This window comes from Amblyraja radiata, chromosome 20 (genome assembly GCF_010909765.2).
Source record: "Amblyraja radiata isolate CabotCenter1 chromosome 20, sAmbRad1.1.pri, whole genome shotgun sequence".
Classification (NCBI taxonomy): Eukaryota; Metazoa; Chordata; class Chondrichthyes; order Rajiformes; family Rajidae; genus Amblyraja; species Amblyraja radiata.
Window position 1 is genome coordinate 36,546,488 of NC_045975.1, and position 72,089 is coordinate 36,618,576.

Here is a 72,089-nt window from a genome sequence, read left to right on the forward strand (position 1 = left end):
CTGCAAAACCCTCATACATATTATCAATTAAAGGACATCTGGACATCAATCTATATTCAACCCCTTCCTAACCCCCAGACACTCTGGAGCCATGATCCTCATGGTCTTTGCAGCCTTTGCAAAGGATGTCAAGCAGGCTTTGCAAAAGCAGAAATCCACCATTTTGTCAGGCACCTAAAATGCCCAATATTATCAACTATTTCCAATGAAAATGTTTAGCTAGCTATTCTTGTTATTGAATGACATTATCATTCCGTCTTCCATCATACCTCTTGGAGGTCACCTTTAACCAGAAAATCAATGGAAGAAGCCACATAAATACTGTAGCTACAAGAGCCTGGTCAAAAACTGGACATCCTGTGACAAATGACTCGGCTACTAAAACATTAAAACAATTCCATTAAATAAAAGGCATAAGTCAGGAACATGATGTAATGCAGTTCACTTGCCTAGATGAATGAATTTCAAACTATGAAGAAGCTCAACATCAGTCCAGTGAAAACAATTATTAATTTTGCATTGGATTTTGTAGTGGACAACCACTATTCTGTCAGAGAAGGTTAGTTTAACTCGGCATCTTGCTTGGTATGGACATTGTGGATCAGAGGGCCTGTGCTGTACTGTTCTATGTTTGTTTTTGCAACAGAACTGGTCTGTTCGGATACAAAAAGAGAAAATAAATTGCAAGAAAAAACTGCAAGATAAACTCAGTAGATCTGGCCGCTGAACAGGGAAATAGCCATTATTAGGTGAAGGGAAGAGTTAGGCAAGAGCTGACATGCGATCCAGGTGAGGAGGGGTTAATGGCAGATAGAATCAGGCGGGGGAAGGGAAAGGGGAGATAGCGACAGAGTGGGAGATAACTAGACAACAGATGGCTGTAAATTATAAAATCTGGTAAGAAAGTGGACTCGAGGGAGGGATGACGGGCAGATGGGAATAATAATAATAATAATAAATTTTATTTATGGGCACCTTTCAAGAGTCTCAAGGACACCTTACAAAAATTTAGCAGGTAGAGGAAACACATGTAAGGGGAATGAAATAAATAGTAGAGACATGACTAGTACACAAAGTAAAGACAGAATTCAATACAAAACACAATATGAGGCAATTAATGCACGGATGAAAAGGGAGGGGGACGTGGGGCTAAGGATAGGCAGAGGTGAAGAGATGGGTCTTGAGGCGGGACTGGAAGATGGTGAGGGACACGGAATTGCGGATCAGTTGGGGGAGGGAGTTCCAGAGCCTGGGAGCTGCCCTGGAGAAGGTTCTGTCCCCAAAACTGCGGAGGTTGGACTTGTGGATGGAGAGGAGACCGGCTGATGTGGATCTGAGGGACCGTGAGGGTTGGTAGGGGGAGAGGAGGTCAGTGAGATATGGGGGGGGGGGCAGATGGTGGAGGGCTTTGTAGGTGAGGATCAGGATTTTGTAGTTGATCCGGTGGGAGATGGGAAGCCAGTGAAGTTGTTTGAGGACTGGAGTGATGTGATGCCAGGATTTGGTGTGGGTGATGAGTCGGGCGGCTGCGTTCTGGACCAGTTGGAGTCGGTTGATGTAGGTGGAGCTGATGCCAAGGAGAAGTGAGTTGCAGTAGTCCAGTCGGGAGGAGATGAAGGCATGGATGAGTCTTTCAGCAGCGGGAGGTGTGAGAGAGGGTCTGAGTTTGGCTATGTAAATCGTGAATAGTGGGGATAGAGGTGATATGGGAGTGGTGGGTAATGCACAGGTGGAGAGGAAGAAAGGAATTGGGTGGTTGGAGGAGTTGTAAGTGCATAGCTCACCTGGAAGGGTTGTTTCTGTCCCTGGTGGAGGTGAGGGAGGGTGAAGAAATGGGTGTTATACCTAGAGTTGCTAGGGAATGTACTGGTGGGATGAAATGCAACAATCAGGAGACTCTCCCTATTCTGTCTGAGAGGTGGGATGAAAGGGTAAATTTAGAAAATTGAGGTGATATGGGTGAGGGTTCAATCAACACTGTGTGTGTGTTTCCTGAAAATGAAGAATATTTCAAATGTCCTGCAACGGAAATCATTTCTTGAGAACAGATGTGGCGGAAAAAAGAACTTGGGAAAACAATGGCATCCTTGGAAGAGGCAGGATTGCAGAAGATGTAGTCTGAGTAACTGAAAATCAGTGGGCTTAGAGTAAATATTAATGGATAATTTGATTCCTGAGATGGAAACAGATAAAGAAAGGGGAGAGGTGTCAAAAATAGTGCAAGTGAATTTGAAGGCACTGTGGAATTTGGTAGCCAAGTTGAAATTAACATATTCGATATTGGGTGCAGCAGATAACACCAGTGCAGTCGCAGATGTAGAGGGGAATGTTGGTGAGTAGCACCACAGTAGGTTTGGAGTAGATGAGGTTGGAGGAGTATATGTGAATCTTTGTCTCCCCTGAAAGGGCTGTTTAGAAGCCTGGGTGAAGGTGAGGAAGGGGTGTAGAAAATGTCATCTGAAATTGTTGAATCCTGAGTGCTGAAGGCTGCACTGTCAGGATACTGTTCCTCAGGCTTACATTATGCCACATTGGAACAGTGCAGATAACTATAGACAGATCATAGTGGGACTAGATGGGAATTAAAGTGGCAATCCTGGTCTTACCGTATCAGAAATATATTCCATCTTTACTATACATTTATTATTTGCCCTCTACGTGACTAAACTAATTTGTGTTCTCACTTTCCAAGTTTGTGACCTTAAATGTTAACTGCATTTTTTAACATATGTTTCAATATGTTGCGTGTTTCTCAAATTTTCTCTTTAAATGTTTTATTATTTATGAGCCCAATGAACACAAAAAGGGTGGAAAAACTTGTGGGAGCAAAATGGAAATGGAAGTACACATTTTGCACCATTGTATCTGTCTGTTTCGTCACTGTTAAAATTACCACTTCCTTTTCTGTTTATAAAAAATATATTTGTAATGGTGGTCTATGGAGGAAGTAATTTTGTTTAAACTATTTGTTTCATGATGTCCAAGTAGGTGACTGAAGCAGATACTTGCTGCCTCTATGCAGGGAACATTAGCCTCTTGAATAATACAGTTTTAGATGTTGAATTTCTTTCTATTTTTTAAATTGAAGCGGAATTCTTTTGTGGCTTAAATATGCCTTGTATATATAATGGTGACAATACCAATTCACTTCTATACATAAATGAAAAAATGTAAAGAAACTCCTGCAAAGTATAGTAACTAATGCTGAACAGCATCAGATATGCCTTGCATTTTAATTTTATTTTTTGATTTTTCTAGGGAATATCAGTTCCTTACAAGGTATTATAACTGGTGATTATCGAGAGCATGCAAATACGATTTGTTCAGCTGGTCACAGGAGTTGCTTATGGCCCTCCTCACATAATAAGAATATTTATATACCCTATGCTTTCAAATCAAATTACAGTAAGTAACTTAAATTTGTCATCTTACTAACTAATTACTTCAAGAGAGTCAAGAGTATGTATTTGTCATATTTATCACAAATGGAACAATTACATTTTTACTGTTCTTGAACGACTACATTTGTCACCACACCTTGTTACGGGTAATTGGAGATGGGACATAATAGCTGGCCTACTGCAAAATAAATGTGCTAAGTTACACCTCACCTTACAATTTAAAAAAAATACCCAACACTATCACTGCAATCATCTATGAGGAGTTGTGATAAATAGGGCTTGCAGACCTTGGCAATGCAGTTATTATGACTCTTGGGAAAACTAAGCTACTCCCGGTGAGAGTAAAAAATAAATAGATAATCTGAACTGCCTTCTTAACCAATCAGCAAGAGCCAACACGGTGAAATTGTGCTATGCCACAATACAAGGATGAGCAATATACAGTTTAGGATCTTGCCAAAAGTATCATGTAAGCTTTGCATTATATTTGACATTCGTGACATTCGAAAGACTTCTGTCTTTGAAGGCTGGACATTAGTTGAAGGAAATATCTCCTTAGGCAGTTCTTTGGGATGTAGGGTGGGTTGCTTCCATTGTGGTTTGTGAGATCATACATGTCTTATAACACCAATATGGAGAGCAGCAGACTCTTCCACAGATGAGAAAGGTGGGTGAGTGGGTGGTTTGCGAAGTGTGCTCTCTTCACTGTATATATAATTCATCTGATGCGTGGACTCAGTTCTCAAAGCTACCCTGAGTATTTAGAGACACAGCATGGAAAAGACCTTTGGCCTACCGAATCCATGCGATTAGCAGAATTCACTTGCACCATAATCTGGTGTTGGTTTATCATTGTTTTATGCAGTGAAAATGTTTATTTCATGTATTGTGTGAGCAGATCATACCAAACATGAGTACAACAGGTAGTGCACAAAACCCCACAGAATGCAGAATATATTGTGGGGGTAGGAAGGCCCAGCACAAATTGGAGGAACAGCACCTCATATTTTGCTTGGGTAGCTTCCACACCAGCGGTATGAACATTGAATTGTCTAACTTCAAATAGCCCTTGCTTTCCCTCTCTCTCTATCCCCTCCCCCTTCCCAGTTCTCCCACCAGTCCTACTGTCTCCGACTATATTCCATTTCTATCCCACCCACTTCCCTGACATCAGTCTGAAGAAGGGTCTTGACCCGAAACTCCACCCATTCTTTCTGTCCAGAGATGTTTCCTGCCCCGCTGAGTTACTTCAGCTTTTTGTGTCTATCTGCAGAATATAGTTATAGCTACAGAGAAAGTGCAGATAGAAAAAAGTGTGAGTGCTGCAATAAGATAGAATGGATGTTTGAGGATACATTCTGAGCTTATGAAAGGCTTGTTCAAAAGTCTGATAACAGTAGAGACGAAGCTGTTTAGAGTTTAGTTTAGAGTTTAGAGATACAGCGCGGAAACAGGCTCTTCGGCCCACCGGGTCCTCACCGACCAGCGATTCCCCCATATTAACACTATCCTTCACCCACTAGGGACAATTTTTACATTTACCAAGCTAATTAACCTACAAACCTGTACGTCTTTGGAGTGTGGGAGGAAACCGAAGATCTCGGAGAAAACCCACGCAGGTCACGTGGAGAACGTACAAACTCCATACAGACAGCACCCGTAGTCGGGATCGAACCCGGGTCTCCAGCGCTGCATTCGCTGTAAGGCAGCAACTCTACCGCTGTGCCACCGTGACCGCCCTATTATTGAATCGGGTGGTACGTGCTTTCAGGCTTATATCTTCAGCCCATCCCGAGGCAGCGTGAAGTGTAGTCAATTGATGGAGGAGGCTGGTTGGCGTGATGGATTGGGCTTCATCCACAACTCTGTAGTTTCCTGCAGTCTTGGGCTGACAGTTGCCAAATTTGAGGCGGTTGTGTGCTTTTTTAGCTTCTTGGAAAATGTGGTTGGACTAGGTTAAATTGTTGATAATATTTACACTTACACGGCTTGACTATCACCACTTCAGGACCATTGATGCAGACAATCAGTCTGAAGAAGGGTCCTGACCCGAAAGATAGTCTATCCATGACTCCAGAGATTGTGCCTGACCCGCTGAGTTACTCCAGCACATTGTGTCTTTTTTTAACAATCATATCTATCATACCTTTGCTCAATAGGTTAATAGACCTAAACCTCCACTCGTCCCATCTAATTGCATTTCTTCATAAAATTTATTGGCTGATCAAAGTCAAAGTCAAAAGTCTGCGGCCCGGGGTGGTCAAAGCTGCCACCATCCAGTCCAGCGGACGAAGCTGTTGTTGCGGGAGCTCCAGAAAAACAGGTCACCAACCTGTGACCTGCGAGCCCCCGACGATGTCGTCCACTGGCCCACGGCCGAACCTCCGAAGTTGGGATGCCGCCGCCTCAGCCCCGAGTCGGGCCGCCGCCTCAGTCCCGAGTCGGGCCGCCGCCGCCTCAGCTCCGAGTCGGGCCGCTGCCGCCTCAGCTCCGAGTCGGGCCTTTGCCGAAAGCCGGAACGCCGCCTCAGCTCCGAGTCGGGCCGCCACCGCCTCAGCCCCCAGTCGGGCCGCCGCCGGAACACAGCCTCAGCCCCGAGTCGGGCCACCGCCGGAACGCAGCCTCAGCCCCGAGTCTGGCCGCCGCCAGAACGCAGCCTCAACCCCGAGTCGGGCTGCCGCCGCCTCAGCTCCGAGTCGGGCCGCCGCCGCCTTAGCCCCGAGTCGGGCCGCTGCCCGGAACGCAGTCTCAGCCCCAAGTCGGGCCACCGCCGGAACGCAGCCTCAGCTCCGAGTCGGGCCGCCGCCAAACGCCGGAACGCAGCCTCAGCTCCGAGTTGGGCCGCCGCAGCCCCGAGCCGGGCCGCCGCCGCCTCAGCTCTGAGTCGGGCTGCTGCCGAAAGCTGGAACGCCGCCTCAGCTCCGAGTCGGGCCACCGCCGCCTCAGCCCCGAGTCGGACCGCCACCCGGAACGCAGCCTCAGCCCCAAGTCGGGCCGCCACCGGAACGCAGCCTCAGCCCCGAGTCGGGCCGCCACCGGAACGCAGCCTCATCCCCGAGTCTGGCCACCGCCAGAACGCAGCCTCAGCCCCGAGTCAGGCCGCCGCCACCTCAGCTCAGCTTAAGGTTCTGCATGGTAGCTTTATCTGGAACCTGTGACCTGCGAGCTCCCGACGATGTCGTCCACTGGCCCACGGCCGAACCTCCGAAGTTGGGATGCCGTCGCCTCAGCCCCGAGTCGGGCCGTCGCCGCCTCAGCTCCGAGTCGGGCCGCTGCAGTCTCAGCTCCGAGTCGGGCCGCTGCCGAAAGCCGGAACGCCGCCTCAGCTGCGAGTCGAGCCGCCGCCGCCTCAGCCCCGAGTTGGGCCGCCGCCGGAACACAGCCTCAGCCCCGAGTCGGGCCGCCACCGCCTCAGCCCCGAGTCGGGCCGCCGCCCGGAACGCAGCCTCAGCCCCAAGTCGGGCCACCGCCGGAACGCAGCCTCAGCTCCGAGTCGGGCCACCGCCAAACGTCGGAACGCAGCCTCAGCTCCGAGTTGGGCTGCCGCAGCCCCGAGCTGGGCCGCCGCAGCTCTGAGTCGGGCTGCTGCCGAAAGCCGGAACGCCGCCTCAGCCCCGAGTCGGGCCGCCGCCCGGAACGCAACCTCAGCCCCAAGTCGGGCCGCTGCCGGAACGCAGCCTCAGCTCCGAGTCGGGCCGCCGCCAAACGCCGGAACGCAGCCTCAGCTCCGAGTTGGGCCGCCGCCTCAGCCCCGAGTCGGGCTGCTGCCAAAAGCCGGAACGCCGCCTCAGCTCCGAGTCGGGCCGCCGCCTCAGCCCCGAGCCGGGCCACCGCCGCCTCAGCTCCGAGTCGGGCCGCTGCCGAAAGCCGGAACGCCGCTTCAGCTCCGAATCGGGCCGCCTCAGCCCCGAGTCAGGCCTCCGCCGGAACGCAGCCTCAGCCCCGAGTCAGGCCGCCACCGGAACACAGCCTCAGCCCCGAGTCAGGCCGCCGCCGCCTCAGCTCAGCTTAAGGTTCTGCATGGCAGCTTTATCTGGAAGGTTAGATTGATTGGGATCCAGGGAGAGCTAGACTACTGAGTATAGAATTACCTTCATGTAAGGAAGGGTCGTGGTGAAAGCTCGTTTTTCGGATAGGAGGTCAACGACCAGTGCTGTGCCTCTGTAATCGGTGCTAGGCCCATTTCTGTTTGTGGCTATCGAACATGACTTGATCAACTGGCCAAGTGGGCTGAGGAAGAACTGATGGGGTTTATTGCAGATAAGTGTAATGTGTTGCATTTTGGGAAATCAAGGCAATTTGGGACCTTCACAGTAAATGCTAGGAGCCCTAGGGAGTGCTGTAAGCAGTAGGATCCAGGAGGACAGGTATAAAATTCCCTGAAAGTGGCGTCATAGGAAAAATGTTAAGCTGGAAAGAATGCAGAGAAGATTTATGAGGAAGTTGTAGGGACTCGAGTGCCTGAGCTACATGGAGAGATTGGGCATGCTAGAACTTTATTCCTTGGAGTGTAGGAGGTTATGGGGTAATTTTATACATGTATAACATCAAGAGGTGAGTAGATAGCATGCAAATAGTATTTTTCCCAGGGTAGGGGAATCAAGACCCAGAGGACATAGGTTAGGTATGTTGCAAAACATACCTGAAGCGTCGCTGAAAATCTGTCCCAGCCCGTGTGCGCGATTTTGGCGCCGTTTAGAGGGGGGGCGGGTTTAAAACGCGATTTTCCCTAGGCTGTTCAAATCGAGGTTTTTCAGCCTAGTTAATTATTAACGAAAAATCGCTGGAAGATTCCCTCGCTTGAGCTATTATTAGTTTTAAGGGCTTTATTAAATTGTTATAGTAGGTTAAAAATTAACCTCTAAACCCCCGACCGCCGGCAACCGGCCGGATCTCATACAGGGGAAAACGGAAGGTAGGCTGTTTATTTTTATGTTAAAAAGGGCTCCTTAAGACCCCTTTATACAAAGTTTAATATTGCGAGTAGCTAATTTTGGGCCCATTATATCCCGCAGTATTTTTCAGGGGAATTGGAGGGTACAAATCTACCGCAATGTGAACGTTCTAAACCAGCGCGTTCACAGGATCCCACTAGAAAGCTGATTTAAATGGACTTTAATTTACAGCAATTAAACACTAAATTCCTTCCATTTGGCCTATAAATTAATGCAAATGGGATTTTAAAATGATGTTTTACTGTGAATTATTTGTGAATATTATTTGGACACTTAGGCTATTTAAAAATGTTAATCATTTATTAAGAAATGGATAGATGTTTAGATCTAGTAATTGAAGTTTGAAATTAGCTACAATTAGGTAACTAACTAATTATATGCTTTAATTTCAGGTCATCCAAGTAAGATTATTTTATATTTGTTTCAGAATGCTTCAATCTATGATAACTGAAAATTTCATTCAGTTCTCTTAATTTTTAAGAAAGTTATGGGCTTTTGACTGTCCACGATCACAGCTTTTTTGTTATGTCCATAGAAAATCAATAGGGAACAAGATGCTAATTTCCTAGTATGAAAATGGCCATAACTTTTTAAATACTTGAGATATGAAAGTGAATTAGGTGTCAAATTAAACTTATTTTTATGCTTTATCTGATGGGATAAATTGCAGACTTAATTTTTAAAATCTAAAAATGTTGTAACATTGCTACTTAGGCTTAAGGCGAAAGATTTAATAGGAAACTGAGGAGCAACATTTTCACAGAGAGTGGTGGGTATATGGAACAAGTATCAGAGGTGGTAATTGAGGCAGGTACAATAACAACATATAAAATACATTTGGACAGGAAATTTGGAAAGGTTTAGAAGGATATGAGCCAAACATTAGCAGGTGAGACTAATGTAGATGGGGAATTTTGGTCAGCATTGACAGGGTGGAAGAGCCAGTTTCCGTGCTCTGTGACTCTATTTTCTTGCTTCTGCATGGCATAGAAGTGCCAGAAATAGTCACACCAATGATTTGTGACAGTCTATGGGACTTCTGGTCTCAATAGTGGTTTCAATTGGTCTCATTCACATCATGGCGCAATAACTCATTTGAGGGTTTCTGAATTCAAATATAACATTACCTGATGCAGAATGGTCATGCTGTTTGCCACCTAGTGGATACTCTTCAGCTTGTCCAGTTTAAATAGAAGTCAAATGGAGGCATATATCAATATTATGGAACTCAATGTTTTATTCCATATATCTGACCATTCCCAAGAAATATTCACTTGGCTTGGAAACTCTGTCACTGTATGGTCTATTGAATTGGGCAAAGTTGGTGCTTACCAGTACAGAACTAATGCTTTGGTATGGTAGAAACACTGCATAAAATTGGTTTAAACCACATGTTAGTTATTAACTCTACAATTATTGAACAGTATTCCTGTCTTAATATTTGTAAAATTGTCATATAAATAATGTTTTGATTATTAATATGTATTGGCTTTTCTTCCTCAGAGAGAGCCCATAAAGCATTAATTATGACTTCCCTTTTTGAGTTTGAGTCTTTGACATGCCTCAGGTTTAAATACAGAACAAGGGAGGTGGCCTATCTTGAGTTTATTGATGGGATAGGGTAAGTATATACATCTGTCAATTATATATGCAGATATAAGTTATATTATGCAGATTGGCCAGTTTTTAACCTATGACTTAGCAAAAGTCTTAAAGAAATATTCAAAGATAATCAAGTCAATTTTAGCACAGATGTAACACAGTTATTGCAGGTCCACCACGGATTTTCTGGCAACTGGCATCCGGCTCCTCTAATCCAGCAAAATTAATAGAGCGCACTTGAAAGCTTCCTTTCCACACACCCCCCTCCCCTGAAAATGCAGCACCTAGACCAGGGCGGCCGATCGCTACCTCATTGGCACTTCTGCGCTGATCGATTTGCACTCTGCGTCTAAGGCTCTGGAACTCTGGTCCCACTGGAGCCGGCAGATCCGTTCCCCTATCCGACTTCCGTGGCCGACTTTGCGGGCCGGTATCTTGGCCCCCCAAGGCCACTGTTGGTCCAGCAAAACGGATAATACAGCAAGGCTCTAGAACCAAAGGTGCTGGAAAATCAGTGGTGGGCCTGTTTATAACTTTATAAAAAATACTTTGTGTAACAGCTGAAGTGGGGCATGCTGTAGCATCTTCAGTAGCTGCAAACGGAGCTTACGGTTAACATTCGATTAACAATCGATCCTCAAACCAATTCCTAATTCCCTAGCTACCAAGCTAACAATGACTAAATATTATCAACATTCTGAGATCCTACTACCCTTCCGCAATCCCAATCAACTGCCGTGGATATATAGCCCCTGATTGGGACATTGGCTGAGTGGTAGGTGCACGAGGGTTACAGTGGGCTGAAACTAAAATTCACAAGATTCCAGGGAAAAGGAATTCCAGGTATTTTAATTTAGTGAATAGATGGAAGAGGCTGGAGTTCTTGGGCAGAAGTTGTTACAATGACAACTGATAGAAGGATTTAAAATCACAAAGCATATAGATAAAGCATATAGAAACTGTTCCAATGGGTGGAGGGGGCTAAGAACCAGGGGATATAAAATGGAGGGGATTTGGTGGAAGGACTGAAAGCATCATGAGGAAAACCTTTCTATGCAGGGAATGTCTAGGATCTGAAACTCCAGGGGTAATAGTGGAAGCAGGTACAATTTGTTGAAATCGAAGCTGTGTACCTATTTGAAAGGAAATAATTTGAGAAATGTGAGAAGATGGTAGAGGAAACGGTTGTCGGGTTTATGGGGAGAAGGCAGGAAACTGGGGTTAGGAGGGAGAGATAGATCAGCTATAATTGAGTAGACTTGAGGGCCTAATTCTGCTCCTATCACATGACCTTATGAATGGAAGCAGGTGGATTGCCCTTAGAGCCTGTGTTGAAAGGCCTCTTTTCCAGCTATAACCAATGTGGTTCTCTACAGAGCACTACATTTGAACTGTTTCTCATGTATGATACCTTCTTACAAAGCCAGTTGCATCACTCACACCATTCGTGCACCCAGACAGATATCGGGTGGTGTTCAGCCATTTCTCCAACTGCCTACTAAGGCATCTCAGCACCTCCGAATTATCTAACAACTTGCTCATCAAATGCTCAAAAAGAGTTGCTTTAATTTAACTGTTATGACCATGCTTTTATAAAGCTTTCAAAATAACATTGCCCTCTATGGTCCAGACCTTTAATGTTGCTTACATCTGGTGCCAGAAGCACCATATGGCCCTTTCTCATAAAGACTCCCAAGGCTATAAGGGAGGATCCTCCTAACTAGGTGTTTGTCTAATCAAGTCACTTGCAGTCTGAAATTTTGGGCAGCCAATCATCATGAAAAGTCTTGGAAATTGTAGATGGATATAGCAGGTATGTCAGCATTGCTATATCTTTACCATGGTTCCAAGCATTGTTGCTAGTATGCCATTTCCTGAAAGGAATATCAATACTATCTCATGGGATTCTGAAAGGACCACAAACTAATGCATGCATGGACAGACTGATAGGGTCCATGTCAAAATGTTTGGCACGTTGATTAATCTGACTAATAAAAAATGCAAGAAATATTATGGACGAGTATGGACCATTTTACAGGACCATAGGAAACCACATTTCCAGACTAGAATTTGTTTTCTCTCCATTGCCAGTCTCTTTACATCATCTGTTCCCATCTAATTATAATTTTAATAAAACTCTGCCCTTTTATCTTTGCAAAGTGGATAACTTAAAGTCTCTTTGCATCCTCCTTACAAATCACTATACAACCCAGTTAAGATGGCAAAATTCAAATTATTACATTTTATTTCCTCACCTATTTTCTTACCAATACTAATTTCCTATCTTCATTAGATCTATATTTCCCTAATAATTTTAGGAAGTTACTTGTGTCCTGAGAAGGCAGAACCAAAGTGTATGTTTAATTATCATACCATTTACCTATTCTTCCATTTCTGAATGTAAAGAACGTACACCGTGAATGCAGTTTTTTACTTATTTATAGAAGCTTTTACCATCTACTTTTATGTCCTTTGCAGGTTTAATCTCATAATGTTTTTGGTCTTATAATAAACTGCCTCTTGCATCCTCAAATGCCTGTGTATAGGACATGATGTCCAAATTTGCAAATAACACACAAGCTGGTGGATAAGTGTGTGAGCAGAATAGTAAATGATTTTGCAGAGATAGTGACAAACTGGTGGAATAACAGATGAATGGCAGATGAAATACAATACTGAAAAATGTGAAGTATTGCAAGAATGAGAAAAATGTAATATCAACGAGAGTTCAATTCTAAAACAGTTATAAGAACAGAGAGGATGTGGTATATATGCAGAGTTCTCTGTTAGTGGCTGGGCAGGTTGACAAAGTGGTTAAAATGCATTCTGGATCCTGGGCTTTATAAATAGAGACGAAGCACATGAGCAAGGAAGGCCTGGTATGAAAATACAACAGATGCAGGAATAGGCCATTTAATCTCTCAAACCGGTTCAATAAGATAACACGTGATATGATTATAACCTCGACTCTATATTCCTGCCAACCATTTCACTCCCTTATCAAAAACGTTGCCCCTGCAATAAAAGTTGTGGACTCCATAGTTGTCGATTCCTTCACCCTTTGACAAAAAGAGTTCCAAACATTCACAACCACCTGAGAAAACTGGATTATCATGCAAGGTAACATTCTCTCCACATTCACCCTGTCAGACTCTCAGATCTTGTATTGTATGTTTATGTCAAGTTACCATTTACCTTTCTAAACTTCTAGCTACAAATCTTGCCTGCTCTGACAATATTGCCATTTCAGCTATTATTTTAGAAAATCTGAAATGTTTCCGATCCATTTGCATCCTTAAATAATGGAAACCATTGGTACTCCAGATGTGATGTGTATGATCAAAGGAAAATCTCAATACCTGTACTTTCGTATTCCCCCTACCAGTAAATAATATACATTGATTTGATAAACCACACTGGTTCAGTCACATCCAGCGTGTTATGGAAACATAGAAAATAGGTGCAGGGGTAGGCCATTCGGCCATTCAATATGATCATGGCTGATCATCCAAAATCAGTACCCCGTTCCTGCTTTCTCCCTATATCCCTTGATTTTGTTAGCCCAATGGGCTATATCTAACTATTTCTTGAATTATGCCCACCATGTGGATGCTAAAGAAAATCCTGAAGCATTTGCAATCACATCCAGAAATGCCAAGTAGATGGTCTATTGGTGTCCAGAAAATTCAGTTCACCCAATGAGTGAATCTAAAAATGGCAGAGAGTACAGGATACATCCAAAGATCCTAGTTGCAGTGATGAAGGCGTGCTTCAGTACTAGGTGGGCTTTAAGACAAAACGCTGGAAATACTCAGCAGCTCAGGCCAGCCTCTGTGGAAAGAATTAATTCCTCAAGTTAAAGTGCTATCATCGACTCTTAGTGAATGATGCGATTCTGAGTTATACCAGCAGTGCTCGGCACCAGACCTTCACACAGCTATGCGTGGACTGAAGAGCTGAATTCCAGCGATGAGGTGAGAGTGACTACCCTTAATAGTCAAGATAGAATTTCACCAAGTAGCATCAAGGTACTGAAATCAATGGGCCTCTAATGAAATACTCCACTTTGTAGAAGTCATACTGTACAAAGAAAAATGGCATAAAGCTTAGTTTTTTGGAGGTCATAAATTCTACCCCAAGAAATCAATACAAGAGTTTTTAAGGCAATGACTGGGACCTATATACAGTATCTTAAACTCCTTTATCAACCAACGGTCAGAAGTGGGAATATTTTCTGATGATCGTATGTACGGTGCTCTCCATAATGTTTGGGACAAAGACCCATCATTTATTTATTTGCCTCTGTACTCCACAATTTGAGATTTGTAATAGAAAAAAAAATCACATGTGGTTAAAGTGCAAATTGTCAGATTTTAATAAAGGCCATTTTTATACATTTTGGTTTCACCATGTAGAAATTACAGCAGTGTTTATACATAGTCCTCCCATTTTAGGGTACCATAATGTTTGGGACATAGCAATGTCATGTAAATGAAAGTATTAATGTTTAGTATTTTGTTGCATATCCTTTGCATGGACATCACCAGTTGCTGAGTGTCTTCTCTGGTGATGCTCTGTATTGGCCTGTATTGCAGCCATCTTTAGCTTATGCTTGTTTTGGGGGCTAGTCCCCTTCAGTTTTCTCTTCAGCATATAAAAGGCATGCTCAATTGGGTTCAGATCGGGTGATTGACTCAAGAATTTACAATTTTTTCGCTTTGGAAAAACTCATTTGTTGCTTTAGCAGTATGTTTGGGATCATTATCTTGCTGTAGATGAACCGCCGGCCAATGAGTTTTGAGGCATTTGTTTGAACTTCAGCAGATAGGATGTGTCTATACACTTCAGAATTTATTATGCTACTACCATCAGCAGTTGTATCATCAATGACGATAAAGGAGCCAGTACCTACAGCAGCCATACATGCCCAGGCCATAACACCTCATCTGTTTCACAGATAAGGTGGTATGCTTTGGATCTTGGGCACTTCCTTCTCTCCTCCATACTTTACTCTTGCCATCACTCTGATATAAGTTAATCTTCATCTCATCTGTCCACAAGACCTTTTTCCAGAACTGTGGTTGCTCTTTTAAGTATTTCTTGGCAAACTGTAACCCGGCCATCCTATTTTTGCAGCTAACCAGTGGTTTGCATCTTGCAGTGTAGCCTCTGTATTTCTGTTCATGAAGTCTTCTGCGGACAGTGGTCATTGACAAATCCACACCTGACTTCTGAAAAGTGTTTCGGATCTGTCAGACAGGTGTTTGGGATTTTTACTTTATTATAGAGAATTCTTCCGTCATCAGCTGTGGAGGTCTTCCATGGCCTGCCAGTCCCTTGGCAATTTGTAAGTTCACCAGTATTCTATTTCTCCTTAATGATGTTCCAAAGAGTTGATTTAGTTAGCCTAAGGTTTGGCTGATGTCTCTAGCAGTTTTATTCTTGTTTCTCAGTCTCATAATGACTTATTTGACTTTCATGGGCACAACTTTGGTCCACACGTTGATAAACAGCAATAAATGTTTCCAAAGGTGATGGAAAGTGGAGGAAAGACTAGGTGCTGAGCGCTCTCTTAGGGACTTGTCTCACTTACGCAACTTTTTTCGGCGACTTGCCGGCACCCGTCGTAGCCGCAGCAGGTCGCCGAAAAAATGTTGAAAATCCAGCAGCGACCAGAAAAAGGTACGACTCTTTGGGCGACTACTCACGACCAAACAGCCGTCATACCCTTTTCTGGTCGCCGCTGGATTTTCAACATTTTTGGCGACCTGTTGCGACTATGACAGGTGCCAGCAAGTCGCCGAAAAAATTGCGTAAGTGGGACAGGCCTTTTATACCTGCATTAAGAAGGCAATTAAACACACCTGAGCAATTACAAATGCTTGTGAAGCCATGTGTCCCAAACATTGTGGTGCCCTGAAATGGGGGAACTATGTATAAACACTGCTGTCATTTATACATGGTGAAACCAAAATGTATAAAAATGGCCTTAATTAAAATCAGACAATGTGCACTTAACCACATATGATTTTTTTCTATTACAAATCTTAAATTGTGGAGTACAGAGGCAAATAAATAACTGATGAATTTTTTTAAACTATTTAAATGAAAGTTGATGATTAAATTGAAAGATAAGCCTGGAAACAGGCCCCCTTTGTCCACTATTTAAAAAATAAAATAAATAAATAAAATAATTCAACCAAAAAAAGTATATTTCCTGTCAGACCTCTGAATTCCAATTTAAATCAATGTGATGTCTGACTTGAGTGGCAATTCCCTAACATATCTTAGACTCAATATGGAGTTTAACGTGGAGCGAAGCACCATCTGTTGCATTGGCAATCAAGCCCAGGACTCGCATCTGTTCAAATGGCCAATGGCTGGTAATACCGCAAGATTTGGCATACTGTATTTCTGACATGCATACGAGGTTGATAAAGAACTAGTTACATACCAATGTGATACACTTAGATCTAAATAAAAGGGTTTTAGGAAGGAAATTATTTTAAAGCATTTTTTCCAGGTGTTGGTCATATGTAGGACCAGGGAAACGAACAGCACAAGAAATATCACTACAGGAGCCTCATTGTGTGGATGTTGGTATAATACAACATCAAATGATGCATGCACTTGGTTTTTATCATGAAACCTCTCGCATTGATCGTAAGAACCATGTAGAAGTCAAAATGGAGCACGTTGTAAAAGGTAAGATTAAAAACAAAATTACAGATTTTTTTTGAGTCCCGGCACTAAAGTAACAAAACTATAAGAAGTTGAGCTTGTACTTACTAAATGTATGTAGAGCAAGTTTTACATCCTTTTTCTGGGTTCCAATGCACATGAAAACTAGCATCCAAACCAAGTATGCCAACAAGAACTGAACAAAGATGGTGTTTGAAAGGAACTAGTGTTATGCATGCTATTATTAAAAATATATGTATAGAAGTTTGGAGGTCATGTTGCAATTATAGAAAATATTGGTGAGGCCACATTTAGAGTATAATGTTCAGTTTTAGGAACCATGTTATAGAAATGATGGTGTTCAAGCTGGAAAGGGTGCAGAGACGAATTGCAAAAATGTTGCCAGGACTCGAGGCCCTGCGCTGAAGGGAGAGGTTGAGCAGGCTAGGACTTTATTCCTTGGAGCATAGGAGAAAGAGGGGTGATCTTATAGAGGTGTACAAAATCATGAGAGGAATGGATTGGGAAAACGCGCAGTCTCTTGCCCGGAATTGGAGAATCGAGAACCAGAGGACATAGGTTTAAGGTGAGGGAGAAAAGATTTAATCTAAACCTGAGGGGTAACTTTTTTACATGAAGGGTGGAGGACGTAAAGAACAAGCTGCCAGAGGAGGTTGTTGGCAGGTACAGCTGGAATGTTTAAGGAATATTTAGACAGATACATAGATAGGATAGGGTTTAGATGGATATTGGCCAAATGCAGGCAGGTGGGACTCGTGTAGATGGGGCATGTTGCAGGCATGAGATATTTCCGCGGATTTTGAAATTTGTTTAAACAAAAATCTAAATCTATAAATTGCTTTCCGCGAGATAGTAGGGGTGGGACTGATGATCGAGGGCGCCAATTGGACGAGAGGAACATCGGTCAGCAGGCAGTGGGGGAGGGGGGACATGAAGATTCAGCACGATGATTGGAGGAGAGAGGCATCTGGGGCCGGGACAAGGCGAGGCCTGGGGGACGGCAGCGGAAGAGTGGGCACTGGGCTGGGAAAGGCCGGGACGCGGCTGCAGGGCCGGGGCCTTGTCGGTGTCAATAAGCTTTTTAAAGCAAGTAGAGGGAGTGTGTGTGTGAGCCCTGGTGAGCAGAGGGGGGGGGTCTCTTTTGAGTGTGATTAAAGGCAAGGGGACGTCTCTGTGAGTGAGCAGTGAGGGGGTCCCTGTGAGTGTGAGCAAAGGTGAGGGGTTTCCTGTGAATGTGAGCAGTGAGGGGGTCCCTGTGAGTGTGAGCAAAGGTGAGGGGTTTCCTGTGAATGTGAGCAGTGAGGGGTCCCTGTGAGTGTGAGCAAAGGTAAGGGGTGGGTCCCTGTGAGTGTGGGCAGTGAGGGGGTCCCTGTGAGTGAGCAATTGGGGGGGGGGGATTTCCTGTGAGCAGTGAGGGGGTCCCTGTGAGCGTAAGCAAAGATGAGGGGATCCCTGTGAGTGTAAGCAGTGAAAGGTTCTCTGTGAGTGAGCAAAGATGGGGGGGGGTCTCTGTGAGTGTGAGCAGTGAGGGGTTCCCTGTGAATGTGAGCAGTGAGGGGGTTCCTGTGAGTGAGCAAAGGTGAGAGGTTTCCTATGAGTGTGAGCAGTGAGGGGGTCCCTGTGAGTGTGAACAAAGGTAAGGGGGGGGGGGACCCTGTGAGTGTGATCAGTGAGGTGTTCCGTCTGAGTGGGGAAGACCCTGCGAGAAATTAAGGGTAAACAGGCAAGAAAACGGTAATTTCAAGGTACAATTATCCAAACAAAATCTGCATAAAGGGGGCTTGGAATCCTACCAGGGGGCAATGGGACCCCCTTATCTCTTCCTCTTTTTTCAGTTTTTTCCTGTCTCATGCCTGATGTTGGTTGGTTAGTTTTATGAGGAGTGATTGGGTTGACTAAGCCTGTATTCACTAGAGATTAGAAGAATGAGCGAAGGTCTCATCGCAGCATATCAAATTCTCATAGGGTTGAACAGACTGAATGAAGGGAGGTTGTTTCATCTGACTGCAGTGGTCACAGCCTTAGGATACATTTAGGACTGAGATGTGAAATGTCTTCCTTCACAGGATGCAAAATTCTCTACCACAGAAGACTGTGAAAGCAATGTTGCTGAATATATTTAAGGAGTGTCTTTAACTGAGATTAACTCTCCTTTTCCCACAGATATTGCCTGGTCTATTTTCAGGTTTTTCTGTTTTTATTTCAGATTTATTGCATCTATTTTTTTCAAATTTAAGGAATAGATAAATAGATTCCGAAAACATAAAGGGCATAAAAGGGTGTGGAGAGAGCATTGGAATATAGCTCTGAGATAGAATAATAGTAAGATTAAACGAGAACTTACCAGTTTGAAGTTTGATCTTTATTTTATGAGGAGTTACGTCGAGGGATTACGTGAAGACCCCGCCAGCACGCATGCGCGACATTCTTCAAAGCAGCCGTGTGGAATCACAGTAATAGTAGTTGAAATAAACATAGTAAGATAAGAAGAACTAGGATACCAGTTGACCTTTATAAGAGGGTGGGCGTGGAGGGCACGTAATCCCTCGACGTAACTCCTCATAAAATAAAGATCAAACTTCAAACTGGTAAGTTCTCATTTAATCTTACTATTTTACTTCGGAGTCACGTGAGTGACTACGTGAAGATTTTAAAAATTCTGATTTCATGGCGTGGAACAAATCCATGCTTCACTCACTGCCGAAGTCATCCAAGGGAGGAAGTATGTTATCGTATTCAGACATTAATCAAATTCAAACAATAACAATTTATTTTAACAAAATAATGCTCCCTTGGGCTAAATATATTACAGAATTCAAACTTGATTCTGCAACACCGCAGGTTTGGTTATTGGCTTATTATAAAAGAATTGGAAGGTCTTCTCTCTAGACCATCCTGCTGTTGCCAGGATATGGTCCATAGGCACTTCCATGTCTCTAGCTGCCGATGTTGCTGCTGCCCTTGTGGAATGAGATTTAAAATGTCAGTATCCACCCCAGCAGCTCCCAAACCTGTCTGAGCCATCTAGAGATGGTCTGTGCTGATACCCGGCCATTAGGCTGTTTATAGCTGACCCATAGTGCCAATTTACTACCTCTTAAAGTTTTAGTAGTCTTAAGGTATAGTAGAAGGTGTGTCATTACACACAGTCGGGTGTCAGATGGGTATGCCTGGAATTCCAAAATTTATCCTGATGTTCCTGGTCTATCTTGTTTAACCAGCTCCAAGATGCGAAAGTTATCTTTTCTGGAGATGCCATCATATTGTCCAGTCTCAGTTTATGTAGAGACTGGACCCTTTGAGCTGAGACCAGTGCCATCAGCATACTGTTTTTAATGTGAGCTTTTCCAGGGACATTGCTGGTGACCATCCCTTTAGCAATGTTAGTACAACACTGACGTCCCAGATCTGGGAGTACCTCGCTCTAGGAGGGTTAGTGTTGTAAATAACCCTCATAGGTTTGGCAACTAGAGGGTGAGATCCCATGGAGAGTTGTAGTGGTGCCTGCCACCATTAAGCTGACAGGGCACTCCTAGTGCAATTATAGCGCTGCAGCTCAGTCCTTCATCTATATGAAGGCTGGACAGGAATTTCCAGGACGTTGGTGATTGTAGCTGTATTATACGCTACACCAGTCCTTGAGCAATATGACTCCCATATTCCCATGCTGGAGAGGTACTGCTTTTTGGTGATTCTCGATAGTCGTGATCATGTTCATGGTCCTGTCCGTCAGCCCAGATCTAGCATGATGGACTTATGGTTCAGAGACTATGTCAAGGACCACAGGAACCCATGGCTGTGTAGGCCAATCAGGTACTTCCAAGACACCTGATGCTGAGACCATATGTATTTTACATAGGACCCGACTGATGAGGCAGGAGGGGGAAAAAGCAGAGTAAACAATTTTCCCGATTTCAGCGAGAAGCGTCCATTGCTGCTGGCCCAGGTCTGGTTCCCAAGCGACATATGTTGGTAACTGGTGATTGAGTCTAGATGCAAATAGATCGATATCTGGTGTCCATATCGTATAGTGATATCAGCAAATATTTTTGTGGTCCAACAGCCATTCGGTGCAGTCATTAAATTTTCATGACCTGGTGTCTGTCACTGCATTGAGCTTACCTGGTAGGTAAGTTGCTGATAGCCAAATATGTATGTTAACACACCATTGCCAGATTATATTGGCCAGGTTGACACATGATATCGATTTTATTCCACCCATATGATTAATATATGCCACCACTGTGGTATTATCAATTTGTAGGTGGACATGCAGGTGGTGCATTGTGAACAGTAGGCTTTTGGCCCATGAAACGCACCCAACATCTCTAAATAATTTATACCCAGTGTTTTTAGTAATGATGATTCCTAATGTTCCATCTACCACCAGTTCTGGATATAGTGTTAGTAGCTCCCCAGCCATGAGCGCTGACCTCCGTTTGTAATGTGAATGATGGTTACTAATAATGATGGGGCTGGAACTATGCCAAATATTTCCCTTCCACCATTGTAACTCCGAAATTGCTTTGGCTGGTAACTGCATAGGTCGATCAAAGTGACCTCCAAGATGTTTTAGCTCTTGCACTTTTCCCCTTTTTGAGCTTTAATAATGCAAGGTCCAAACTGAGGAGCTGGAAATGCTGCTACTGGTTTCCCAATTACTCTTGCCACCTGTCTGATAGATGGTTTATTTTGTAACAATTAATTTTGTTGCAGGCTTCCACCAAGTCTGCTGCTTTACTCTTTGGCAATGTTACAGACATGTGGATAATGTTAATAGTGAATCCCAGATAGTCCGTAGTTGTGGATGGCGTAAACTTAGATTTATCTGGATGGATGATGGACCCCAGAGTTTCAAACAATGTTTGGTAGCTAAAACTGCTGATTTAGCTAGTTCCAGGGTTTTTCCCCCACAATTGATATATCATTAAGATATGCCATGACAATATGTTTTGTTTCCTAAGTATTGCCAAGGCCAGTTTTAATATCTTGGTGCACAGTCTTGGGGCTGAAGTTTAACCCATTAGGCAACGCTATATACTGCCATAGTTGCCCCATCCAGTTAAATTTTAGGTATCGACAATGATACCTAGTATGGGTACAGAATAGTATGCATCTTTTGGATCAATGCATGCCATGAAGTATCCCTCTGAAACTAATTGTTTGGCAGTAACAATGTTTCCACAGTGGTAATAACCTTGATGCCTCCCAACACAAGTGTAACATTCCCCCTGTTAGTACAGGTCCTACACCTTTTGTGTTCTGGAAGGAACCAGATGCACCTACCTCCCTGGTTGCCGGTGGTACGTCCCCTTCTTCATCTTCTGCGGAAGAGGTGCCGGAGTGCGGGGTTGGCATGTTTTCCATGAGGGTCGCTCTGGGCCTTGGCCTAAAAAGGACCTTTGTGGTTGCTGCGCGGCCCTCATGCTTTCACCAGCGTCCTGGTGTTGATGCCTGCTGGTGGATGCATAGGGGTGCTGCCGTCTGAGGTGTGTGGTCTGCCCGTTGCTGATGACGCCCTCATGAGCCCGACGGCTTTAAACTCTTCGTCGAGCTCTTTTACTTGTTTAGACAAGTTTCCCTTCCAAACTGCAGTATCTGCGGTTGTGTTGCAGCTGTTTCGCACAACCCTGCAAATTTGGGGTTTAGTGCAGGTTTACTGTGCTCTCGCAAACAATTGATTTCATACTGGGTATTGCGGAGCAATGTCAGTGTCCTGCTGGGTGTCCGTCATCTCTGTACCATCGACTGAACGAGCAACCAATGTCAGAAGTTTTGCCCTCTGTCAGAAGTTTTAGAATCTTCTGTAGTTTGACCTCCTGGGTTCTTATGCCAGTCCCACTGTAGCCCCAGATCGCATTGTTTACTGCAGGCACTTTTAACGAAGTAAAGTTCACAGGAGGCATATACTTCTCCGTAGTTTCGTTAACAACCTGTTCCTGCAGAGGATGGAAATACAGGTAGTCGATGCTGGCCGCCAGCTTGGTCTGCAATGGTACTCCTGATTCCGGTGATCCGCAAATTTGGTGACCACTCCCAGTAGCTCCTTAGGATCCTGCACACCCAGCACACTGCCGTTTTCTTCAGCCACGTCCCCTTCTTCAGGAGCAGCCCTGCCCTGGTCCACAATGCTCCCATCTGTCGAGGGAGATGCATTGTTTTACAGCCCTCGATAAGGTGCTGTTATGGGAGTGCGAAGACTCCCATAGTGAGCTTGCTCCATCTCCCGGAGCGAGTCACGTTGGAGCATTTGCTCCATCAACCGCTTACGCGGGAGAGGCGGCACCTCTGCTGCACTCAGGCAGCGCGTCCTTCCGACCGGACTCAGATGAGTATGATCGGCCGGGCCGACTCCTGCTGGGCTTTGCCTCCAGCCCGCTGCGCTGATTCGAGCTGTACAGCTCGCGGCGCTGGATTCGGCTTAGCAGAGTTGAAGTCGGTAAGTGGACCTCAGCAACCGCTCCAGACGGTCACTTCCACTGCCCTTGGGCAGCGCGTCCTCCTGGCCTGACTCCCCGAGTCTATCGGCCGGACCGATTCTTGCTGTGCTTGCCTGCAGCCCGCTGCGCTGTTTCCGGGTGTACAGCTCGCCGTGCTGGGCTCAGCTGTGCTGAGTGACTGGACCGCAGCCTGCGGTTCAGGTGTCGCTGGTCGCCCTCGGCTGTCGGGCTGTCGGAACTTTCACAGTTCCCCGCAGCCATTGAAACGCGACCCGTTTTTTCTTCCCCTTGTCCAAAGTGCTGAAACACAAAACACAGCAAGGGGAAGAAATACGACCTTAGAATACATTTTTTCTTACCTTCTAGGTCCGTTTGTTCAATTTTGCCGCGGGAGCGCTCTTCCCCCGCCCGTCACTAGTGCAATGCGCGTAGACGATATGACGCGCATGCGTGCTTGCAGGGTCTTCACGTAGTCACACTGAAGTAAAATATTCTAATGAATAATGCAGAAGTCCAGATGGCCTACTCCTACTCTGTATTTATGTTTCTAAGATTGTTATAGATAATTAATACTCAGAATATGTCAGAATAAATCTAACACTCTTGAAAACATCCAGTGAATTGGCCTCCACTGGCTTCTGTGGCAGAGAATTCCACAGATTCACAACTCTCTGGGTGAAAAAGTATTTCCTCATCTCAGTCCTGAATGGCCTACCACTTATTCTTAAACTGTGACCCCTGGTTCAGGGCTCCCCCAACATCAATAAAAACTTTCTGTCTCTATCCTGTCCAATCCCTTAAGAATTTTATATGTTTCAATAAGATACCCTCTCGTCCTTCTAAATTCCAATAAATACAAGCCCAGTCGACCCATTCTTTCATCATATGTCAGTCCCACCATCCCGGGAATTAACCTGGTGAATCTACCCTGCACTCTCTCAAGTTTGATCATTTGGTTAGATCGTTTGATTAGTGGTTAGAAATGCAGTTTATTTTGGGTTAACAATTTTCATTCACACCGTAATAGAAGAACCAGAGCTAGGTGATCCAATTTTTAGGCAACTATATTACATCCAGAATGGATGACCCCATGAATATGCTTATATCCATCTGACAGATTTTCCACACATTTAAATTTGTTAACATTTATTCCTAATTTAATTTAATGTTTCTATTTCTACTAATCATAATATCATTAATATTTGCTACATAATTGAACTCAATGGTGTTATCTGTACTTAACACAGTGAATAATTAAGAATCTTATGGATCACAAGTAAATATTTTCTTCTAATTATACTCCTTACCTTTCTCTGCGTATTTTCTTTTATCATCCGACCAATAAAGTAACCAGATTAATAAAGTTATACAAATAAAATAAAATAAACAAAAGCCATATATTAATAATTGTTTTATATTGTGGTCATATTGATTTATACAGTCTCATTGATGTCACTATAATATTTTGATGAAATAATAGTAATATCTGATAATGTAAAGCATGATGTATAAAACACAGTTTATACAGTAAAAAAGAGTATTTTGAATTATTTTTACAGGATTTGAGCACAACTTTAATGTAAAGAAATCCAATAACTTGGTGACAGAATATGATTACAGTTCAATTATGCATTTTGGAAGGTAAGATACCAATTTATGTTTCCTTTTTCTTTATATGAGTAATTGTGAGATAGCTTTAAACGAGCAATTGTGACAGCTGATAAATTCAAAGGTTCAAAGGTTTGTTTATTGTCACGTGTACCAATTAAGATACAATGAAACTCAAAATACCTTACCGCCATACTTAAAAAAACAACAAGACACACAACTGCATAAAAGTTTACATAAACATCCACCACAGCAGATTCCCCACATTCCTCTGTGATGGAAGGCCATAAAGTTTAATCTTCCTCTTTATTGTCCCGTGGTCGGGGCAGTCGAACCATCCGCAGTTGGGACAATCGAAGTTCCCGCAGCCGGAGATCGAAGCACCCGCTTCAGGGCGATCGAAGCTCCCGTGTCGGGGCGATCGAAGCTCCTGCGGCTTTGAGCTCCCGAAGCCGGTCTCTAACCAGGGACCGCGAGCTCCACAATGTCAAAGTCCGTACGCTTCTGCGGTTGGAGCTCCAAGGTCGATCCCCAACAGGGACTACCAGCTCCACAATGTTAAGTCCACAGGTTCCCGCGGTTGGAGCTCCCAAAGTCGGTCTCCAGTAGAGGCCACCAGCTCCATGATGTTAGGCCACAGTGCGGACGGAGATACGAAACAGAAAAAAAAAATCACATCTCCATCGAGGTAAGAGATTAAAAAAAGTTTCCCTCAACTCCCCACATAAAACGAGCTAAAGAACACTAAAACATACATTTAGCACATACTAAAAAACAACAAAGAAGGGACGAGACAAACTGTTAACGAGGCAGCCTTTGCGGGCGCCATCTGGTGGTCAGAAAATGAATTAAGACTGTTCACGTATATTGCTGCAGTGTGTGCCTTTAGTTTGAAAATTGATTATTTTCAACAACATTAGAAGTACCTGTGCAGGATATCCATATTTTGTAGGTTAATTGGCTTCTGAAAATTGTCCCTAGTGTGTAGGATAGAACTAGTGTACGGGTGATCGCGGGTCTGTATGGACTCGATGAGCCAAAGGGCCTGTTTTCATGCCGTATCTCTGAACTAAGAACATTCTAATGCATTTCACAGGAGCAACATTCAGATGAAAAATGATGCTGAGCCATACGTGAACATCAGGATTTTAATCTTGGCAAAAGACATAGAGAGTCATAGAAAATAGAGCAGGTGTTGACTATTTGGTCTTGTGTACCTGTTTTACCATCATTTAACTCAGTAGCACTGTCTTACATTCATGCCAGCCCTTCATTCCCTTAATATATCTTTTCTGTCTTTAAACATACTCTCTAAGTAAAGACATTTAATCTAATCTCTGTCTGATTGGCTGACCCTTTATTTTAAAATGGTGACAGCTCAACCCTGCATCTAACTTTTCAAGCTGTTTGAGATATAGGCCCGATTTTGCTTAATGTCTCCTCAAACAAGAAAGCCTCCATCAAAAAAAAAACAATGCAAACTTTTATTCATCTCCATCTATCAAAAATATATCCTTCCTCAGTTAGGGAGATTAGACTTGCACATAATGTTGCAGGTGCAGTCTTACTTGAGCCCCGTATTTGAAGCACGGTGTCTCTACTTGTATGAAATTCTCTTAGAATAAAGGCCAACGTAACATTTAACATTTTAATTACTTTCTCCAGCTACACATTAACCTTTAGCAATTCTTGCACAGGGACAGCCGGGTACCTCATTTATACCTCACCATTTAAAAGTCTGCCTTTTTATTTGTCTATCATAAAGAATTACACTTTTTCCCTGTTATTTTCCACCAGCCAATTCCTCATCCGCGCACTTCTCTCTGTTCCCCAAAGCCTCACTGCATTCTGCATGAACCATGCTGCTTTCTAAATTCAGCTTGAGAACTTTAAAAGCTGTAAATGCTGCCACACATCAACGCATTGTCATGTGTAAATGCACCGAGTAATGTCATTTGTTGCATAGATTCTAAAAAGAGATCCAAAGGGTCTTTCTGCACTTAATTGTGCAAGGCATGTGATAAGGTTCCATTTGAGAGGCTGCTCTGGAAGGTTAGATTACAGGAGAGAACTAGTAGAAAATTGGCTTAATTGAAAGAAAGAGGATGATGGTGGAAGGTTGTTATTCGAATTGGAGGCCAGTGAATAATGGTGTGCCTCGGATTGGTGGTGGGTGCATTGCTTTTATGGTTTACGCAACAATTTGGATGAGAATATAGAATACATGATTGGTTATTTTGCAGGTGACGCTAAAGTGGGTGGTATCATAAATAGCGAAGATGGTTAACTAAAGTAAGTATAGAGCAAGGGAGTGTTGTAGAGCAGAGGGATCTAGGATGCAGGTACATAGTTCCATGAAAGTGACATCAAGAAGGCTTTTGATACATTGGCCTTCAGTCAGAGTATTGAGTATAGAAGTTGGGATGTTATGTTACAGTTGTAAAAAACATTGGTGAGGCTGCATTTGGAGTATTGTGTTCGGTTTGGGTCATCCTGCTATCGGAAAGAGGTTGTTAACCTAGAAAAAATGCGGAGATGATTTACAAGAATGTTGCCAGGGCGTGAGAGCCTGAGCTATAGGGAGAGGTAGGGACTTTATTTCTTGGAGTGCAGGAGGATGAGGGGTAATCTTACTGAGGTGTATAAAATCATGGGGGATTAGATAAAGTAATTGCCAGTCCTTTACCCAGAGTAGCAGAATCAAGAAACAGAGAACATAGATTTAAGATGAGAGAGGAAAAATTTAATAGGAACCTGAGGGGCAACTTTTTTCACACAGAAGGTGGTGGGTAAATGGAACGAGCTGCCAAAGGAGGTAGTTGAGGTAGGTACTATAACAACATTTAAAAGACACAAGCAAGTGCGACTCGTGTGGATGGGGCATCTTAGTCGGCATGGGCAAGTTGGGCCAAAGTCCCTGTTTCTCTGACTTGATTACTCTATCTAGATAATGGCCTCATTACTAAATTAATATTTTACATTGTTGCTGGAGTCTTCTGAAAATAAAATGCAGTTGAGATATTGGGCAAGCTGATAAGTGATAGAAGCGGCACTGGAAAGGACTGGATATTCAAGACTTATTGGCCATCCTAAATCAGTACACCACTGCCATCATAGAAAAATACATAAAATGTTGGAGTAACTCAGCAGGTTAGGCAGCATATCTGGAGAACATGTATAGGCGTTTTGAGTTGGGACACTTCTTCAGACTGATTGTAGGTGGGGAAAGTAAACTGGAAGAGGTGGGGGCGTGGGTTAAAGTCTGACAAATAATAGATGCATAAAGTTTAGTGAGATTTCTGACTGGCAGATGGTTGATCTAAGAGGGCCAGAGATGAATAAACAAGTGTGAGATAAGGATGCAAAGAGACTCAAAATATTAAGCAAGAGGAAGGAATATGTGGAAGGGGATGGGGACGAAGGGGAAAATGAGAAATTGGTACGCTTCCAGGTAGGGTAAGAGGGGGGGGAGGGCATGTTTGTGGGTTAGTAGATCTACTGCCTTCAATATTCCTGATGTGGGCTCCTTTACCTCAACAAGACCAACCCTAGATGAGGCGACCATTTCACCAAACACTTACGCTTGGTCTGGCAAGGCATGGTGACCCTGGTTGCTAACCATTTTAACTCTGCTACCTATTCCCATATTGACCTTTTTGTCCTCGGCCGCCTCCATTGCCAGTGAAGCTACACGCAGAAGGAGGAGAGGACAAGGAGGCAGATCAACACCTCACATTCCGCTTGGGTCGCTTACAAACAAACGGTATGAACGCTGAATTCTCCAAATATAGGTAACTAAGCTACAAACTTTTCTCCCCTTTCTCTGTGCCCCAGCTAAATACGCACCCATTTCGACAAACCCCCCCTCGCCCCGCGTCCCTTTCCAACTATGTTTCTTCCTCTGGCTTCACATTTTTGTGCTTCATCGCTTCGTTATCTCCTTATCTCAAACTTTTTTTATTTTCATCTCTCGACTCTGTTCAACCATCTGCCAATCAATCTCCCACCCCCCTTCATCTGAATCCACTTATCATGTCCCACCACAACTCTCATCCAGCCTTATCAACCCCCAATACAATCAATCTGAAGAAGTGTTCCGACCCAAAACATCACCTATCCATGTTCCTTTTAAATGCTGACTGACCTGCTGACTACCGCAGCACTTTACGTCTTTTTGTAAACCACCATCCACAGTTCCATCTATCTACTGCCATCACATACTTCAGCAGTATATGTGTAGAGTATTGTGTCATAAAAAGAAAAAAATAAGTGATCTCTCACTGGAAACCATGGATGAACTGTGATGTTCACTCTCATGTGAAGTCCAAGTCTGGAGTGTTCAAGTCAAACAATCTTGAGCAAGGGGTGGGAGATTGCAACCTTCACAACCCTGTTTTGACGAATGCAATCAACCTGGCATGCACAATCAAGTTAGATCAAATAGAACAAATTGTCCTAGAACTTCAGGCTGTGTACGCCATACGCAAGAAGAAGAAGAAGAATCTTGAGCAATACAAGAAATCTATATATGTCCTTCATAAAGCCATCAAGGACACCAAGGCGGAATTCCAGACCAAGCTAAAGTACCAGATACCCAATGATCGTGGCAAGTTGCATGCAATAACGGCCTACAAAGGGAAGTCCAGCAATATTGCTGTGAATATAATGTCCTTTCCAGACAAGCTCAATTAATTATTTGCTCACATTGAACGAAAGTCAGCAGAATTACATCACCCACCCCAACACTATTGGGTGCACCTGTACTCACAATCATAGCTATGTCAGATTAGCCTTCCTGAGAATGAACCCTAGAAAACAACTGACTCAGATGGAGTCCATGCATGTCCTCAGACTCTATGTGGACCAGCTGGCAGGACTATTCACAGATATATTTAGCCTCTATCTGCTCTATTCTGAGGTTCCCACCACTTTTAAGACCACATCTTCCCAATGTCAAAGGTAGCATGCCTTAATGATTATAGTCCAGTGGCTATGAAATCCACCATCACAAAGTCCTTTAAGGCTGGTCATGGTGCACATTTATTCTAGCTTTCCAGACAGCATTGATCCACTGCAATTTGCCTGCTGTTGCAAAAGGTCCATATCCGACACCATCTCCCTGGCCATACATTCATCCCTAGAACATCTAGAAAACAAGGATACCCACATCAGACTCTTATTTATTGACAACTAGACCAAGTGGGACCCGTTGGGCGCCATCCCCTCAACGCGCGGTTGCGGGGGGTGGGGGGGGGGCAGCCTTCGGCATCACACACACACACTAACCACCCCCCACACACATACACCCCCCACACACACTAATCCTCCCCCCCCCTTGATATATTAATATTATTAATTCGCTCCTTTTACCCCCATCCCCCGCCCTATCCACTCACGCATAACCACCAACTGCGCAGGCGCAGTTAGAGAGGGGGGAGTGGAGAGGGAGGGGAGAGGGGTAGAGAGGGAGAGAGGGAGAGGGAGGGGGTAGAGATTGAGGGGGGGTGGGGGGCTGGTTCCCAAACACAATACTCCACCACTCACCCATAGGTCCCAATATTCGCCAGTCCATAGAGAGGGAGGGGGGGGGGGGGCAAAGAGGGAAGGGGTGCAGATAGTAGCAATGTTTCAAAATTTTGAGATTTTAAAAATCTAGTCTGTAATTTATCCCATCAGATAAAGCATAAAAAGAAGTTTAATTTGACACCTAATTCACTTTCATATCTTCAGTATTAAAAAAGTCATGGCCATTTTCATTCTCGGAAATTAGCATCTTGTTCCCTATTGCTTTTCCACTGATTTAACACAAAAGCTGTGATCGAGGACAGTCAAAAGCCCATAACTTTCTTAAAAATTAAGAGAACTGAAAGAAAATTTCAGTTATTATAGATTGAAGCATTCTGAAACAAATATGAAACCATCTTACTTAGATGACTTGAAATTAAAGCATATAATTAGTTAATTACCTAAGTGTAGCTAATTACAAAATTCAATTACTAGATCTAAACATCTATCAATTTCTTAAGAATAGATTAACCATTTTTAAATAGCCTAAGTGTCCAAATAACATTCACGCAAGAATTCACAATATAACATAATTTTAAAATCTCAGTCATGGATTTATAGGCCAAATGGAAGGAATTTAATGTTTAATACCTGTAAATTAATGGCCATTTAAATCATCTTGCGAGTGGGTTTTTCTGGAACGCGATCATTTGGAACGTTGCGGTTTGTGGTAATTTAGTCCCTATACGGCAGGAAAAATTCTGCCGGTTCGTATGGGGACTAAATCATCGTTTCGCAACTTAAAATGTGAATTAAAGGCATCTTAAGGACCACTTTTATACATAAAATATACGGCTTTCTTTTACCTGTCCTGAAATCCGTCCCCGTTGTCAGCGTTGACGGCTTTAGAAGCTGATTTTAAAATTGCTCCAGCCCTGAAATTGTCAGGCGATTTTAAAATAAAATACACAGAACGCCCGTCGAAACGATTCTTCAGCAAAAACTTGAACTCCAACCAAATATATTCCAGGACAAGGTAGGAAAAAAACGCGTTTTAACCCCGTCCCCCCCCTCAAAGGCGCCAAAATCGCACACAAGGCCAGTGGCAGAATTGCAGCACAGCTGAAGGTAAGTATTGTAACATACCTACAGAGAGGGAGGCGGGGAAGAGAGGGCGGAGGGTGGCAGAGAGGAAGGGGGGGCAGAAAGGTAGGGGGGGGCCAGAGAGGGAGAGGGGGCAGAGAGGGAGGTGGTAGAGGCAGCACCTACCCAGGTCATACAGCAGCAGCCTCCCCACCAGGCGCCGGGCCCGAGCGAAGCTGCGGGTGGGCGTGGACCCGAGTGAGGCCCCCCTCACCACTCCCACCCTCTCCTCTTCCCCCCTCTCCCCCCCCTCTCTCCCCCCCACTGTCCTTCTCCCTCCCCCCCCCTCCCTCTCTCTCTCTCTGCCCCGGAGAGGGGGTAGAGCAGCAGCCTCCCCACCAGGTGCCGGGCCCGAGCGAGGCTGCGGCCGGCGTGGACACAAATGACGCCCGGAGCGATCTGAGGACGGTCAAAAGCAGCGGAGGGCCGGCCGATCGTGGCTTCCGCGAGGGGAAGCCCACCCACTCGCGTGAGTCGATCGGGCGGGGGAGATGGTGAGGAGGTCGTCCCCCTTGACAGCCAGAGATCGCCAGGTGGGATCGGGATCACCAGCAAGGAAAAGGCGTCACGATTCCCCGAGTCCCTGTGATCGACAGAGGAATCGCAGGCCTCCATAGACGGCCTCTCCCATAGGGAGAAATGGCCGCCATAGCCACCTTCCCATCATGCTGCCCCGCGCCCACGCGGCGATAACGACCACCGCCATGTTCAAGAACTTCAAAGAGCCCAGCGGAGCGCGCAGCACGACCTGAGCAGCAGTTTTAAAACGCTGTGGCAAATTTAAAGAAGTGACAGTTAAGAAGCCAAGAAGTACAGAAGACAGAACAGGGGTGACATCACTCACAGCGCGAGCAGAGGCAGGCAGTCAGATCCATTGTGACGTCATCAGCGAGACCATCTCGTTTATTTTCTAAGTTATTTGAAATTTTTGAACATTTTCATAAATAACTCGAGAAATAATGCATGAAATTTTCAGATAAGGCAATTTTTGACATCATGGCGTAAATCTCTATCGGAATATGTAAAAATTTCACCGTTAGCGCGTCGTATTTTCGAGAAGATGTGAAACGCACATGAACATCACACAAATAAATACACATCCAAGATTAGAGTTTTATAAGTATAGATACCATAATCCCAATCAAGCTCATCTCCAAACTCATGAACACCCCACTCTGCAATTGGATCCTCGACTTCCTGACTCTTAGGCCATAATCAGTGAGGATTGGCAACAAATTATCCTGCACTATAATTCTGAACACTGGTGCCCCTCAGGGATGTGATCTCAGCCGCTTTAAATACTCTCTATATACTCACGAGTGCAGCCAAATTCTGCGCTAATTACAAATTTACAGATGATACCATTGTTGTGGGGCTGGATCTTGAAAAATTGTGAGACGGTGTACAGGAAGGAGATAGAGACCTTAATAACATGGTATCTAAACAACAATCGCACCTCAATGTCCACAAGATGAAGGAGCTAGCTGCCGCCTTCATGAAAACAGGTTGATGTACTCCAGTTACTGGGTTCCACATTTCAAGAAAGTTGTGACGACCTTACAGATTAGAGAAATGTTTTAGAGTTATTACACATGTGAGACACTTTGATTATGGGGATACATTATAAACTGGGAGTTGTTTTCCTTAGAACAGAGAAAGTTGAGGGGGAGTTGTTACAAGTGTTTATAATCATGAATGAGCAAAACAGTTCCCATTGGTAGAAAGGTGGAGAACCAAAGAATGTTGAATTGACATGATTGGGAAAAGGACGAAAACATTTTTAGGCAGTTGGGATCTGGAATCGTTATCGGGTAACGCGCGCACAGCAGCCTCGCCAGCAGTGTACGTTCTTTCACCCTTTTTGTTATTTTTAGTCTGTTTAAAAGTATGTTCCTGGAGGTTTCTCAGTCCTTTTTATGTGGGGGAGGTGGGGGGTGGGAGTCACTTCCAGGTCAAGGATGCTTCTTTTCTCCGAGTCGCATCTTCGCCCCCCCCCCCCCACCATCTGGATTGGCGCGGCCTTTCCTGCTGGAGACCGGCCAGAGCTTCAGAGGCGGCGCAGCACTGAATTATCATCGCGGAGCGGGCGATGCCTTACTGGGGATCGCCGTGTTGAGGCTCCGGAGTGTTGGGCCAGCTGACTTGAACATCGTGGAGCCTGGGATCATTGCCGAGGATCGCCAGTGTTGGAGCTCCGTCCAGCTGGGCTTGTGGACTTCGGGAGCTGCGGTCTCCGTTCCGACGCCGGAGCTCCGATCATCTCGGCGAGAGGGCCTGAAACATCGGGCCGCCCGTAGCGATGACTGTGGAGGACCCTTAGGCCCCGACCACGGGTGAACAGAGAGGAAGAGGACTGAACTTTATTGCCTTCCCTCACAGTGGAAAACATTGTTTCTGCTGTGAGGGGATGTTCATGTTAAATTCTGTCGTGTATTGTGTTCTTTTTATTCATATGGCTGTATGATAATTCAAATCTCACTGTACCAATGTGATAATAAATGTCTCTTGAACTCTTGTCTCTTGAACTCTTGAACAGGTGGAATACTCTTGTCTCTTGAACAGGCGGAATAGTGAAGCAGATTAAGTTATAGCATTTGAAAGTAAATTGGAGGAATTACTGGAAAGGAAAAGGATCCCAGGACTTGAGTAAGGGTGAGAGGGTTAACATATGATGAGCGTTTGACAGCACAGAGCATTTACTCACTGGAGTTTAGAAGGATGAGGGGAGGACCTCCATAGAAATTTCCCGAATAGTGAAAGACCTATATAGAGTGGATGTGGAAAGGATGTTTCCATTAATGGCAGAGTCTAGGACCAGAATGGAAGGACGTTCCTTTAGGAAGGGATTGAGGAGGAATTTCGTTAGTCAGAGGGTGGTGAATCTGTGGAATTCATTGCCACAGAACGCTGTGGAGGCCAAGTCAATGGATATTTTTAAGGCAGAGATGATAGATTCTTGATTAGTATGGATGTCAAGGTCACGATCAGGGCCATGGTACGCCTCGAACAAGGATTGTTCGACGTACCCTACAAAGAGGCAGGCAGGAAATGTTGTTGAGGGTAAGGACCGGCTCCACTAAGAGTATTATCCCCATCCCCGAGCCCTATCCCCGAACTCTACCTCCGCTACATTGACGACTGCATTGGTGCCACATTCTGCACCCATACAGAACTCATTGACTTCATCCATTTCACCACCAACTTCCATCCGGCACTCAAATTCACCTGGACCATTTCCAACACCGCCCTAAAGTTTCTAGGCCTCTATCTCCATCGCAGGTAACAGACTATTGACCGACATCTGTAGGAGGCGCTGTCCTGAACGGCTGCCTGTCCTGCAGCTGTCCGTTTTTTCCCCTTCTTTTTTATTATTTTTAGTTCGTTAAGTGTACAGTCAGGGGGTCTAAATCTTTTATGTGTGGGGGGGAAGGGGGAAACTGCTTTTCTAAGTCCCTACCTGGTCGGAGGGGTTGCCTTCCTCCGAGCAGCGTCTTCGACCTGTCCTCGCGGCCTACCAGCGGGTCCTGGAGCGACGTTTCCCTGAGGGGACCTGGCCAGAACATCGGCGTTGGCGGCGGCGCAGAACGTCGGCGTTGGCGGCGGCGGCGCAGAACATCGGCTTTGGCGGCAGTGCAGCGCTGGAGCGCTATTGCGGAGCGGGCGATGCCTTTCCTGGGTCGCCGCGCTGGGACTCCAGTATGCTTGGTACCGCCGAGGAAAACATCGTGGAGCCGCGGTTCTGCGGAGCGGCCAGCTGCGACGTTGAACTTACATCTCGCCGAGATCTACAGTGTGCGGAGCTCCGTCTGCCATGGTCTGTTGGCTTGCAAGCCGCAGGCTCCGGTGGGAAGGCGGCCGTTCCTGGCACCCCAAGCCGCTGGGGGTTCTCCCGACGCCGGAGTACCATCACCCGGCGAGAACATCGGGCGCCGTGGCGGCGACTGTGGAGGCCTCAATAGGCCCAACTATGGGTGGACAAGAGGATGGGGACTGGACTTTGTGCCTTCCCCCACAGTGGGAATCACTGTGGGGGGATGTTTTGGTGTTGAATTTCTTTATGAATACTGTGTTGTATTTTTATTAGTGTGCTGCAAGGACATCAGAATTTCCCCTGAATAAGGGGATTAATAAAGTATTTATCTATCTATCTATCTATCTATCTATCTATCTATCTATCTATCTATCTATCTATCTATCTATCTATCTATCTATCTACTACAAACCCACTGACTCCCATGGCTATCTGGACTACACTTCTTCCCGCCCTGCTTCCTGTAAGGACTCTATTCCCCACTCCCAATTCCACCGTCTACGCTGCATCTGCACTCAGGATGAGGCGTTCCAAACCAAGGGATTGGAGATGTCCTCATTCTTTAGGGAGGAGGGGTTCTCCTCTTTGACTATAGATGAGGCTCTCACCAGCGTCTCCTCTATATCCCGTAGCTCCGCTCTCACTCCCCATCCCCCCACTCGTAACAAGGACATAGTCCCCTTTGTCCTCACCTTCCACCCTACCAGCCTTCACATACAACAGATAATCCTGCGACATTTTCGCCACCTCCAACGGGATCCCACCACTGGCCACATCTTCCCATCTCCTCTCATTTCGGCTTTCCGCAGAGACCGCTCCCTCCGTAACTCATTGGTCAATTCACCCCTTCCCACCCAAGCCACCCCCTCCCCTGGTACTTTCCCTTGCAACCGCAGGAAATGCTAGACTTGTCGATTTACCTCCCCCTTTGATTCCATCCAAGGACCCAAGCAGTCTTTACAGGTGAGGCAGAGGTTCATCTGCACCTTCTCCAATCTCATCTATTGCATCTGCTGTTCTAGGTGTCAACTGCTCTACATCGGTGAGACCAAACGCAGGCTTGGCGATTGGTTCGCCCAACACCTCCGCTCAGTTCGTATTAATCAACCTGATCTCCCGGTGGCTCAGCACTTCAACTCCCCCTCCCATTCTGAATCCGACCTTTCTGTCCTGGGCCTCCTCCATGGCCAGAGTGAGTCCCACCGCAAATTGGAGGAGCAGCAGTCAAATTTCGCTTGGGTATTTTTACACCCCAGCGGTTTGAACATTGACTTCTCCAATTTCTGGTGTTCCTTGCATTCTCCATCCTTTCCCTCCCCTTCCCAGCTCTCCCACAGCCTAATGTCTCCGCCTCTTCCTTTCTTCTACCCGCCCCCCCCCCACCCCCACATCAGTCTGAAGAAGGGTCTCGACCCGAAACGTCACCCATTCTTTCGCTCCATAGATGCTGCCTCACCTGCTGAGTTTCTCCAGCTTTTTGTCTAACTGTACATAGACATAGTACTCTATGCACTCATAGTATGGCAATGGAGCAGCAAAAAAAAACAACCCATCACTTCCTTAGCTTGAGAAAAATGTTCTGCCACGATGAAAGACAGCATATTGATTGTTGGCTGTAGCTATGCTTTTCAATATATCCAGAGGAATCAATCAGTCCAATCAAAGTATTTCATTAGGGAACCTTGCAAGAAAAATGCTCTAATTCAAGTATTCACAACTTGCACTTTACAACTATTAACATAATTATCTCTCTTGGTACTGTTAAGGGCCTGTCCCACTTGGCCGTCATTTGCACGTCACGCAGATGGCGCACAAAGATTTTGTACATCACAAAATCCTGCAATGCCGCGCGTCACTGCCTATGTCATGACACTATGCGCACATCTTGTGCGTGTCACGACGCGTGCATCGTGACGCGTAAATGATGTTGCGTATATTACGCACAAATGACGGCCAAGTGGGACAGGCCCTTGAGTCTATGATGCTGTTAGCTAAATCACAACCAGTGCTTCAGTTTCCTCTCTCATGCCAAAGTAGGCTAATTGGCCAATATAAATTGCTTCTAATGTCAAGGTGAATGGTAGATTCTGAAGATTGATGGGAGCGTGGAGAGAATAAAATGAGATTAGTGTAAATGAATGTTAATCTTCAGCGTGAACTTGGTGTGCTGAACAGTCAGTTTTCATGCTGTGCCTCTATAACTCTAGAGAGCCTTGATGGGTGACTAGGAACAGGTCTATACCTCGGATGGCGGGCTAGTTATATGCATCATATTGAGTTGAGAAAGGGTAGGATTGGATTTATTATTGTCATGTGTACCAAGTGTGGCATCGGGGATGATGCTGGTTTGGCAGTGACCATACCGACACTCACTCTAAGGTGAACTCACATGGTATATTTTATTTACAGAAACAGGAACGTCTAGGATTTCATGGGGGCACTGTCTCTTGTCGTGAGGGCCATGTGCACTTGCGCTGCTGATCTTGGGCTTATCGCAGCAGCTCAGTCCTGGTCTCAAACGAGGCGTGACGATCTCAGGCTTCTCCCTGAAGTTCACCCTTGCCTTGAGAGGAGACACTAGTAGTGTCAGGCTTATCCAGGTAGCTCAGCTTTGGGCTTTAAGAGATAATGCTGGCAGTCTCTGGGATGTCCTGGTATGTCAGTCTTTGCCTCCTACTGTGGGCACAGTCCCTCTTTGTCTATGGGCAGTAAGCGGCCTGGAAGAGCTCTCTCTCTCTCTCTCTCTCTCTCTCCCTCTCCCTCTCCCTCTCCCTCTCCCTCTCCCTCTCCCTCTCTCTCTCCTCTTCTCTCTCTCCCCCCCCCTCTCCCTCTCCCTCCTCTCCTCTCCCCCTCTCCCTCTCTCTCTTCCCCTTCTCTCCCTCCCCTCCCTCTCTCCCTCTCTCCCTCTCTCCCTCTCTCCCTCTCTCTCCTCCTCTCTCCTCTCTCCCTCTCTCTCCCTCTCTCTCCCTCTCTCTCCCTCTCTCCCCCTCTCTCTCCCTCTCTCTCCCTCTCTCTCCCCCTATCTCTCCCTCTCTCTCTCCCTCTCTCCCTCTCTCTCTCCCTCTCTCCCCCTCTCTCTCTCTCATAAAATGTATGTAGCTGAATTGTGAATGGCCATTATATGTTGTGCTCTGCTAAAATATTATACAAATCAACTAACCTTGCATTACAATACCAGTTAATACCATTGTACGAATGTGCATGCAAGCACCATCCAAACTGCTGCATCCTTTCTGAATTATCAACCTTATCAAAGAAAAGAAATCTCAATAATGAAGGAAGGCCAATGGAGTTTTGGCCTTTATTGCTAGGGGGATTGAGTATAAAAACACGGAGGTCTTGCTGCAGCTGTACACAGTATTAGTGAGACCACATTTGGAATACTGTGTACAGTTCTGGGGTCCATACTTAAGAAAGGATGTACTAGCCCTGGAGGCAGTGCAGCGAAGGTTTACAAGATTAATTCCTGCAATGAGGGGATTGACATATGAGGAAAGGTTAAGTAGGCTGGAACTCTACTCTTTGGAGTTTAGAAGAATGAGAGGCGATCTCATTGAAACATATAAGATCATGAGGGGCCTTGATCGGGTGGATGCACCGAGGATGTTCCCAATGATCGGGGAAACTAGAACTAGGGGACATAGTTGCAGAATAAGGGGGGGCTCTTTTAAAACTGAGATGAGGAAGAACTTCTTCACCCAGAGGGTGGTTAATTTATGGAATTCACTGCCCCAGGGAGCAGTGGAAGCAGAAACTTTAAATATATTTAAGACTAAAATAGATGGTTTTTTAGCTGCCAAGGGGATAAGGGGCTACGGGGAGAGGGCAGGGATATGGACCTAGGTATGGTTAGTATAGTAAGACCTGAGTGATCTCCTGGACAAGTGTCGATCGCCTGGATTGGGGTCGGAGAGGAATTTCCCGGATTTTTTTCCCGAATTGGACCTGGGTTTTTATCCGGTTTTTTGCCTCCCCCAGGAGATCACGAGGTTCTTGGGGTGGAGAGGGGTGATAGCGGTATAAAGGGGAGGGTAGTGTCTTGTGTTCTGTGTCTTGTGTCTACTGTTTGTGGGTAAGTGTGTCTGTTTAGTGTTCAGCCATGAGCGAATGGCGGTGCGGGCTCGACGGACCTGGTGGTCTACTCTCGCACCTACTTTCTATGTTTCTATGTTTCTATGTTTCAATAATGTTTTCCGACTATCTGTTATTTCTAATATGGGAACAGTAACATTCCATTCAAAAAATGGAATTAAACTTTTTGTTTCATTTAGGTACGCTTTTTCCAAAATGCCTGGTTTACCTACTATTGTGCCAAAACCAGATCCAAATATATATCTTGGACAATTGATGGGATTTTCCAAAACAGATATTTTAAAGATAAACAAGCTGTATCAGTGCAGTAAGTATAAAATATAAACTTACTTTTTTGAAATGTTGTTCCTTTAACACTTACTGATTGCAAACATTTGCTATGACCTAAAATGAGGCAACCAGTTTATTTCAGAGGCATACCCTGTTTTGTCGTAAACAAACCTACAGTATGAAAACTATTGGTCCACCAATTCCATTTTGACCATAAACCATTTACACAGATTCTGCAGTAATTCTCATTCAACCATTTAACAGCATAGTTGGGGAGATTTATAATGGCCAATTTACCTACCCACCACATATCTTTGGGATGTGAGAGGAAATCGGAACACCGAGAGGAAACCCACAGGATCACAAGGAGAACATGGAAACTCCACACAAATAGCATACAACATTAGGAATAAATTCAAGTTTTGTCAGGCAACACCTATGAGGTATCCTGGGAAAAGGAAGGGATGACTTTACTTTAGACTTCAGAGATACAGCGTGGAAATAGGCCCTTCGGCCCATCGAGTCCATGCCGACCAAGGATCATCCTGGACACTAGCACTATCCTACACACTAGGGACAATTTACAGAAACCAATTTACCTACAAACCTGTACTTATTTAGAGTGTGGGAGGAAACCGGAGCACCTGGAGAAACCCCACGCAGTCACAGAGAGAACGTACAAACTCCGTACATACAGCACCCGTAGTCAAGATCGAACTTGGGTCTCTGGCGCTGTAAGGCAGCAACCCTACCACTGTGCTGCCCCAAAGAATGAGACTGACAGGATTGCTGTATTAGGAGCTGCAGTGAAATTTATACATTGAATGTTGTGCTGTAACAATTCAATGTTTATTTGAACACAGGAACTTAAACTCACCTTAATGTTTTGCTAGAAAGTAAGACATAAATCCAGTTACCATATTACCTAACCCTGGAGAGCTTCTAATCTCAGACAGGTGTAGGAAGCTATTTCTTTACAAATGGAACTGTGCCTCCAAATTGCATATTTTACAATAGCCACCAGGGAGATGATGTGTGATGTGACTATAACCAGGAATTTCTATAAAGCTGCTACCACTCTATCATTATTAATTTGCGGAAATTGAGTGGAAGCCTGGTTTAATGCTGCTGATGTGGGTGTTACCAAAATAAATCAGACTCATAAGATAGGATAAGGTTTAGGCCATTCGGTCCCTCAGGTCTACTCCGCCATTCAATCATGGCTGATCTATCTCTCCCTCCTACCCCATTCTCCTCCCTTCTCCCCATTACCTCTGACACATGTACTAATCAAGAATCTATCTATCTCTGCCTTAAGTATATTCACTGACTTGGCCTCCACAGCCTTCTGTGGCAAAGTATTCCAGAGATTCATCACCCTCTGACAAGAGAAATTCCTCCTCATCTCCTTCCTAAAAGAATGTATTTTAATTCTAAGGCTATGACCTCTAGTCCTAGACTCCCCCACTAGTGGAAACATCCTCACCACATACACTCTATCCAAGCCTTTCACTATTCTGTATGTTTCAATGAGGTCACCCCTCATTCTTCTAAACTCCAGCGAGTACAGGCCCAGTGCCGTCAAATGCTCATCATATGTTAACCTACTAATTCCTGGGATCATTGTAAACCTCCTCTGGACCTTCTCCTGAGCCAGCACATCCTCAGATCTGGTGCCCAAAATTGCTCACAATATTCCAAATGCGGCCTGACCAACATTACATCCCTGTTTTTGTATACAAGCCCTCTCGAAATAAATGCTAGCATTTCGTTTACTTTCTCTACTACCGATTCGACTTGCAGATTAACTTTTTGGGAATCAAGTCCTTCTGATTTCTGGATTCTCTCGCCATTTAGAAAATAATCTACGCCTTTATTCCTACTGCTAAAATGCATGACTCCACATATTGCAACACTATATTCCACCTGCCACTTCTCTGCCCACACTCCCAACCTATCTGTCCTTCTGCAGAGTCCCTCCTTTCTCTACACTACCTGCCCCTCCACTTATTTTTGTGTGCCTCCTTATGTAGGGAAACTAAATGTTGTGTTTATTTTCATTCTATTGTAAAATATGTTTATAATATGAACGTTATAAATACTGAGTTTAGAGTATGATGTTGCACTAATATTAGCCATTGCAAATTGTCTTTTTATGCTCATTTTTGAAAGTCCTCTTCCTTTGACTGATTCCTTAAAAAACATCCAAGGATGGATTTGCTAATCAATGGATGTAAAAGAACATCTTCGAAAGGCTTGCATTTATGTAGCACCTCTGCATCATTTTCAGAATGTTCTAAAGGCCTTTGCAACCTATAAAATACTTTCAAACTGCAGTCATTTTTAGTTTGAAAGCACATGTGATTTGGGCGGTGCACCGGGCACTAGCAGACTAACATGTATCAGGCCTAAATAATGTGGTGTCATGATTCACAAGGGTGAGGTTACATACATTTAAACTCCCAGAAATCTTAGATGAAAATCATGAATAGGATGTTTTCACAACAAGATTATTAGAAACGCATGTAAGGATGCTTTGTGAACTGTTGGACTGCCTCACCAAGTATAGGAGGTATTATGGGCCTGTCCCATTTAGGCGACTGTCATAGTCGTAGCAGATCGCCGAAAAACCGGCGACTGGACCCCCTTATGACAATGTCTACGACAATGTCTACAACAACCTTCCACCTGGTCGACGTCAAGCTACCGGCGACCCATTAGGACGTCCAGCTACGACCACTCCTGCGACAACCTACGTCCACCCGGGTCAAGCTACGACAAGGTACACCGCTGTCGGTGACAACTTAAGACAATTCAGTCGCCAGTACCTGTCGCCGGTTGACGTAGGTAGTCACCAATGGAATTCACCAAAGCCAGCACCGCCGTCAACCTACGTCACCTAGCGACAACCTACGTCATCCTGGCGACAACCTACGTCACCTAGCGACAACCTACGTCATCCTGGCGACAACCTACGTCATCCTGGCGACAACCTACGTCACCTAGCGACAACCTACGTCATCCTGGCGACAACCTACGACCACCTACATCAGGAGAAGTCTTGCTATGCTCATTGGCGTCAAGCCAACTGTCGCCAAAACGATTTGAACATTTCATAATCCAGCGGTGAGCAGAAAAACGCTATGATTCTTTGAGCGACTGAGGAGACTACTCACGGCCATACAGGCGACACCCTGGCGACCATGTGGCGACAGCCTAGTCGCCTGTAGTCGCCTAAAAAATCGCTTAAGTGGGGCAGGTCCTTTACAGAGTGGAATGCACTTCTAAGTTTTGTAGATTGTGCAGTCAGTACAGAGTATAGAGAGATACTGCTCAAGAGCAGATTACTATTCTCATTGAATAGCAAGATACTATTCATTAGCTCAGTGCTACTCTCAATGGACAAAGGGACACTACCAATGACTATCATCTATAGAGCTAAAGGATGCAATATGTTAGCAGATAGCTCAAACGGCATGATCAGAAAAATGCCATGCTCAAGTGGAAACTCTCCCGCAGGAGCGGACACACACTTCTTCATCCTGAGCTGAAGCCTACTTGGAGTCCACAGAGAATTGACTTTGAAGATCAAGTGAATACAAGAGAGACCAGGAACCTGTGGAGCAGGATTTGTCAGTTACCTCAGCACAGGATCTGGAGGTTGAAATAATGTTTTTTGGTTAGACAGATGGATGTGCAAGGAATGGAAGGATATGGATCACGTGCAGGCAGAGATTCTGGAGCGCTAGTATGGGTGTTGTGGGCTGAAGGGACTGGTTTCCAGAGGGCTAGTATGGACATTGTGGAATGAATGGATTCTTGAGCTGGCGGCTCAGTCACTCAAGCCTGTTGTGCTGCGAAATTTTTGTCGAAAGTTGTATTTAACCTACTGCAGACCAAGAAGCTCACCAAGAAGAAGTCCTCAATCATGATGGTGAGTTTTAAGAAATTCTCAATGTGTCATTAATGCATTGATCTACATTCCTCAGTAAATGTAATTCTGTTTTGAACAAGGGTTAATGACACCGCGTGAATTGTATTCAAAGGAACGCAGAGTCATTAATACTTGTTCGTAAGTTCATAATTGAGAGGAGCAGAATTAGGCCATTCGGCCCATCAAGTCTACTCCGCCATTCGATCATGGCTGATCTATCTCTCCTAACCCCGTTCTCCTGCCTTCTCCCCATAATCCCTGACACCCGCACTAAGCAAGAATCTATCTATCTCTGCTTTAAAAATATCCACTGACTTGGTCTCCACAGCCCTCTGTAGCAAAGAATTCCACAGATTCACCACCGTCTAAAGAAATTTCTCCTCACCGCCTTCCTAAAAGAACATCTTTAATTCTGAGGCTTTGACCTCTAGTCAGGGGTGGGGTGCAGGGAGTCAGATAGACTGCGCAATGACAGGGGGGGGGGGGAATCCCAGTGTGAGAGTGAGTCACCACCTGCGTACAGCGTTCCCACATCCCTCTTCTCCACCAAGCAAGGCACACTCCTCTCTCCCCTCCGCCCTCTCCCCCCTTCCTTCCCTCTTCCTCCCCCCCTCTCTAAAGAAGGAGGGAAAGGGAGGTAGGGAGAGGGAGTTGGGGGCAGGGGGATATCTAAAGGGTAACTGGTTTTGGTTTCCAATCACCTCACAAAGGGCAGCCAACAGTGATGGTGAGGCAGAAGGGAGAACTCTCTCTCCAATTCTCTGTACCCTCCCTCTCTCTCTCTCTACCCTCTCTCTCTCTCTCCCCCCCCCCCCCTCTCTCCCTCCCTCCCCTTTCTCTCTCTCCCTCTCCCCTTCCTCTCTCTCTATCTCTTCTCTCTCTCTCTCCTCCCTCTCTCCACCTTCTCTCTCCCTCTCCCTCCCCCAATCCTCTCTCTCTTCTCCAATTTCCTCTCTCCCTCTTCCTTCCCCCTTCCTCTCTCTCTTCTCTCTCCAATTTCCTCTCTCTCTCTCCCCCTCTACCTCTCTCTCTCTCTCCCCCTTCCTCTCTCTTCTCTCTCCAATTTATCTCTCTCTCTCTCCCTCTCTCCCCCCCACACTCCTCTACCCCCAGCCACGTTTATATCTACAGTTCACTCCACGAGTGTGTGTGTGAGAGCCGAGCAGTGTTTCTCATTCTGACTCTGCTCCATGAGCTGCTCGTATTGACAGTAATCGTGTCCAACTCTTAACTGAAAACGTGTGGTTTGCAAACTGAAAATCCCCCCTCTCTCTCTGTCTCTCCACTGTCCCCCCCCCCCCCACACACACACAGACACACCCAGACACACACGCAGATAGAGACACACATACACACACAGCCACAGAGACACAGAAAAACACACACACAGCCACAGACACACACAGACACAGTCACACACACACTCAGACAGACACACACACAGACAGACACACACACAGACAGACACACACACACACACACACACACACAGACACACACACACACACACACACACACACACACACACAAACAGCCACACACAAACAGCCACACACAGACACACACACACAGACAGACACACACACACACACACACACAGAGTTAAATTCCACCCGGCCCGGACATTAACCCCAACACAAATGTTTACACACTCAAACCTCCAACCTGGTTTGCTGTTGTACCGGCACCGAACGAGTTAACACAACCCCCAGATCTGTTTATCCACAGATGGTCTCCCTCTCGCACTTATCCGGCCTGTTGTCTTTCGTTTCTGCTTCAGGTCTTTTAACTCTATTCCCCCCGACCAAGAGTGGGCCGGTATGCCGCCGATTTCATACAAATCTGACCCTTTCTCGCCCCCTCCTAGCCACACACACACATACCGCACGCTCCTGGCGTTTAGCGTTGAATACTCACGGCTGAGTTTGCTTGCTGCCCTGTTTGCGCCTGGACAGTCAGTCTGGCGGGGGCTGTGAGACTCCCACACCCCCCCCCGCCAGAGCCCGGTACTACCACCCCCCCTCCCTCCCCGCTCCCCCCCTCCCCGCTCTTTGTTCTATGCTTCTCAGACCCAGATGGTAAACTCTGTTAAGACAACAATATGCCAACCCAAAGCTGGCAAACACACAAATTACACAAGTTAGTATGCTACACTCCTTTCTCTTCCTGACACCTAATGAATATAAGACATCTCCTTTCCATTACTTCTACCAATACTGCCATTGTAATGTTTGTGATATGCATATTTTTCTATATTTAACTATTCCTCAAGATATCACACTTGAAATAAAATGTTTAAATGACTCCCATTAGTTATTCAGTGTCAATACAATTCCCCTTTTAGAGAGAGACACAGTGCTGGAGTAACTCAACAAGTCAGGCATGACTTAATATTGTGGCTAGGTGACTTTTCGAGTTGGTAACCTTCAGACTAACACTTAGTGTCTTTTTTTGTAAACCAGCATCTGCAATTCCTTTTGTCTACATCCCCTTTTAGGAATGCAGGCTGCATAATTGCTAACTACAAGTTTGCCTCCCCTCCCCAACCTCACTGCTGTTATGTATGAAAATGAGCCTAGGAAACAATGCTACACACCGTAGGCTGAACCAATTTAATATTATTTTAAATATTTTCTAGTTTGTTTAACATGTGATACTTGTACTGAACTGAACTGTATACAAAAAATGAATTTCACTGTACCTCAGTAAATGTGACAAATAAAGTACCATTGTAAAAAAATCAGGAGTCAATTTATATACAATGTATAAATGTAATCAATGGTATACAGTACATAGATTGGCTTTTTAACAGAATAATAAACCCTCATGCCATCCATAAATAACATTGTTGTTTTATGTTTGTAACATTACTTTAATATATTTTGATTTCATTTTTCAGATGTATGTGGATATTTACTGACTGAAAATTATGGAAGTTTCATCTCTCCATATTATCCAGATTTATATCCTGATTATGCTCAATGCAAGTGGATAATCCGGGCACCTTGGCAACATAAGGTGCGTGAGAGCTGCCTAAAAAACATAAAAATTTTATTAAATGAAATAGTCTTCACTGAATAGAGACTCTAAAATAAATTGTACTCCCATGGAATAGGTTTTCATTTTTTTATCCATGAATTATTACTTAGATCACAACGAAAAATCAATTGCCTTTTTAAATTATTTTTGTGATCTAGCAGCCCATCTTGTCAGCTTGTACGGTCTTTTACAGTCTTTATTTTCTGTATTATTTTTTGCATAATCAGCAAGTTTGTTACTTACTCAACCAGTTTCTAAATTCAGATCATTACATATGTAATTAAATGGTACAAAGAACGTTAAGATATAACAGCCAGGAATTTGCAGGGAAAAACTGGCAAAAGTCCTGATATTACCTCACCTGTCAACAGCAGCAGGCAGTGAAGAAAGCGAATGGTATGTTAGCTTTCATAGCAAAAGGATTTGAGTATAGGAGCAGGGAGGTTCTACTGCAGTTGTACAGGGTCTTGGTGAGACCACACCTGGAGTATTGCGTACAGTTTTGGTCTCCAAATCTGAGGAAGGACATTATTGCCATAGAGGGAGTGCAGAGAAGGTTCACCAGACTGATTCCTGGGATGTCAGGACTGTCTTATGAAGAAAGACTGGATAGACTTGGTTTATACTCTCTAGAATTTAGGAGATTGAGAGGGGATCTTATAGAAACTTACAAAATTCTTAAGGGGTTGGACTAGGCTAGATGCAGGAAGATTGCTCCCGATGTTGGGGAAGTCCAGGACAAGGGGTCACAGCTTAAGGATAAGGGGGAAATCCTTTAAAACCGAGATGAGAAGAACTTTTTTCACACAGAGAGTGGTGAATCTCTGGAACTCCCTGCCACAGAGGGTAGTCGAGGCCAGTTCATTGGCTATATTTAAGAGGGAGTTAGATGTGGCCCTTGTGGCTAAGGGGATCAGAGGGTATGGAGAGAAGGCAGGTACGGGATACTGAGTTGGATGATCAGCCATGATCATATTGAATGGCGGTGCAGGCTCGAAGGGCCGAATGGCCTACTCCTGCACCTAATTTCTATGTTTCTATGTTTCTATGTTTGACGTGACTCCATCCCAAAGGGGCCAGTCCAGCTAATCTTGCCACCACTCTGAACAGTAAGAAGTCGAGAAGGCCAAATCATCTTAAAAAAGTAAAGCCAGAATTCTAATCCGTGAACCTGTCCTTGTGTCTTTTAAATGTTGTAATTGTACCTGCCTCTACCACTTCCTCTGGCAGTGCATTCCACATATGCGCCATTCTGTATGTTAAAAGGTTCACCCAAGTTACCATTTAAATCTTTTGCCTCTCATCTTAAACGTATGCCCTCTAATTTTCAACTCCCGTACCGTCAGGAAAAGACTGTTCGCCTTAACTATGCCCCTTATGATTTCATAAACTTTGATAAGGACATCACCAAAGCCTCCATTGTTCCAAGGGAAAAAGGTCCCAGTCTATCCTTATAACTCAAACCTCAAGACCATCAAACATCTTTGTAATTACTTTTCCAGTTTAATGGCATTCCAATTTATTGGCAGGGAGACCAGAACTATTCACACTAATCCAAATATGGCCATACTAACATTTTTTACAGCTGTAACATGACATCCCAACTTCTGTACTCAATACCCTGACCAATGAAGGCAAGCATGCCAAACAGAACCTTCACTTTTATGGAACAGCATAAATGTACCCCAGGTTTTCTGTGTTCGACAACACTCCCTAGGGCTCTACCATTTACTGTGTGTGTTATGCCTTGGTTTTTCTCACCAAAATGACATAAGACATCAAATCAGGCACAACGCCTAATGTGTTCTGGGCAGCAGTAATCTCCTTTTTGCTTCTGAGAATCAGGCTATCTGTAGTAAGCAATTCATGGCTCTAGAAACATATTAACAGCAACAACAAATTATCTGGAAGGACATTAAATAACATAGTCATTGCCTAGTCACTCATCATCAGCTGGAGGTCAAATGATCAGAAACTCAACTAGAGGAACTACACAAATTGCTTTACCTTTACTGAAAGTGTATCACTTCAAGAAGATGGCTGAGCAGTATCTTCTCTCGGGCAGATACAGAAGAACAATGCCAGTGAAATACACATTCTGAAAACAAATATAGTAAAAGTCACCTTCAATGCCATGGATACATGAATAGCAGATTCCCGGAAAACAGGAACAGAACAATATATAGAAGCAAATTTGGGATTGAGAATTGCAATTGGGGAAGAGATGCTGAAAACAGAAGGACCTGGCATGGGGGAGCCGTCAAGAGAACAGAGAGGAACCCGAGGAGAGAACAAAGAGGGACTCAGCGTGTCAAAACATCAGATACACAACACAGCATAGATGTTACATTTTGTAGTAATAAATATGCTATGGCTCCAACTTTGTTAAAATATATTACTACTCAGTTTCCACCAACCCACTGAACATTCAAAGGATGTTATTAACCAGCATTGTATAGCTTTCCTGGTAACCAATAGAAACATAGAAAAAGGTAACCAATAGAAACATAGAAAAAGGTGCAGGAGTAGGCAATTCGGCTCTTCGAGCCAGCACCGCCATTCAATATGATCATGGCTGATCATCCAAAATCAGTACCCCGTTCCGGCTTTTTCCCCGCATCCCTTAGCCCTAACAGCTAAATCTAACCCTCTCTTGAAAACATACAGTGAATTGGCCTCCACTGCCTTCTGTGGCAGAGAATTCCACAGATTCACAACTTTAGGTGAAAAGGTTTTTCCTCATCTCAGTCCTAAAGGGCCTACCCCTTATTCTTCAAATGTGATTCCCCCAACATCGGGAATTTTTTTCTTGCATCTAGCTTGTCCAATCCCTTAAGAATTTAATATGTTTCTATAAGATACCCTCTCACCCTTCTAATACAATATAATACAATTTATTTGTTGTCATTTGAACCTCATTGAGGTTCAAATGAAATTTGGTTTCTGCAGTCATACAAACAAGTAGAAGAACAAGACACAACACAATTTACACAAACATCCATCACAGCGAATCTCCTCACTGTGATGGAAGGCAAAGTCTTATCTCTCCCCTGCACTCCCCATTCTCCTCCCGATGTCAGAGTCAAAGCCCCTGGCGGGCGATGGTAAGTAAGTCCCGCGACCATTAAAGCCGCGCCGGGCGATGCAAGGCCACGCTCCGGGTCTTGATGTTGGAGCCCCCGGCGGGCGCTAGCAAGTCCCGCGGCCATTTAAAGCCGCGCCGGGCGATGTAAGGCCCCGCTCCAGGTCATCCTCAACCCCGCAACTTGTATTCCAGTGAATACAAGTCCCGTAGACCCATTCTTTCATCATATGTCAGTCCTGCCATCCGGGAATTAACCTGGTGAACCTACGCTGGACTGTCTCAATAGCAAGAATATCCTTCTTCAAATTAGGAGACCAAAACTACAGACAATACTACAGGTGTGGTCTTACCAGGGCCTTGTATAACTGCAGTCGGACCTCCTTGCTCCTAAAGCAGATAATCAAATCAAAATACTTGATACTTTAGAACATAAAATCTCGTATTGTAATTTTGTTGTTCCATCTTCACTACTCAAATCTATATCTTGGAAGTCATTTCTATTGTCATATTGAGCTACCATTTGGAAGTATCAAGATTCCATTTGGTTTCTGCCACGTTTGATAAAGTGGAGAATATTTTGGAATTTTAATGACAAATTTCAACTTTAGATTTGACAAACGCATCTGAATTTTTGATAAGAATTGTCTTCAGAACGTAAAGAGTATAAAGTTCTCCGCTGTGTCATACAAAATGTGTAAGAATATTTTGGCCAAAGAATAATTCACAGTTCCGCTTTTCAGGGATGTTGCACCAACTTTGTGTGCTATGAACCTTTATTGTAATTATAACTGATCATTATTTCTTGTTATAATTCTTAGTCAAAGTTTAGAACTTAATATGGAATTTTATTTCTAATTACAGATCATCTTGGAATTTAATTTTTTTCATATCCAGATATATGTAGGCTGCTATCGAGATAATCTAAAAATTTATGATGGTTCTACTGTTCATTCACGAATCCTTAAAGGACCAGTTTGTGGCAAAATGGCTCCAGCAGTCATCTCTTCCGATCATCAGTTATTAATTGTGTTTGTCTCAGGACATTTTAAACACTCGAAAGGATTCAGTGCTAAGTATCGATTTGGTAATACCTTGTTATAATAATTTGTATGTGGCTCTTGATTATTGATATAAAATTGAAAAGCTCATGCTTTTAGCAGATTGCTTTTTTTTCTTTATTTTGCAGTTAAATGTGGAAGAATGTTGATTGCTTCACCAACCAAAATTATTGGGAAATTTGAATATAGAGCATCCTTAAATCCAAATGAAATATCAAACTGTTTTTGGTTAGTCCAAGCACATAAAGGACATAAGGTACGAAGTAATACATTGAAGCTTAGCATTGTAATATGGTTAGGAACATCTGTTACTGACAATGTTGTATAGAAAATCAGTTGGGTTTATTTAGTGCAGATAACTGATATTTATAGGGGCAGAAAAAATATAAAAAATAATTGATGCTGAAATTAGAATTTTTGCTTTTTGAAAGAGAAACTTATTATCACTGAAATTATATTATTATTGTAAAGCTTACTGATAAATAATACCATTGAAACCTAATTGGATTTAACATTATATGGTGAATTATCTAACAACTTGGCACAACAAATTTAAATTGGATAACTGCATCTCTAGATAGATAAACATGCTGTATGCTGTACTGCACGAGGCAAAAGCAGGAAATAGACTTTCTACAAATCACTTTCATTTACCATCAGTGCAGTCAGGCAATCCATGTATGTGATTACTGATGTGTTATTTCCTGAAAAGTGATGACAGATTCTTTTGTTGGTCACAAATGAAGAGTACAGTGGTAGGAGATTTTAGTTAGGAAAGCTAATATAATAGGTACATGGAAGACTCGTGCATTTGGAATATCCTGTATTGTGTTCAGACTTAGGGACAGATGTCTGATGATATTCTAGTTTCAACAAATTGATTCCTGGGATAGTGGATCTTTTGAAATAGTCTAGCTGAGTAGCTGTAGTGAATTTTATAAATAGCATATACTATAGCCATGGTGCATTGAGGATGAAGAGAGAGAACTTTTAAGGTAGTGCATGGATGCCCGTCAAGTGGATTTTTCTGTCCTGGAGGGTGCCATGCTTTTTGAGTACTATTAGAGCTGCACTCCAATGAATACTATTCTATCACAATTCGGCAAAAGGTGGAAAGGCTTTGGATTGTTAAATTGGTTAAGGATATCCATTTATGATCTGCACGCAACATGATATCTAAGTGGCTTGTCCAATTTCTAATAGTGGAGAACTCCAGGAGAGGATTTTCAGAGTCGATGATTTAACAATAATAATGCCTTTGAAATTTTGGTGTAGACAATAAAACATTACACATAGGACAAAAAATATATAAAGAAAAAAGGTACTTCCTACCTAACAAACCCATCTGGACAACCTGAACTAACTGGTGTACCAGCTCCTCGTAAAAAGGCGAAGAAATGTGACTAGATCTCTCCTGGGTAGCCCACTTATTGTTTGGTTGCAACTACAGTAAGGTTGCTCTAAATCCCACTTTGGGACTTTTGTATTACAAATATAAACAAAAATAGATGGCAGGTATCTCCCCCCCGCCCGAGAGAGCCCCCCTCAGTCCCTCTCTTTGATAGTACATTTAAATCAATTAGAAAATATAATACATTACAAAACCAGCCGTATATGTGCTGTAAAACGTGGCATAATTACCCTTCATCAAGACAACAAAACAAAACCCGAGAGTATATGTACAAACTATTTACATCTTATTTGTCTCCTCCTATACTATTATCTGATCGTATAGATGTTAATTGTCCACTTCATTAACTCAATGGTCTCTTTCAGACATTTTACCATTTGCCCATATGACCCACGTTTCTGTGGTTATTTCAAACCTGTCTATAGTCCATCTCCTATGATACCCAATATGGTGCGAATATCTTCCTCTGACAGATTTTCCAATCCTCTCTGGCCCCTTGCTTTATGCTTTATTCGTCCCCCCTGACCAGTGGTCTCGCAGCAGTTCTCTATTCAACACATGTCTTGACTCCAATCTGATGTAAATCCCCATATTCTCCAGTGTAGGTACTGCCTCAGTCAATGTCCTGAAGGATTTAACTCCAGAATCTAGGAAGATCTTGAGCTGTGCCGGGAATGGAGACTTGGCTTTAATATTTTTCTCCCGCAGTTGCTTAATCACCTGTCGCACCTCCTTACGCTTTATCTGGACTTCTGGCGAGTAGTCTTGATCAAAATACACTCTGTCCCCATCATATATTATCTTTCGCTGCTTCCAAGCCTGTTGCAACACGAGATCTTTCGTATAATAGTCTAAAAATCTGACTATTATAGATCTTGGTGGGGCTAGCTCTGCACTCTAGCTGCGAGGGACCTATGTGCTCTCTCTATCTTAATGGTTAAATCTTCCGGGAGTTCTAGGGAATTCCTCAGCAGATCATTTACAAATTGGAACATGTGTTTTTTTTCCTTTCTCTCTGTGACTCCATATATCCGCACATTCTTACGCCTCGCTCGATTTTCCAGGTCCAGGCATTTCTTTGCTAACTTAGCTTCTCTCTGTAACAGGTAGTTAATCACTTTCTCGTGTCTCATTTCCTTATCTTCTGTTGAACTTACTCTGACCTCCATTTCCTTCAATTTTCCTTCCAGCTTTTCCATTCGAGCTGTTAAATACTTCATTTTATTTCAGAGTCACGTGAGTGACTACGTGAAGAGCACGCATGCGCGACATAGCGTCTCACGCAGTGCAACAGCGACGGGCGGGGGAAGAGCTCTCCCGTGGCAAAGTTTAAAACGGGACCTGCCGGTAAATTAATCTTATTCTGAGATTATTTATTTCGAACCCTTGCTGTGTTCTGTGTTTCAGCAAACATGGACAAGGGAAGGAAAGTAAAGATGGTCGCGTCCCGTACGACTGTGGTGGAACAGGAAGGTTCCGGCAGTGGGGGGCGACCGACGGCACCGGGACCGCATTCCCTGCGGTCCACAGTCACCGACTCTAACACTGCTCAGCCGAGCCCAACTCCGCAAGCTGCTCAGCTCGAACCAATGCAGCGGGTTGGAGGCAAGGCGAAGCAGAAGTCAGTCCAGCCAATAGACTCGGACGAGTCCGGTCAGGAGGACGAGCTTCCCGAGAGCAGCAAAGGTGACCGTCTATCCCGCATGGAGCGGTTGATGGAGCAGATGCTCCAGCGAGACTTGCTCCGGGAGATGGAGCAAGCTCGCCATGGGAGCGCTCGCACACCCACAACAGCACCGTATTCGGCGCTGTCTATCGCATCTCCCTCGACAGAGGGGTGCGTTGGGGGCCAGGGCTGGGCTGGCCTGGAAGAGGGGCTCGTGGCTGAAGATACCAGTAATGTGCTGGGGGTGCAGGACCAGGAAGAGCTGCTGGGAGTGGTCAACAGGTTTGCGGTACCACCGCGAGCGGGACAGCCATTGCAGGCGAAACTGGCGGCCAGTATTGACTACCTGTCCTTCCACCCTCTGCAGGAACAGGTAGTCAATGAAACAATGGACAAATATATACCTCCGGAGAACTGCATCTGGCTAAATGTACCCGCCGTCAACAGCCAAATCTGGGGGTACATTGGGCTGGGCATAAGGTCCCAGGAGGTGAAGCTCCAGAAAGTATTAAAACTTCTGACTTCAGCCATAACGTCCTACGCTCATTCCGTTGATGGGGTCGAAATGATGGATAACCAGCAGGACACACTGGCCCTACTGTGTAATACACAGTATGAAATAAACTGCCTATGGAAGAACGCCATCAAACCTGCCCTCAATCCCAAATTCGCAGGGTTGTGCAAAACTGCAACTGCACAGCCACAGATACTGCTGTTTGGAAAAGACTTGTCCAAGCAAGTAAAAGTACTGGACGAAGAGTCTAAAGCCATTGGGCTTATGAGGGCAGCTGCAGGAACATGCAAAACCACACACCCCAGGCGGCAGCACCCCTATGCATCCACCAGCATGCATCAACACCAGGGTGCTGGTGAAAGCATGAGGGCCGCACATCAACCACTGGGATCTTTTTTAGGCCAAGGCCCTGAGCAGCCCTCATGGAAGATGCGCCAACCCCACACTCCGGCGCCTCAACCAGTGAAGAAACAGAGGCCGAAGAAATGAACATACTACCGGTATCCATGGAGGTAGGTGTGTCTAGTTCCTTCCAGAACATAAAAGGTGTAGGTCCTGTACTAACAGGGGGAAGGTTACACTTGTTTTAGGAAGCATGGAGGACTATTACATTTGATAAATATATACTACAAAGTATTCAGGGATACAAAATTGATTTCATCCAAAAAAGTATGCCACCAGTTCAACATGTACCTGACAGGGAGTTTGTACTCTCACAACGGGAGAAATTCGTAGGACATGCAGAACTGGCGAGGTTACATGCTGAAGGAGTTATAGAGAGAACGGAGCATGACTCTGGAATTTGTATCGAACATTTTAACAAAAACCAAGAAAGATGGTGGATGTCGCATCATCATTGACTTAACTAGACTGAATACTTTTGTTAAGTATATACATTTCAAAATGGAAACATTTGTTACTGCCAAACAATTAGTTTCCGAAGGATACTTCATGGCATGCATTGATTTAAAAGATGCATACTATTCAGTACCCATTCATAAGGATCATCATAGATACCTAAAATGTAACTGGATGGGGCAATTTGGCAGTATAAAGCGTTGCCTAATGGTTTAACATCAGCCCCAAGACTATTTACCAAGATATTGAAACCAGCCTTGGCAATAACAAGGAAACAAAAACATATTGTTATGGCATATCTTGATGATATTTTGATTGTGGGGCAAACCCTGGAATTAGCTAAATCAGCGGGTTTAGCTACCAAACATCTGTTTGAAACACTGGGGTTTATCATACATCCAGATAAATCTAAGTTGACACCATCCACAACTATGGACTATCTGGGATTCACAATTAACTCTGTCCACATGTCTGTAACATTGCCAAAGGACAAAGCAGCAGATTTGGTGGAAGCCTGCAACAAATTGATTGTAACTAATCAACCATCTATTCGACAGGTGGCAAAAGTAATTGAGAAATTAGTAGCAGCATTTCCAGCTACTCAATTTGGACCTTTGCATTACCAAAATTTACAAAGGGCAAAGGTGCAAGCGCTAAAACAACAAACAGGTCATTTTGATCGACCTATGCAATTACCAGCCAAAGCAATTTCGGAGTTACAATGGTGGAAGGAAAATATTTAGCATAGTTCCAGCCCCATCATTATCAGTAACCCATCATTCACATTACAAATGGATGCCAGTGCTCAGGGCTGGGGAGCAACTAACACTATATCTAGTACTGGTGGTAGATGGAACATACAAGAATCATCACTACTACAGACACTGGGTATAAATTACTTAGAAATGTTAGGTGCGTTTTATGGGCTAAAAGCTTACTGTTCAGCTATGCACCATTTGCATGTCCGCCTACAAATTGATAATACCACGGTGGTGGCTTATATTAATCATATGGGTGGAATAAAATCGATATCGTGTGACGATTTGGTCAACACAATCTGGCAATGGTGTGTCGACAGACATATTTGGCTATCAGCAACTTATCTACCAGGTAAGCTTAATACAGTGGCAGACACCAGGTCACGAAAATTTAATGACAACACCGAATGGATGTTGAACCACAAAGTATTTGCTGATATTACAATGCGGTATGGTACACCTGATATCGATCTCTTTGCATCCAGACTGAATCACCAGTTACCAACATATGTCGCTTGGGAACCAGACCCTGAGGCAGCAGCAATGGACGCCTTTTCGCTGAATTGGGGGAAATTGTTTTTCTATGCCTTTCCCCCCTTCTGCCTCATCAGTCGGGTCCTACGCAAAATACAAATGGACTCGGCTTCAGGTATTTTGGTAGTACCCGATTGGCCTTCACAGCCATGGTTCCCTGTGGTCCTCGACATGGTCTCTGAACCACTCATGACCATTTCCAAAAGACCAGATCTTTTGGTCCATCCTGTTACGGGCGAAAGTCATCCGTGCCATGACAGGATAAATCTGTTGGCTTGCAGAATTTGAAAACACCTTTGTTGGATCTGGGATTATCGGACAGGACCATGGGCATGATCACGGCGGCCTACCGAGAATCGACTAAGAAGCAGTACATCTCCAGCATTCGGAAGTGGGAAGCGTACTGCTCAAGGACTGGGGTAGCATACAAATCAGCTACAATTACCAACGTCCTGGAGTTCCTATCCAGCCTTCACTTTGATGAAGGACTGAGTTACAGCACTATTAACAGTGCTAGGAGTGCTCTGTCAGCATATTTATGGCAGGCACCGGGACAGCAGTCCATAGGATCCCACCCTCTAGTTGCCAAACTAATGAGGGGTATCTACAACACCAATCCCCCCAGACCAAGGTACACCCAGATCTGGAACGTCAGTGTTGTACTGACATTGCTAAGGGGTTGGTCACCAGCAATGTCCCTGTCCCTGGAACAGCTCACACTAAAAACAGTCATGCTGATGGCTTTGGTCTCAGCTCAAAGGGTCCAGTCCCTATACAAATTAAGATTGGACAATATGAAAACATCAACTGACAAGATAACCTTCTGGATCTTGGAGCTGGTCAAATAGAGTAGACCGTGAACTTCGGGACTGAGTTTGGAATTCCGGGCATACCCACCTGACCCCCGTTTGTGTGTCATGACACACCTACTGCTTTATCTTAGGACAACAAAAGCCTTAAGAGGAAGCGAAATGGCATTATGGGTTGGCTTCAAAGAGCCTCATGGTCGGGTGTCAGTACAGACCATCTCAAGATGGCTCAGACAGGTTCTGGGGGCTGCTGGGGTGGATACTGACATTTTTAAATCTCACTCCACCAGGACAGCAGCAACATCGGCAGCCAATAATATGGAGGTACCAATGGACCATATTCTGACGACAGCAGGATGGTCTACGGAAAAGACTTTCCAAATATTTTATAATAAGCCGATCGCCAAACCTGCAGTGTTGGCAGAAAGAATTTTAAGTTCTGCAATATAATTTAGCCCGAGGGAGCATTATTTTCTTTGTTTAAAAATTAAATCGTTATTGTTTTTAAAAAATTGATTCATGTTTAATTACGATAACATACTTCCTCCCTTGGATGACTTCGGCAGTGAGTTAAGCATGGATTTGTCCCACGGCTTGAAATCACAGATCTTTAAATTCTTCACGTAGTCACTCACGTGACTCCGAAGTAAAATAGTAAGATTAAACGAGAACTTACCAGTTTGAAGTTTGATCTTAATTTTATGAGAAGTTACGTCGAGGGATTACGTGCCCTCCACGCCCACACACTTATAAAGGTCAACTGGTATCCCAGTTCTTCTTATCTTACTATGTTTATTTCATTACTATTACTGTGATTCCACACCGCTGCTTTGAAGAATGTCGCGCATGCGTGCTGGCAGGGTCTTCACGTAATCCCTCGACGTAACTCCTCATAAAATAAAGATCAAACTTCAAACTGGTAAGTTCTCGTTTAATCTTACGATTTTATCCTCCACTCTCGTTAATCTCTGTTTTGTATCTTCTGAGGCATTTTTATGTTCTTTTCTCAACTCCCGCAACTCGGAGAGAATTAACGGGCCTTCCTTGTCGGCTCTGCGTCATCTTGCGGGGAGTTTGTCAGTTTCTGACCTTCATTCTTTCTTTTTCCTCTGCGCTCGGACGCCTTATGTCGACCCATCATGTTCAGACAGCCGTTAGCACTCCTTTCTCCTCGGTTATCACAGTATTTATCTTTTATGGCTGGTTTGAAGAGGGCCTCCCGGGAGCAGATCGACTACACAGTCTTCACTGTCATGGCGTCACCGGAAGTCTATTGATTTGTTAGTTTGGCAAATGTTTTTTATTGTTGCATCGCATCCTAGTAAATTGTATTTTGAGTAAAGCGGATATTCACAGGCTAACCAGAGCAAGAAACAAAAATGGTATAGAAAGCAACTAGTAGATTACACAATGTGGGATAATGACTAATTTAAAGATAGTAAGTTATAACGTCCACGGTTTAAATCATCCCATAAAGAGGAGAAACATTCTGAGCCAACTCAAAAATTTAGGATGTGGAGTTGCATTGATTCAGGAAACGCATCTGGTGGAAACTGAACATAAAAAGCTTAGAAGAGAGTGGGTTGGTGAGGTATTTAGTGCCTCCTATGGGAAAAGGAGAGGAGTGGCTATCTGTAGTTTTCTCTGTGGAAAAAGTACTCCAAGATACATTGGGGAGATATGTAATGGTAATTGGTACAATAAGTGGGATGGTAGTATCGATTATAAATATTTATGCATCAACGGAAGATGATTACTCTTTCTTCAGAGACATTGCAAATATAATTGCAGAAAATGCCAAAGGTATGATAATACTAGGTGGTGATTTCAATGCGGTCCTTGATGGGAGGCTGGATAGATTACCAGATGAGTACAACCAAACAAAAAAACCCAAAATATTAAATAATATGCTTGGGGAGTTAGGATTAGTAGACTCATGGAGATATAAAAATCCAAGGGGGAGGGATTATAGTTTTTTTTCAAACGTGCATGGGAGTTACTCACGTATAGACATGCTTTGTGTTCTCAAACAATATACATATAAAGTGGTAGATTGTAAAATTGGCTCAATAACAATCAGTGATCATGCACCCATAATCCTTACCTTGGAGTTAGGAACCGAAAAGATTTTTAAATACTGGAGAGCAAACATTTCTTTATTGACAGATAACGTAGTGACACAGGAAATTAGGAATTGTATTAAAGAGTATTTTGACCACAATGACAATAGTGAAGTAACATTATCCACTCTTTGGGACGGTGCAAAAGCAGTAATAAGGGACAAAATGATTGAAATATCGAGTAAAGGAAGAATAGGTTGAAGAAGCAATCTGACTTGGAAAGTAAAATAAAGATATTAGAAGTAGAACACAAAAATAACAATAGAAACAAGAATCTGATAAAGGAACTAAAATAAAAAAGTCATGAGTTAGAAGAGCTTCTAACATATAAAGCGGAAGGAGCCCTTCGATTCTTAAATCAAAAATACTATGAGAAGGGAAATAGGGCTAGTCGCCTTCTGGCATTTCAGTTGCGTAAGGAGCAAGCTAATCGAGTAGTTTCCAAAGTTCTACATCCGATTTCTCGAAATTTAGTTTCACAACCACGAGAAATCACAGAAGCATTTGCATCCTTCTATGAACAGTTATACGACTCTCCTGAAATCATGGATAAAGAGGAAAAGAGCAGAACATTCTTTTCTGGATTAAAAATGGCCTGCCTTTCTCAAGAAGAAGCGAGAAATATGACAACACAAATAGAAGAGCAGGAAATAAAAGAAGTAATTAAAAAACTAAAGAACAACAAGTCCCCAGGGACGGATGGGATTCCAGGAGAGTTTTATAAATGTTTTGAGAACGAGCTTTCTCCAATTCTGGCTAGAGTCTATAATTATGCCTTGGCTGAAGGTAACCCACCGAGATCATGGGCCGAGGCTATAATCTCTGTTATTTATAAGGAAGGGAAGGATCCCACAGGATGTGTAGGCTACAGACCGATAAGTCTCTTATGCAATGACCTAAAGATACTCAGTGCTATATTAACCAAGAGAACCCAAAAAATTATAAAACAATTGATACATCCTGATCAAACAGGGAGCCAATAATATTAGGCGGGTCCTGAATATCATGATATGTGCAAAAAGGAAGCATCAGACTTCAATGCTATTAAGTTTAGATGCTCAAAAGGCTTTCGACAGAGAGATTGGGTTTATCTTGAATATACACTAGATAAAATGGGGTTCCACACAAAATTTATTAATTGGGTGAAAACATTATATTTAAATCCAAAGTTAAGAGTGAGGGTAAATGGATGTTGCTCTGAGTTTTTTTAATTAAAGAGGGGAGTTAGGCAGGGAGACAGTTTGAGTCCCCTGCTTTTTGACATGTTTAGAGCCGCTCGCTCGCTTGCAGAAACTATTAGGCAAGATGACTATATTGAGGGCATTAAAGATGATCGGGGGGAGAACAAAAAATGTCACTATTTGCAGATGATGTTATGATCCATGTGAGTAATCCTATTTCCTCAGTGCCTCGCCTAATGCAAGTCTTACAGGAATATGGAGAAATATTGGGATATAAAATAAATTACTCAAAATCAGAAGCAATGATGCTGTCAGGTCTGTGGCCCTCGCAATTAAATGATCGGGTCAGGTTCAATTGGTCTCGGGACGGTTTTAGATATCTAGGTATTGTCATCACTTCCTCTATCACCGCATTGTATGAAGCTAACTATGGTAAATTACTCAAGAAGATTAAGGCAGACATGCACAGATGGGATATTCTCCCTTTATCTCTAATTGGTAAAGTGGAAGTTGTTCGAATGAACATTTTGCCCCGACTGCTTTTCTTATTTCAATCTTTACCAGTAGGGGTCCCTGGCGCGGCATCTAAGGCGTTAGATAAAGAGTTAACAAGATTTGTGTGGCAAAATAAGAGACCCAGAGTCAGACTTAAGACACTGTTGTTATCAAAACAAAAAGGGGGCCTAAATATGCCCAACTTTAAATATTATTATTGGGCAGCGCAGTTGAGAACCTTGATAGCATGGTTAACGAATGACGAGGAAACGGGATGGGTGAAAATAGAACAAAATGCATATCCTAGTATTGCCCTGGCTGGGCTCCCATTTCTAACTCATGTAAATTGGTAGAAATTAAAAGTAGATAACGATTGGATTAAATTCACAATGAAAACGTGGTTAGCTATCAGAAAGCAATTAAATCTTTTTAATTCGATATCTAGAGCAATGAAGATAGCGGCTAGTCCCAATTTTATACCCAGCAAATTTGATAAGGGATTTAGAAACTGGGCAGATAAAGGGCTTATTACTGTGGACCAGCTTTTTTGTGGGGGAGTCTTGAAATCTTATGAGCACTTGCAGAATGAATTTGGACTGTCAGGGTCGGATTTCTTTAGGTTCCTCCAAAGACGGCACTACTTACAGACACATGTAGATTGGGAGCAGATATGTAGACTACCTTCAAACTTGGAAAATACTTTCTTGATGACTATAGAGGGAGTGTTACAAAATAATTTGATATCCCATTTATAGCAAGGACTTCAAGACTATACAAAAGGAAATACTATAGAAACAAAACAGAAATGGGAATTGGAAATGAACATTATTATTACAGATGAAATATGGGAAAGGACATGTCTCTTGGGCCATAAGCTGACAAGCAGCCCCTCTTGGAGGGAGTTCGATTGGAAAATTAAAATGAGAGTATTTAGGACACCTCTAATGATGGCAAGATACAGTAACACATCAAATTTATGCTGGAGACAATGTGGGAAGATCGGTTATCACACACATATTTTTTTGGATTGTCCCAAATTGTACCAATACTGGAGAGACAACCAGGTAGAGATTAAATTAATTCTGGGATCTCCCTTTGGAACCGGCTTGTTTCATATTAGGAGATACTCCAGCAGCGACAGATATTCAAAATCAGAAATATCTGCTTGGGGTGATGCTGTTGATTGCTAAAAAAGATGATAACAGTGCTATGAAGAAAGGAAATGCCACCAAATGTCCAGTGGAGGGAAAGATTGAAAAAATGTATACTTGATGGAAAGTATAACTGCTAAACTTCAGTTGAGGACTGATGCCTTTAATATTATATGGAAACCGGTATTATTACAAATGCCAAGAATGATTAAAGATATGAATTGATGAGCTTGCTCTGGTGCCTGTGAATAAGATGCTTCTATGATAGAATGATAACAGGATCTGATGCGATGCTAATAGAGGTTAGGTGATCTGAATTTTGTCATTTTGCGATTGTCCTTTGTGTGTCTTTTTGTTTGGTCTGTTTGTATATTTTATTATGTCAATAAATGTTGAGTTCAAAAAAATGAAATTTTGGTGTAGCAAGTTAGATTGTCTCTTTTTGAAGATGGTCATTGCCTGATACTTGTATGTGAGTGCAATATTTCAGCACATGCTCAATCACTTTATACCTTTTCATACACACTTTGTTTTCAAACCATGCTTTCTTTTTTTTTTAATGTTTCAGGATAAAATGTATTTTAAATTCTGAGCTGTTATCTGTTGGCTTAAAAAGTAAAATAGCATTTGATGACTTGAGCCTAATCACTCAGACAGTAACTAAAACATTTTATTGCCCGATCCTTGACCAGATGAACCCCCCCCGCCCCCTAAAAATAAACCTCCTCCCCCCTCTATCTCCCACAACTTTCCTTCCCTCCCCTTTTCCCCACCTGGCCCCCACTTATTTTGCCCCTCCACAACACCCCCCCTCCCCCCCGCCCCTGGCTTCACAATCTGCAGCTGTTCATACCTGCCGCACATCTTTGGTTCTTATCTATGGCATTTGTTCTAACCATCTGCCTGTCAAACTCACCTGTGTCAACCTATTACGTGCCATGCTTTGTCCTACCTCTCCCCTTTTCCAGCTTTCTTCTACTCCCCCCCCCCCCCCCGTACAATCACTGAAGTAGGTCTTGACCCTAAACATCACCTATCCATGTTCTCCAGAGATGCCGCCTGACCTGCTGAGTCACTGCAGCACTTTGTGACCAGATGATACAGACGTTTTGAGTGATGTTAGAACTGCACTCAATGAATATTATTCTATCACTCTGAGACAGTCCAAAACATCCTAGAAGTTTGCTTTTATATCCCATTCAATTGAAAACCATTTGACTAGATGAAGATCAGCATTGTCTCACCTTATGTGGTAAAGGGTCTTCTACCTGTACTTAAATTGGACAAGCTGACCACATTGTACTTTTCTCCGTGCCTCCTAGCATCCTGCCAAATAATAATAGTGGTAATAACCTCAAACAGGTATTTGTTCGTCTTGTTAACATTCCCAATAGAATAGTTGTACAATTAAAGGGAAAAACTACAGAAATCATGAAGATGATTGCCAATCACAGGGAGAACTATACTTACTTAATTAAATATAAACCTAATTTGCCTCAAAATATTTTGTAAACATGAGCCAGAAACCGTGTTTGATTTAAACACATCTTTAATGAGCACTAAAGCTTAACAGCGTTGATGACAACAGGTTGTCAGTGCATCCTAGCTGCTCGAACTGCCAGTGCCGGGAACGAGTGTTAGTATAAGTGTTATAGTGGGGTGGAGTTAGTGATGCTGGCTTATGTGTGATTGGTTCACATGCATCATCAATCTACATCCTTCCCCCTTAAGATTAAGTGTGGAAAGGGCACCCATGCCATGGAGTTAAACATACTCGCCATATCTGTCTGGCGGTCTGCTAACACGGCCCTAGCGCGTGCGGACCCAACCCTCCACTCCCTCTTCTGAAAGATGAGACGGAGAACCTGGAGGTGAGAATGGCGTGCGAGAGGCTTGTGGGGACCAAAAAGGGAAACATGCGGTAGGTGAGTCCCCGTGGTTAGTGGAGACCGAGGGACGAGGAGGGGTGTAAGGCATGCGGGGACGGTTTGGAGACATTGCAAGAGGCAGCTGGAACTGGAGTGGTGGAGCATAGGGACCAGCAGGCGGTGGTCGGGGCTCCCTCACAGCAAGCAGGTGTTGTCGACTTCTCCGTTATACCGCTCCCTCACAGTCCACCAGGTAGGGTCGTGGCTCGTCAGTCGGGCTGACAACAGTGCCCAGACGGGAATGCCCAGTTAAAGTTCGTAGCCGGACGACCTGGCCCGGCAGTAGAGGCTTGAGTGGTCTGCTGGAACTGTCGTATGCCCGTTTCTGGATGTCATGCTTCTCTTGGAGACGTCTCTGGATAGTGGCAGGCTTCAACACCCGAGGGACCAGCTGCTGTTGTGCGGTGGGGACCGGAGACCTCGTCAATCTCGACATCAGTCACTGTGCCGGCGATCCCAAGGTTCCGTCTCTGGCAATGTTTCTGAGATTCAGGAGATTGAGATAGATGTCTGACTTTGAAATGCGCGCACCCTCCAGCAAGTGCTTGGCACTTCTGACAGCGCGTTCAGTGAGTCCATTACTCTGTGGATACTCGGGACTGCTCGTGACGTGCTGGAAGTTCCATCGGTCTGCGAAAAGCTTGAACATGTGGCTGGTGAACTGCCGACCGTTGTCGGTTCACAGGCTGACAGGAGCGCCATAGGCGGAGAAGTGCCTTTTCAGCTTCTTGATGACCGTCTCAGACGTGAGGGAGGTCAGTTGGTCTAGTTCAAACCAGTTAGAAAAGGAGTCGACCAGAACGAGGTAGTGCTTTCCGCACCATTTGAAAATGTCTGCCGCCAGCGACGTCCAGGGCAGTGCTGGTGGAAATTGTTGCAGATGGGGCTGCCGCTGCTGATGAGGCGCAAGGTTGTTGCAAGTGGGGCAGGAGGCTATGCGGTCCCAGATGTACTTGGCCATCCCTGGCCAGTAGAACAGACCACAAGCACGTGCCAGTGTGGAGTCGGCTCCTGGGTGACCGCTGTGTGCCTCTTTGAAGTATTCGTCTCGTAGCGATGAGGGTATCACCACCTTGTGACCCTTAACCACAACACCATCCTGAACCACCAGTCCATCACGTACCAGGAAGAACGGCTGCACCTCTGTGGGCGTGTCGGATTGTTTGTCTGGCCATCCTGTTTTGATGATGGAGGAGAGGGTTTGAAGCGTATCGTCAGTGGCAGTGTGCGCGGCCAGGGTGCGCAGTTGCTTACTGGAGACGAGGTCGACACCGAGGACCGTGAAATCTTCCTGTTCATGGGGGTGTTGTTCGCAAGGTGCCCGAGGTGCACGAGAGGCGTGGTTCGAATCCCACTTCTGACACCATGTAAACATGAGCCTGAAACCGTGTTTGATTTAAACACATCTGTAATGAGCACTAAAGCTTAACAGCGTTGATGACAACTGGTTGTCAGTGCATCCTAGCTGCTCGAACTGCCAGTGCCGGGAACGAGTGTTAGTATAAGTGTTATAGTGAGGTGAAGTTAGTGATGCTGGCTTATGTGTGATTGGTTTACATGCATCATCAATCTACAATATATACAGTAATTTTTGAAATTAACTGAAATTAGTATTCTACTGCCATTGCTATTCTTCAACAGGTTGTCTTTGAAATTACAACGTACAACTTCCAAAGATCTGACAATTGTACTAATGCCTACATGAAAATTCATGATGTCGCTCGAGCACCTCCTACAAGTCAAGGAAAATTCTGTGGAGCAACACCTATGCCTATTGTTGAGGGCACTGCCCTCTTGCTAGAATTTAAGCATCCTGGAGCACAAATACAGCCTGGACTGAGAGTTGATTATAAGTGTGTCATTCGTCCATTTGAAAGACAAGGTAAAAAAATGCAACAAAAAAACTCTTCCCCATCTTGTACCATAAATTTACTCTCAAAATTCCATTCTCCCCAAAATCTTGTTTATTCTATTCAATGGAGGTGGTCTTCACGTACATAAACATATATAGAACTATAATTTTCCTTGGCTTTGCAACTGTTGAGTGGCATTGACCGAAGAACTGCACCATTGTGATACAGCTGCAATTGAACACAGAGCATAGAAATAAGCTATGATAGGGCAACAGAAACTATCAGAATAATTTGGAGGATAAGGGCATTGGATAACCCATGGAAAAAAAAAAATCTGCAAATGCTTAAGAATGAAATAAATGGACAAATATTCAGCAGATCAGGCATCATCTGTGGAAAGAGAAACATTTAAGGTTTCAGGTTGAACAGCCTCTCAGAACTGGAAAAGACAAAACAAAATTTGTATTAAATTGCAGAGAAGGTCAAAGGGAGAAGGTGATAAACAGATCAGCATTGCCATGGGGATAGGTTATACAGTCTGATTGGTTAATCTGGGCAATTAAAGAGAAAGTACACAGAATAAAACCTGGGGTGAGGGCAATTTGAGAGATATACAGACAAAGCAATGAAAAGTTGAAAAATAAAAAGCACATGCATTGAACAAATCAGGCTGTGCTGAAGGATATGGCCTGAATCGATATCACAGACAAGTTGCTGGTCCACAAACTTCCGTTGGGCATTATCAGTGGGAATAGGAAGGTGAAATAAAGTAGCATGCAACAGGGAACTCCATCTGTGGGTATTAGTCTTTCAGACACAATATCAAATTCTGCAACCAGGTGACTTGCTTTCTCTGTCTGCATCAGAAATGGCCAATTCTACAATGTATTCCATATTGGCTCATTTTTTCTCACTATTTTTCTGATATTCTGGGCATTTCCTCCAGTCTTGCATTTTGTATTTTATCACATTCCTTTGTGCATATTCTCACTCTAACTCATAGCTTTTGTTCAATTTTCTCGCTTATCTAACTGGCCCGTTAACCCATTAATCCCCATAGCAACCCTGGATTCATCCTACCAGAGATATTGTCTTTGTTCTATCGAACTATTCATCCGTGCAGATTAAATCTAACTTGTTTTCTTTGTTACCAGTTCCAACAAAGGATGTTCAGCCTGAAGTGTAAACTCCACTTCTATTTGCATAGATGTTACCTGAATTGTTGATTGTTTTCAACATTTTCTGTTTTGAAAGAGGCCATATCCACTTAATATAATCGGGAATGTTTTCTCTTATATCAATGTGGCTAAAATGAATATGTGAGCTTATTATGGTGACTTTATTATGTGATGTGGTAGGGGGCTGGCAGTGATGATGTTTTTATGTACCTGCTTTCCTTGTCTTTCTTAACAACAAAGACCATTGGTTCGGGGGATACTGTTAGACAACAAGTGCAGGAGTAGGCCATTCGGCCCTTCGAGCCAGCACTGCCATTCAATGTGATCGTGGCTGATCATCCACAATCAGTACCCCGTTCCTGCCTTCTCCCCATATCCCCTGACTCCGCTATCTTTAAGAGCTCTATCTAACTCTCTCTTGAACAACTAGTGGTGAATAGAATGGATGATAGATTGTCTGCTATTCAAGTGGGCTAGGATGGGTAGATTGGTTTAGGTTTATTAGTGTCATGTGCCAAGGGACAGTGAAAGCTAGTAAGATTAAATGAGAACTTACCAGTTTGAAGTTTGATCTTTATTTTATGAGGAGTTACGATGAGGGATTACGTGAAGTCCCCGCCAGCACGCATGCGCGTCAATCTTCAAAGCAGCGGTGTGAAGTCACAGACAGGAAACATTGACCTGAGAATAGTAAGATTCGAGAAACTAGAACTACCAGCTGAGTTTTATGAGGAGGGGTTGGGAGCGGAGGGCACGTAATCCCTCATCGTAACTCCTCATAAAATAAAGATCAAACTTCAAACTGGTAAGTTCTCGTTTAATTTTACTATTTTACTTCGGAGTCACGTAAGTGACTACGTGAAGATTTTAAAGCTCTGTGACTTCATGCCGTGGAACGAGTCCATGCGTCACACACTACATCAATTGACCAAGGATGAGTAAACATAATCATGCATTCAGACATGACATAGATGTAGACATGCTGATGCTCTTCTATGAACCAATAATCACAATAGTAACCCCTGTCATCCAGGAGGAACTATAGACAGAACTAATTGAGTTGGCAAATGCCCCCGGTCTGGCAATGGGTTTGTACAATCTATTGAAAGATCGTTCTTTTGGCCACCCTGGAGACACTAGGATGTGGTACCGTAAAACGTCCATACCGCTGAACTGTTACAGCCGTGGTGGAGTGAGATTAAAATGTCAGTCACTCCTCCAAAAGCCAGAACCCGTTTAACACCTGGAGATGGTCTATACTGATACCTTCTATGAGGTTTATGTAACTGACAACATAGCTAGTTCAGTGCTCCTATGGCTAAGTGACCTAACGTATAGTAGTAGATGACCACACATAACCAAAGGTCCATGGGGTATGCCCAAACTGTAGTTACAGACCTGATGCGCCTGGTCTACTCTGCTTGACTAAGCCACAACATAAATAGTTATTTGTCTGCAGCTGTAACCATGCTGACCAGTCACGGTATGCAATGACTGGACCCTATGTGCTGAACCAGTGCCATGAGCATAACCACTTTAAGTAAGTTTGACCAAGGACAGGGATGAACCCGGGGCCCACTGGCAAGCGGCATCAGCACAATGTTAACATGCCATATCTCTGCGTGCCTGAGCCTGGGGGGTTTGAGTTGAAGATACCCTTCATGAATCTGGATATCAGAGGGTGAGACCCAACAGGGTGGGTCCTGCTTCTAGCAGAATATGATGAGAAGGCACATTTGACACAGATAATGGTACTATAAGTAATTATGTCAAAGACCCATTCGAAAATGAACTCCCAGTCGTCAGTTATCCGTGCCGTATATATGTCTCCGAATTAATTATGCCTAGGATGGTTTCCCCAGTCATGGCTGAACCAGCAACTCTATGTTATAATTAACCATATAAGGTTCTAATATGATTCCCAATGTTAGCGGGAACCATGGCTGCATATATCTATAAAATATATATCTACTGATGATAGAGCCTGGATGCAATATCTCGATCTTAGTGTTCCACAAGTCATCAGGTCATTAAAATACTAGTGATCGATCATCCATTCTGATTTTGACATTGATTTAACATGATGCTACACTCGTGCCAAAAGAGGTTAGGTAAAACATCCCTGGCTACTCAGACTTGATTACACCCAAGTGATTAACCTATGACACCACCAAAGCGTACGAGTTTGGACTTGAACATGCTGATTATGCATATTCGCACAACCCTTAACCCATAGCATGCACCTAGTGTCTAAAGGTAGCCAATACCATAGAATAGGTAATTCATGCAAATCCCATCACCTCCATGAGTAGAGATGGTATTAGTAATTTCACATCTTTAAGCCCTCGCATCTGTTTGTAATATAACTGAAGATTTGCTGACGAAAAATTATGTGGAGCAATGCTGAATACTGTTCGTCCACCATAGTGACTTTCATGGAGGTAAATAACGAGACCTACTTACCAGCGTCTCTAACTCCAGGTCCCTTACCTTACTGGAGTTCTAGCGAAATTTCATTCGCCAACTCTGTCCATGTTGTCATTCCCATTAGATCGCTGATGCTGCTGGCCAACTTCTCTTCTAGTGGCTAGTCCGCCACCGACGGAGCAGCAATTGTAGAGGCAAAGCACCATTTTCTCTCATGCTACCGTCGTGCATTTTGCATTAAGCATGTGACCCCGGCACAGTCATATTCCGTTCCTGTTTGGAGTCAATCCATACTAACCTTAGGCACTCTTTTAGAGTGGAAGTAATTTCACCTGAATCCGTTGTCACCATCCGCTTCCTCAACTTGTCTGTGCGTGCCTCTGTACGCACCATGTTTTGCGACTCCATCTCCCATGGTCTTATAATATATATGGCATCATCTTCATCCTTTATACATCCGATTAGGAGGACTTATGCGGTGTACCAGGTGTGCCTCAGGCATGTGTGCATGTATTTTAGCACCATCTCCATCACTGCGCTCAACCCAGTGGGAGGAATGGCAACCCTGAACCAGGCGTTGCTTCAGGCATATGTGCATACTCCTGTAGCACTCTCTCTACCACTCCGTCCTTTGAGTGGGAGGAACTTGCAACCCTGAACCAGTAGCTGCTGCCTGACATGCCTTTAGATGGAGCGTTCTTTGACTACGACGAATCGCAACCTCGTCTGACATAGATGCCCAAGCCTTGGTACTCACTCTAAGGGATTTATCTGGTTGCTTCCTTCAGCAGCCGCCATGACTAGTTGTGCAAATCGATGCTCTGTTGGTTTCCTCCATCCCCAAACAGGCTGCACGTGCTAGTGACTCCGAATCCTGCTCCTTTCCGATACCAACGCAGTATACAGAGAAGGACTGGGGCACCTCTGGCCCCCGTACGTCAGACATAGTGGGAGAAATGCTGGACACAAACCTGCCAGTTATTTGTCATGGGCGAAGACGTTTATCTGAATGAAGACGCCCATCCCAGTTAACGAGAGATTTGATTACTTAATTGATATCGGCAATTTGGGGAAGATCTTCCACAGTCCCTTAATGAGCGGAATTACCATGACGCCACCATGAATAGCTCGCACAGGTGACGATAGTTAAGCTCAACAAGGCTTTCCAAGCCAGTGATTAAGACTGTCATGGCAGGTCCAATTCTACTACACAATTTGTTGGTGTAAGTGAAAATAAATCCTCTCTTGGTATAATAGTGACGACGTGACAACTAAATAAATGATCATCCGACTGCAATTTTTATTGTACCTTTTCCCCACTTTTCTGGTGCATTTTATGGTAAATTTGTACCCCTAGTCAGGGTCGAACGCGGGTCTCTGGCGTTGCAAGCGCTGTAACGCAGCAACTCTACCGCTACGCCACCGTGGCCGCAGTCCGCCGACTCTACCCGGAGTCCCGCTGTTTTACCACTCTGTGTTCCTTCCAAGTCTTTTCTGAGCCTTTGCACTGTACACCACACAATCTTCTAAGTGTCCGAATTCCGTTCTTGATTTGGAGGGTAGAACTGTCAAGTTGCGTGAATAGTGTATTTTACCTGAAGGCCAGCTTGGCCCAGAGCTTTCTCCGACCACAGAATCAGTTCCCTGGCAAACAACTGCCATAGGAGACGTAAGGGTGATGAAGTCATGTAACATGACCCCCCCAGGTATACTGGAATCTAAAGTAGAATGTGCTCTAGACACAATTCCGGGGTTGCACTTCTCTCCACTGAGGGGAGATTAGAAAGCAGCCCTGAAAACAGGTGCTGCCGCAGTCCCCCGAGGACCTGCGTTGATATGGCCCTGTCCGTGGACCATATCAGGTGGTGTAGAAGTCCAATAATAACAGAGGGAAACCTCGTGGCCGGCCTCGTCCAGCCCAAGCCTCTCTGCCTCTGCAACGTTGCCCCCTATGAGCTGCCGAGGCCGTGGTCGCTGACCGTACCGTCAGCGAGTCGGGTAGTAACCCGACGGCCCTCTACCGCGAACCGTACCGGCATAACCTGCGGCCAAATTAAAAATCCTCATGAGTCCCTGACCGCTCTGTCAGCTGGTCGGGATGTAGACCCGACGGCCACCGATACACACTCTCCCGTAGCCAGCAAGACCCTCGGTCGAAGAACCCCTCGGTCGAAGAACCCTCGGGACCGCTGCGACTCGAGCAGCACCCCCGATGGCCACCAGCTACCCGCATACCGCGGACCGTAGCCGGCATCCCCACGGTCCAATTGGCTTTCACGCGGTCCGACCGGGTTACTGTACGCAATGTCCCACAGGAAAACTCTACGAGAAGAGTTTCCTGGAAGAAGGACAACATAAAAAAGTAAGTTTAAACTTACCTGTAGGTTTTTAAAACTTACCTGGAAGAGCAGCCACGGCTGCCCAGCCAGTCGCTGCGCCATGCATTAGACGTAATGACGTGCATGCGTGCTGGCGGGGTCTTCATGTAGTCACTCACGTGACACCAAAGTAAAATTTGTTTTCCATGCTATCCAAACAGATCATAAATACAATCAAGTCAA

At 44.2% G+C, this 72,089-nt stretch overlaps 1 protein-coding gene across 1 annotated transcript; it reads left to right on the plus strand.

Annotated features, from left to right (window-relative positions):
- Positions 1 to 453: 453 nt before the first annotated feature.
- On the plus strand, positions 454 to 40,400 carry LOC116984414 (high choriolytic enzyme 1-like). The gene is made up of 7 exons (XM_033038567.1): positions 454 to 559; positions 9,860 to 9,977; positions 16,482 to 16,656; positions 17,301 to 17,315; positions 24,668 to 24,741; positions 39,439 to 39,566; positions 40,393 to 40,400. Exons 1-7 carry the CDS (start codon positions 454 to 456, stop codon positions 40,398 to 40,400), a joined length of 624 nt encoding a protein of 207 aa, XP_032894458.1.
- The last annotated feature ends 31,689 nt before the right edge of the window (positions 40,401 to 72,089 follow it).

Bases quoted from the DNA above. Each gene is read 5' to 3' on its own strand.
- LOC116984414 (XM_033038567.1), top strand. From the start codon at position 454: ATGAATGAATTTCAAACTATGAAGAAGCTCAACATCAGTCCAGTGAAA. The intron at 9,978-16,481 runs GTAAGTATATAC...CATTTTTTCCAG, and splicing joins GAGTTTATTGATGGGATAGG to GTGTTGGTCATATGTAGGAC. The intron at 24,742-39,438 runs GTAAGATACCAA...TGTTTCATTTAG, and splicing joins TCAATTATGCATTTTGGAAG to GTACGCTTTTTCCAAAATGC.